The sequence below is a fragment of the Cryptomeria japonica genome, chromosome 7 (assembly GCF_030272615.1).
Source record: "Cryptomeria japonica chromosome 7, Sugi_1.0, whole genome shotgun sequence".
NCBI lineage: Eukaryota > Viridiplantae > Streptophyta > Pinopsida > Cupressales > Cupressaceae > Cryptomeria > Cryptomeria japonica.
The window spans coordinates 354413343-354485431 of NC_081411.1; the positions used below are offsets into that span (position 1 = coordinate 354413343).

Below are 72089 nucleotides of genomic sequence, written 5' to 3' on the forward strand. Positions count from 1 at the left end.
TTGAAATCAATGTGAATGGGGATGAAACATGGATGAACAAGTAGCAAATGTATAGGTATTAGTTCAAACAGTGATGAAATAGGGATGAATAGATAGCAAATGTATAGGAACTAGTGCAAACGAGGGTGGAAATGAATGTGGATATGGATCAAGGTAAAAGTCAAACCTAGCACAGGAGTATGTCACTTGTCAACATATTATAGGTAGGTAAAAAACTAAATGAGAGAAATCATGGTTATACTAATTCCATCATTAGATTTTGCCCCAACTTTGATGTGCATGCAAATCTAACATGAGCATGCATTTTAAACTACATAGGCATTCTCAACCAATATCAAAAATAAATATTTTAGTCACTCAACAAATGGTCTCTGAAAAACAATTTAATGATGCTTTCTGTACACTCTCTGGTACGAGTAATCCGTTGAAACTTACGGAATAACCAAAAAGCTGTAATGATTAGCATCTACCACATGATTTAAGTAAGGAAAAACTACAAGTTGCTTTAATTGTCTATGAAAAGTAATAAGAGAACAAAAGGGATAAGGAATTCTGCTTGTTCAAAAGGTAGTTGGAAAAACTCCACACTATGCAGAAATGTAATATGAAATCATGCGATGCAACCATGTGATGAAATTCCATCCAATGTGATACTACAAGCGGATTTTGTGTGATGCAACCAAGCAATAAAAGTCTATACAATGTAACAATGTTGTAAAAGTCAATTTGATGTGATACGGCTCTACACAATGCAAGTAATATAACTCTGCAAAGTAATATAACTTTGTCTGAATATGACAAATAGCCCCAAGCCACTATCTGAATTCTCAATTATTAACTGTTAGCTAAAGGCAGTACTTTGCTTGTGCCTTCTATCCTCATTATTCCTAGTGTCAACCCCAATTTGGCCAATGATGGTGGTGCTATGGCTGCTAACCCCCATGCAGCTGGTATTTCTCCCACACGGCATATTCTTTGGGACAGAGGTGCTACTGTTGTGGCCTTGCCTTGAAGTATGTTGTTCTTTTGGGTGCCGCCCTTCTGGAAATGCACAAATTGCATCTACTGGTGATGGTGGTTAGTGTTCTTGTGATAAAATTGTGGGTGCTAGAGGTGTTGCTCACCCTGTGAGAATTATGGCCTCCCCTGTACTATATCTGCCGGGGTAGTGATTTGTTGACATGATGTGATAAAAGGTAGTAGGAAAAACTCCACACCATGCAGAAATGCGATATGAAATCATGAGATGCAACCACATGATAAAATTCCATCCAGTGTGATACTACAAGCAGGTTTTGTGTGGTGCAACAATGCAATAAAAGTCTATACAATGTGACAATGTGGTAAGACTCAATGTGATGCAATACAGCTCTACACAATGCAGGCGTGTCTGTCCAAAGTAATATAATTTTGTCTGAATATGACAATGAGCTCCAAGCCACTATCTGAATTCTCAACCATTAAGTTTTCGTTAATGGTAGTACTTTGGTTGTGCCGTCTATCCTCATTATTCCTAGTGTCAACCCCAATTTAGCCAACAATGGTGGTGCTATGGCTGCTACCACCCATGTAGCTGGTAATTCTCCCACACAGCCTATTCTTGGGGACAGAGGTGCTACTGTTGTGGCCTCTCCCTTGCCTTGAAGTATGTTGTTCTTTTGGGCACCCTCCCATCTGGAAATGCAAAAATTGAATCTAGTGGTGATGGCGGTTAGTGCTCTTGTGATAACATTGTGGGTGCTAGAGGTGTTGCTAGCCCTCTATGTGAGAATTTTGGCCTCTCCCTTGTGCTTAATCTTCATTGGTAGTGATTTGTTGACATGATGTTATAAAAGATGAAGAATTTTTATCAATGCAGGGGTTTGGTTTGCAGATTCAGCAATTTTTGGCCCTCTCTTCTTGACTTACATAATTGGGTCTTGGATTTTTGGAGGCCTATCATCGTGGGAGAGATCAATCTCTTCCCTTGTGCAAGGTGTTTCTTCATTGTGTCATTTTACTCATCTAAAGGATTTGATAATGGTCTAAATGTGAAGATCACTTTACCATTATGTTTGTATTGATTAAGATGAACAAGCTCATAACTAGCCTGCACCATATGATATTTTTCTGAAAGGAGATCACTATAAAGCAAATGAAGATTGTGTTGAACTAAACCAGATAGTTTAAAAACAAAAAATGATTTTACAATTGGATCCGGTTACAAGCATATTTCATACATGAAGAATTTTTATCAATGCAGGGGTTTGGTTTGCAGATTCAGCAATTTTTGGCCCTCTCTTCTTGACTTACATAATTGGATCTTGGATTTTTGGAGGCCTATCATCGTGGGAGAGATCAAGCTCTTCCCTTGTGCAAGGTGTTTCTTCATTGTGTCATTTTACTCATCTAAAGGATTTGATAATGGTCTAAATGTGCAGATCACTTTACTATTATGTTTGTATTGATTAAGACAAACAAGCTCATAACTAGCCTGCACCATATGAGATTTTTCTGAAAGGAGATCACTATAAAGCAAATGAAGATCGTGTTGAACTAAACCAGATAGTTTAAAAACTAAAAAATGATTTTACAATTGGATTGGGTTACAAGCATATTTCATACATGAGACTAAAATATTGCACACATGGAAAGAAATCAGTTTCAACTTTAAAAAGAGGATACAAATCTTGTCAGAATAGTTCAAGATTTCAAATAGTTCTTTTATATCTGGTAAAAATTAATTCCTATTTTGAATGCTTTATGCAGTTAGCCCTTTATTATATTGGGACCAGAAAACCAGAAATGCAACTATCTGTGCCATGGAGTCTAGTAAACAACAGCATCCATCACTTCTTTAGTCCCTGCCAAACAGAGAAATAGACATTGCAATTATTAATGATTAAGTATGAGGTTCACAATAAACAGTCAGTATACATCTACAAGGATGACAGTTACCATCATCAAATATCATGAGTAACAGAATCATCTGTCCTCTCAAATCACTTCAAATTCAATCAGACAAAAGTATTGTACAAAGTTGTGAAGTGTTGTTATTCTTACAGTTAGATTAAGTTGTATGCAGCTTTCAGTAAAATTCTCTTGGAAAATGGAACTGGCAAACTTGAAAAATATTAGGGGGATGAGGCAAACAATCTACATGCTTAGCAAGCAGTGTGCAATGTACAATCATAATGAGAGCTCTAAATATGCTGCAATTTTATTATCACATATGAACATAAGTGCATTTAACTTTAAATTGATAAAAGACATCAGAATTTGTGAAAACATTTGGATAGCATTCTCCAGTCCTGTGAAGCAAACCTTATAAGAGAACAATAGGATATGTAGCATATTTAGACAATTCGCATAGCATATAAGGTGCTTTCTCATGTTTTGGACTAAAGGGTAAATAGGTTTTAACATGCTCCTAAACCCTATTTGCAGCAAAACATAATAATAAAAGACAACTGACCGACACCAAACCAGCTAATAAGGCAAGAACCATGAACATAGATAATGTTCAACAGCTACCAAACAAAAACATTCTACAGCTCAGCTGCAGCCTAGCTACCAGTGGAAAACAACCAACCCAACTTCCACTATGCCAGACCCCTTCCTTGCAATCCTCACACCCTTAACCGAGGGAAGGGATTTCGATACAGATTTAAGGTGCTTTTTGATGTTATGTATTGTCAAGCAAAACAATTCTTAGGATCACAAACAAACAGAGTCTTAATATAAGTAATCATATAATCAAATCTGTATTTAGGTCCATGATACAGATTAGCTGCAAGTGCTGATTTTGGATGACTCATATGCTGAACAGAAGAACATTCCAAATAAGTAATTACATATAAGGAAACAGAAACAACACTCAGGTCATATTAGTAAAATTCACATATTCTTCAACCAGAAGAAATACACCTGCATAAATCTGTAATAGTTGCCTATCCATTCCTTGAATAAGATAATAGATTGTTGTATAAAGGGTCTTACTAAAAGAAACCTAAGAAGTTGTATAAAGGGTCTTACTAAAAGAAACCTAAGAAAACGAAATACAAGTTTAGGATGACAAATAAGTAACATTAGCACATAATGTATTACTCTGTTTCCAGAACCCTCCTTTATGACTAGCAACACAATAAAGATAGTTGCAAAAACACTTTCCAATTAATTAAATCCAAAAATCACAAGGGGTAATTTAAATGGCCATTATCCTTATTCCACATATTTGATTCAAACAAAGTAATTAAAGAACCAACAAATGCAAGCATTGACATGATGGAGAAAATATATGCATAAATTGATAGATCTTATTTATTGTATGTCAATACTAGGGGCAAGTTCCCTCGTTTATGGCATAGGAATTCCAGGTACAGAACAGCAAAATAGGCAATCCCTCCAAAGGGATGGATTCAAATACATTTTAAAATGCCTCTAAAAGCAATCTAGAATAGGTGGGTCTAGGATCCCTACTCCAAGATCGAAAGGGAGAACTACTTGCTGGCCCCTCTTTCTTTCTCTCAAATGCTATAAAAAACAAGGCAAAATAGTAATCCTTGATAGAAGGCCTGCACTTAGGTAAGTTTCTGAGCATCAAAAATCTCATCATATAGAAGAAGACTCCCAATAGAACATCAACGCCCTCACCAAAGGGGGAACCACAAACTGGAAACTCCAGTACTTCTCCAGGCAGCTCTGGAGCTGCTTGACTACTTCAATAACACATTTTCTCATTGTTTTTGAGAGGCAAATTGCTCAACTGATCATTTAGCATTAAGAGATGCTTTTGGGATTTTCACATATATTTAAAGTACTCACTCCTCTAAATGAGAGGGGCTTTTGAAAATTCTAATGATAGACTATCTGAGGGCTCCTATCTTCCCATAAGATTGCACTTCCATCTTAATTCCACTCTTCATGCAACATAGCACCCCATTCCATTTATGACCACCATCCCCACTTTGATAAATGAGTCAATAAAGATCACATCATCATTTCGCAGTTTGGATTGTGAGAACATGATGGCTATATATTCATCAATCATGATAAGACTGTTAATTTTAGTACTTTCAGATTGAATAAAACTCAGAAAATCAAAATTAGTTTTAACTAGGTTAATTAAATTTATTGTTTTCCAGATTTAAGCATAGTAAAGGAAATGAATGCATAAAGACAAAGCACAGTTACCCTAGGAAAACCTCCTAGGAGGAAAAACCCAGCCAGAAAAGATCCTCAGATCTGATTATGGTTTTGAATTCAACTGATAATTACACAGTTATCTGGAGTATAGATGTTGCAGTCACAAGGAAGATGACATAGAAGTCTACACAATTAGTTTGCTAATGGAGATCATGATTTGCAGTCCTCCTAATCAGACTTGCTGTGTGTATCAAGGGTAGCAGCACCTTTCAAGTAGTTCGCAGTCCTTCTATAGGGTTTGTTTGGGCCTTCAATGGAGTTCTCTATCTCTTGGTGGTGATCTGCTGCCTTTGATGAAGTTTGCTGTCTTCTATTAACAATCTGCTGCAATTTAATGTAGTTCGCTGTTATCAACTGCCTTGAATATATATTTCGCTTCCTTAGAATATATTTCGCACCTTCATGCAAAACTGAATGAATGATGTTATGTGAAGTATATGCTTTATTTATAGGAGTAGTAATACTTCTTAATCATGTCGGCCTTCTTTGCAAATTAAACATATTAATTTATTTAAATTCCTTTTAAGCGAATTGGATAGGGTCGGCCCTATCATGGAGGCGAGTTGGGTTTGGATGTAGCGTGGAGACCTTTTAGGTGGAGCCGAGAGGTATTGGGCCTGACCCTATATGTTGGAGGCGGATTCCAATGTTGCCCAAGGCAATTGGAATCCGCCAGCCCTAATTACAAACAACACTCCCTCTTAATTAGGGAAGAGAATCATAACCATAATCTTCCATCTTGCACACAAGCAAGTATGGAACTACATAGTCATAATCTTCCAACTTGCACACAAGCATAGAGTGGATCCACCTTACATTGCCCGCAAAGGGTGGAGAGGACCTTTTCTACCATCTTACATTGCCCGCAGAGGATGGTCAACAATTACACTAATACCATCTTACATTGCCCGCAGAGGATGGTTTAACAATTACACTTCTCCCTGAGAAGTTTTACAATACCATCTTACATTGCCCGCAGAGAATGGTTAATAATTACACTTCTCCTTGATAAGTTTACAATACCACCTTACATTGCCCGCAAAGGGTGGTTTAACATTTACAATACCATCTTACATTGCCCGCAGAGGATGGTTAATAATTATACTTCTCCCTGAGAAGTTTTGTAATACCACCTTACATTGCCCGCAGAGGGTGGTTTGATACAACACATCGTATTACTGAGATTGAGACTCCCTTTCAATTAGGGTTTCATTTTCCATAATACCAAGTATGTCCCTGAAGTACGCAAACTTCACTTTGGATAGAGGCTTGGTAAGAATATCTGCAACCTGCTCATCAGTGCTGACATACTTCAGCTCAATAGCACCTCTTTGCACCATGTCCTGAATGAAATGATAGTGAGTTTCCACATGTTTTGACCTGTCATGAAACACTGGGTTGATGGACATCTTAATACAACTCTGGTTATCACAGTGAATAACTGTAGGATCCCAAGCTTGACCAAACAGCCCTACAAGAAGCTTGTGAAGCCACACTGCTTCTCTAGAAGCTACACTTGCTGCAATATACTCAGCTTCAACAGTACTCAATGCCACTGAGGATTGTTTCCTGCAAGCCCAAGAGATTACTGCGGATCCCAAGCTAAAACAAATACCGCAGGTGTTTTTCCTGTCTTTGATGCTTCCAGCCCAGTCTGCATCAGAATAACCTTCCAAGGTTATTGGAGTGTTAAGTGGATACTTCAGCCCAAAACCAACTGTGCCTCACAAGTATCTTAGGATATGCTTGGCTGCAACAAGATGAACATGTTTGGGCAAGCTCATGAACTGGCTGAGAGCATTCACAGCAAAACATATATCTGGTCTAGTGTTAACTAGATACATCAGAGAACCAATCAACTGCCGATACTTGGATGGATCTGAAAATTCAGAGTTAGCCGCAGAAACACTTAACTTCTTTAAGTTAGATTCCATAGGAGTAGACATGGGTTTACAATCCATCATTATAAATCTTTTCAAAATGTCAATAGTATACTTTCCTTGACTTAGAAAAATTTCGTTAGATCTTTGCCATACTTCTAAACGTAGGAAATAATGCATTAGACCTAAATCTTTCATTTCAAATTCTGAAGTTAGATCTTTCTTGCATCTAATAATAAGTTCATCTTTACCAGTAAGAAATAAGTCATCCACATAAAGAACTAGAATTAACATTTCATCATTGGCTACCTTAAAGTATATGTTAGAGTCAGCATCATTTTTACAAAACCCTAGACTTAGCAAGTATTTATCAATTCTTTCATACCAAGCACAGGGAGCTTGTTTAAGACCATACAGAGCTTTCTTTAACCTGCACACATGGGTTAATCTATCATGAATCTCATAACCTTCAGGTTGCTCAATATAGACTTCTTCCTCAATGGTACACCATTGAGGAAGGCAGTCTTAACATCCATCTGATGTAGTTTCCAACCCCTAGCAGCAGCAATGGCTATTATAGTTCTAATAGAAGTATATCTAGCAACAGGAGCAAATGTTTCTTCATAGTCTATGCCTTCCTTTTGAGAAAACCACGAGCTACAAATCTAGCCTTATATTTTTCAATACTACCATCAGCATTATGTTTAATTTTAAATAACCATTTAGAGGAAACAACGGATTTACCTTTGGGTCTGGGCACAATGTCCCACACATCATTCTTGATGATTGACTGATATTCTTCATCCATAGCAAGCTTCCAAGCGTGATGACTTAAGGCTTCTTCAACGCTGCAAGGTTCAGTTTCAATAAGGTTACACATCAAAGAAATATAGTTGGAGAATACCTGAGGTCTCTTAGCTTCACGGAAGGTGCCTCTGGAAGCAACAAATCTTTCAGCTTCTTGAATGGTGTCCCTTACCCAGAGAGGCCTCTTTTTGGTAATGACAATGTCACTAGGAATATCAGTGGGATTCATGGGTTCTGGAGGGTCATCATGATCATCTTGAGGAGGAGGTTCAACTTGCTCCCTCTGAATCTTAGGGTTAGAATCAACATTTATATTTTGATTGTCATTAGCTTCATCAATAACACAAGAACCTTTCGATTTCTTAAAAGCAATGTCTTCTTCAAATGTAACATCCCTACTTACCTCAACGTACCTTTGACCTGGGATGAGAATCCTGAATGATTTGGAAGATTCACTATATCCGACTAGCATGCCTTTCTTTCCAGAGGGTTCCAACTTTGATCGCTTTTCCTTGGGCACGTGAACATACACGGGACTTCCAAAGATTCTGAGGTGACTAATGTCTGGTTTGGATCCTGTGAAGGCTTCTTCTGGGGTCATGTTCTTTAGGACACGATAAGGACATCTATTCTGGATATACACTACTGTTCTAGAAGCCTTAGCCAGAAAGATCTGCAAGTCTTGATCATGGATCATAGCCTTTGCAGCTTCCATAATAGTCCTATTCTTTCTTTCAGCAACACCATTTTGTTGAGGGTTGTATGGTACACAAAACTCCCTCTTAATTCCTGACTCAACACAAAAATCATAAAAGCTACCGGAGGTGTACTCACCTCCATTGTCAAATCTTAAGCATTTAATTCTTTTACCAGAGGAGTTTTCAGTTAATGCTTTCAACTCTTTAAATTTACTTAAGACTTCATCAGATTCTTTAGATTTCAAGAAGTAGATCCAAGTTTTCCTAGAAAAATCATCTATGAAGATTACGTAATACAGAAATCCACTAGGAGATGCTATAGACATAGGACCACATAAATCAGAGTAAACAAGTTCTAGTTTGTCTTTAGCTCTATTTTCACTTTTATGAAATGGACTTTTAACATTTTTGCCTATAGCACAACCTTTACAAGTGTTATCATGAATTTGACTAAGTTTAGGCATACCTTTGACTAATCTTTCAAGAGATGGAAGGGCTTGATAATGCAAATGTCCAAGTCTTCTATGCCAGAACTCACAGGATTCCAAAGCCTCATTAATGAGGGCTTGAATAGGGTTAGTAGAGAGCTTATAAAGACTATCATATCTATGACCAATTATACGAGCAAATTTAAAATTAACTTTCTTTGGCCAAGCAAATACTTTTCCCTCAGAAAATGCAATTTGATAACCTTTATCTTCTAAAGCAGAAATGGAAATTAGATTTCTTTTAATTCCAGGAACAAACAAGATATCACTGAGGTGCAAGGAAATACCAGAATCTAAATTCAGGGAAGTAGAGTCAGAACCTCTTACCGAATGACGAGCGTCATCACCAATTACCACGTGAAGGCTGGTATCCTTTTCAACTAAGCCTGAAAGGTGATCACAGTAACCTGTAATGTGTCTGGAGGCACCACTGTCAATCAACCATGTATTGCTATCTGAAGGAACACTGCTAGATAGAGCCGAGATGAATAAGAAGTCATCATTTTGTTCTGAGACTTCATTTAGGTTGGCTTCACTTTGGTTAGGGTTATTCTGACATTCTTTAGCATAGTGACCAAATTTGTCACATCTAAAGCATCGGACACGTGAGGTATTTCTTGGTTTCTTCCAAGGGTGTTGGGAACTAAATGATCTGAAATCCCTATTTCTTTTTGGATAAGGTTTCTTCCAATTTCCCCCTTTCTTGCATTGAGCTGCAAGCATGAGATGATCATCTACATGGGGACTTTTGGTTTGCCCCCTTGTGATGAGGCGAGACTCTTCTTGAATGCAATCATTCTTAAGGCGATCAAGGGAAGGCAACTCAATCCTGCCACTAATAGTTTGGATAAATGACTCCCATGAGTGAGGTAGGCCATTTAGGGCAATCATGACAAGGTCTTTGTCTTCCAGGTTATAGCCAATTAAACCTAGCTAATTTTTTAATTCTGAAATTCTCATGAAGTAGGAAATAACAGAATCTTCTTTAGCCATTTTGATATTAAGTAGTTGTTGTCTTAAAGTAATTGCCCTACTGAGATTGTTAATTTCATATGTACCTTGTAAATGGCTGAACATTTCCCTTGCAGTGGTAAATGAGGCAATAGAGGTGACTAGGTGGTCTTTGACTGAATCAATGAGAATCTTCCTGGCCTTGACAGCATCCCTTTTGAATTGTTTTAGTTCAGCAGCATCCGTAGGCTCGGTTAGCTCTTTCACTTCTATGAATTGGAGAAGATCTTCTTCCTCTAGGGCCAACTTGATTCGAACTTTCCATGCAATGAAATTGAGATTCCCATCAAGCCTATCTTCAACTTTCAGCCCCATTGACATGATCTGCAAAAGCTACAACAATCTGGAAATAAAGGTGTATCGAATTTTAAATCTGAAGATTGATCTAACCTATAGCTCTGATACCATGTTAATTTTAGTACTTTCAGATTGAATAAAACTCAGAAAATCAGAATTAGTTTTAACTAGGTTAATTAAATTTATTGTTTTCCAGATTTAAGCATAGTAAAGGAAATGAATGCATAAAGACAAAGCATAGTTACCCTGGGAAAACCTCCTAGGAGGAAAAACCCAGCCAGAAAAGATCCTCAGATCTGATTATGGTTTTGAATTCAACTGATAATTACACATTTACCTGGAGTATAGATGTTGCAATCACAAGGAAGATGACATAGAAGTCTACACAATTAGTTTGCTAATGGAGATCATGATTTGCAGTCCTCCTAATCAGACTTCTTGTGTGTATCAAGGGTAGCAGCACTTTTCAAGTAGTTCGCAGTCCTTCTATAGGGTTTGTTTGGCCCTTCAATGGAGTTCTCTATCTCTTGGTGGTGATCTGCTGCCTTTGATGAAGTTTGTTGTCTTCTATTAATGATCTGCTGCACTTTAATGTAGTTCGCTGTTATCAACTGCCTTGAATATATATTTCGCTTCCTTAGAATATATTTCGCACCTTCTTGCAAAACTGAATGAATGATGTTATGTGAAGTATATGCTTTATTTATAGGAGTAGTAATACTTCTTAATCATGTCGGCCTTCTTTGCAAATTAAACATATTAATTTATTTAAATTCCTTTTAAGCGAATTGGATAGGGTCGGCCCTATCATGGAGGCGAGTTGGGTTTGGATGTAGCGTGGAGACCTTTTAGGTGGAGCCGAGAGGTATTGGGCCTGGCCCTATATGTTGGAGGCGGATTCCAATGTTGCCCAAGGCAATTGGAATCTGCCAGCCCTAATTACAAACAACAAAGACTTATTGTACATCTACTTGCACAATTGTCCAGTTTTGTAAATTGTCTCGACTTTCATCCTTCTATCTCACTGCTTTCCTTCACTTACTTTGCATCCTCTCTTTCCATTCCTTATGCTGCACCTATTTTTAATGTCTCCCCCCTCCCTTCTTCATTACTGCCCACTTGGAAACCCCTCTTTGTCCTAACAACAATGTCTACTTCCTGGTTTTTTTGGCATGGACAGGAAAAAAGAAAATTTAAATTTTGTATGTGCTTGGCTGAAGTAGTGATGGAAGAACTGATGTGAAAATTGATCAAACAATAAGCTAAGTTGTACTAGGACTCCATGATGAAGAGGGTCAAAACTTAAGGGGTGCTTCCATTTAAGGAAGTGTTCGAGGGCAAAAAATGGAGGTGTTTTAGGATTCAGTGCAAAAATGCCAGTTCTAACAAGAGGCAATACACAATTGGGAATTCCACCAAGCAGTGGTTTTTGTAACTACCAGTTGTCCATAATTCCCACCAAAAACTAGCTAGAAACTCCAAAATCGAGCATAAATATATTGTGCTGCTTGAATTACCAAATGACAGTGAAATGTGGAGGAATTGAAAGGCTACCACACAAAGAAAAGAATTAGAACATTTAATTAGTATTTTAATGGTCATTAGTGTAATTTTGGCTTTATTTAGTTTTCTATTTTTGGCTTCTATTTTTAGAAGTAGTTGTTTCTTTTTTAGAAACAACACCACTTCTAATCGCCTATTTAAATGGCTCTATAGTTGAATAAAGTGATCCAATTATTTTTCATGGTATCAGAGAGGGTCAATGGGGTTTGTCAGGATTTGGCAAATTTTTTAATTAAAAATTCATAAGCCATGCTAACTGGAATTTATTCCAGAATTTTTTTTTTAATTGTTTTTTTAATGAAAAAAAAAACAATTCCGATTTTTGAAGGCTTTTGTGTGAAGGGTTTCCACGGAGGTTTATGTGTGCATGGGGGTTTTTGTTCACGTCTGTATATTTGGCGTGATCTTCTACCTACGAACTTCATGGTTTTTGCTGGATAGATTTTGTGTCATCTCTTGGCGCATTTTCTTTTTTCTCGTGATTTTTGGATGTCTCTCCTGCGATTTTCAGTACGCATCTTTGGTCTGTGCTTCCGTCACCTATTTTTTCGCATGCCTTTTGTTTTGCGATTTTTCCGGCGAAGGCGACATCCAGATTTGCGTGATGTTGTCTTCTATTTTGCCACGTGATGACTATTGTTTTACCACGTGATGTTCGGTGTCTTACCACGTGATGTTTTGAGTCTTGCCATGCTACGTTTCAGGGTTTTTAGCATTTTTTCTCAACAAAAAATGATGATTTGTATCTTCAGTTTTGGAGGGTTTGTCGATTTTTCCTCAAAATCATGGTTTCAGGTTTCAATTTGGTTACCTAACATCAGGTTGGATGGATTTTGGTATTCTTGGTCATTAACACTTTGCAGATCCAGGGAGGGTCTCCGCCGCAGCATAGTGTTCTTTCCGTTTGTGATCAAAAGACCTGCAATGTCTTCTGTAGGGTAGTTCATTGATAGAATGACCATTAAGGGAGGGTATTAGAATATTTAATTAGAATTTAATTAGAATTTTAATGGTCATTAGTGTAATTTTGGCTTTATTTAGTTTTGTAATCGCCTATTTAAACCGCTCTATAGATGAATACAGTGATCCAATTATTTTTCAAAAATAAGTGTCAAAATGAAAAGTGTAACACAAACACAAGATATATCCTAGGAAAACCTAGAGAAGGATGAAAAACCAAATTTGATAGTGGCAACCTGTTGACGTGTATTTTGTACACAATCATACACAGAATAAAATACCGACAGGCATCTTATCCTCTATTGAGAAAATAGTCTCTAACTGCTGAAGATCTGCAAAAAGGATCAGTTAGATGGACTCCAAGGTTCTTTTAGTGGGGTCTCCACGTGTGGACAAGCTTTTTAGTGGTATGATGTGATTTGCTGTTTCCTCCAAGGCGTCTTACGGATTCCAAAGGCTCGAAGATTTTACTAATCTAAAAAGGAACTTTTCAAAAAAATAGCAAAAGGATAGGGTTTAAGGAAGTCTAATCTAGCCTAACCCTATGAACGACTTAGCATGAATGAGATTTGGCAAGACTCAACCAACTTCAATTTTGCCATAAGATAACAACTCAATTGAAATTAGTGCGATCTTCTAAGGTAATAATGGTGTTCAATGCATCAAAGACCAAGGACACTACTACGAAGGTACTTATCCTAGATACGAAAATGCTTGAAGGTTAAGGACTCAAAATGTTTTCCAGTCGACCACGCAAGGCGTTCCTACAATCAGCAAGAAGCTAGTGGTTTGGATTGCGAATCCCACCAAATATCAAATCTCACACTTAGTCTTTCAAATTAACAAACTACTTTGATTGAGCGTGATTCAAGTACATCCAACAACCATGAAGATAACTTGAGAAATTTGCAACAAAACACCATAACTTCAATATTTTATTGATTTCCAAGTCATCATATACAACAATTGCTTGAATTTCTCTCTTCAAGACTCAATCTTGCTACAAAATAAAACTTGCTTCTAATTCTAATCTCTCTATCACATCAACTATTATCTCTTACCCTATTCACTATTACCAAATGAAATGAAAAATGGGGGTATAAATAGCATCCCCAGTTACAATGAAAGGTCCAGATTGAAAGCAAATCAATGGACAAGATCATGACACCTAAACCCTAATTAGGGTTTGTTACAAATGACCTCCTTTTTACTGAACAACATTAAATACATAGCCAAATATTAAATTTGGCACAAAAATCTAGGAGGTATCAACCAATGAAAAATAAGATGTCATGTCATCTGTAACAACCTTTCATCTAGAATCTTATTCCCTTTCCAATTCTCTTTCTTAGCATATGCAATGAATTTTGTCACGATTCCTTCGATTTTTGTGCTTGGAATCTCGGGAAGATTCTTGATACTCTCTTCTAAGTGGATAACCTGATCAAATGCATCTAGAAGAGCTGCGTCCCAAGTAGGTTCAAGTTCCTTTGTTCTATCAATCAGGAGCATGGTGGCATACATCTGATCATACTGCTCATCTGTAACATCTGCGTCCTTGCGAAAGATGATCGTGATTCTATCCTCAAACTCTTGTAAATCCACATCTGTCTCGACCTCGATCCTTCTGCCAAGAATGGTACGAAGTACCTCAAATACTCTGTCCTGGATCGGATTGATCACCTCCTCAACTTGACCACATCTAACACTGATGTCCTCGAAGAGAACACTCTTTATATGGAGTAAGGTTGACCACTGAAACAAACTGTGAGAATCACCTTCTAAGATCCTCTCTCGCGCTAAAATTTTTCTAGATGTGTGTCTTATAATTTTCAAGACAGGGATGACAACGTCCTTGGTATGGGCAAATGCAGCTACTGTTGCCATCAATCTGTGAATTATCTCAAGAACTTGGATAGCCTGATGGGTGATCTTCGACATCCTTGTAACAAACTCTATGGCCATTGCATGAGATCTATCCATCCAACTACATGTACGCTGGACCAGGTTCCTGAATCTTTCTGCTTCATTGATCGATTGAAGGGGCAATGCCTGCAATGGTGATCTAACTGGATCCTGACGTCCCAAAGGTTCATTGATGTGACTGAAATATGTCCTCCATGCACCGACCTCTCTCTCAAGCTTTCTATTCTTTTCTACTTCTTCTCTAAGCTTGTCCTTCAATGCCTCAAATGTGTCGGTGGCATCATCTAAAGTCTGCTCTGCTGTGGATGGTCCTAACTCAATAGTCTGTATATGATAGTCTTCTGCTAGGATTTCACCCTCATATTTGTCTGCTGCCGGTGTAGCTATCTGCAGTTTTCTAGATCCAGTCTCATCTCGAATCATCTTGGACATCTTTGTAGCCTTCTTCTTCTCTGTTGTCATATGTGAACGTCCCACGAGGCTCTCTAAATCAATTGCACTGTCCTCGTCCTCAATTACGATCACCTTAGTCAATCTTTCCTTCAACCAATCTGGAATATTCGATCTTGTCTCTTGAACTTGAATTTCTTTATGTACTATTTCTTCTTGTCTGGGAGGAGATGTTACTTCATTATCTTCTTCTAAATCATAGTCTTGGAGAGATCCATCGGATGAAACATGCTGTGCCTGTCCTTCCTCCTGTCTGTCATTCTGTACCATCGATTCCATGGACTCTTCCACTCGAACTGTTCTATCCTCTGGTCTGGAAGAAGTACCTGGTGTTTGATCCTTGTTGGCACCTTGCTTTTTCTTGGAAGGCTCTTTCTTTTCTGATCTTTCCTTTCTCTTTGAACCTCTCGAATGGAGATTGCCCTCACTGGCACATCGAAGGTTACCTTCACCTGAATTCCTAGGATTAGGATTGCCTTCACTAACACTGGCTCCACCTTCAGCTGGTTTTTCTTCCAAAGTAAAAGACATAGCTATGCCTTGTTCTCTCAACTTCTGATGCTGAACGTCTACCCATCTGCGAGTACAAGACAAGACTGGTGCCATCAAATCATCTAAATCCACGGCCTCGGGCTCATTCCAATTCAAACTTATTGTTTTGCTTTCTCTATCATATGAAGATTGGATGTGCCTGCCGTTGTCCTGAGCTTGGTCGGCCACTCTGTAAATCCTGCATTTCCTGATGAAATCCAAAGGCAATCTAGAATGTATCCTTCGTTTCACTTCGAGATCATCTAGGAGATTCATCATAAAATCTTCAATTTGGTGCTCATGTCTAAATCTTCTACCGACCGTCTCCTCTAAATGTCCATGGGGATCAAAACTATTCCTCCAAGCAAAAGATGAAAAAGGATACAAGGCTAACTCCTTCTCTGCGTCATCCATGGCTGAGACATTGGGACATACCTCAACTGAATTACCCAAAATAATAGGTACCTGAACTCCATTCTGATGTCTGTGTCTGAATGCCTTCACATATGCTGCCAACTGCCTTGTTACTTCAAGTAACACAATTCTGTCTGTCGGGTACCTCGGCAACATGTATGGAGGTAAAGGACATCCATGCACTCTAATGTAAGTGAACTTGGGAAACTGAATGAACCAAGCACCGTACCTCTTGATGAATTCCTGGGCATCCTGAGATAATCTGTTGTGAATCCCTCCTTGCAACGTCCTTGTGATGTTCATCGTGAAAGTATCATTGACTAACTTGTAGTTCTTCCCTGGTGGATGATGCAAGTAGGTATAGGATTCACAAGCTCTGACCTCGTCGGGTCCTCTTCCAATCACTCCTCTGTGAGGTAGTCCTGCGTACTCAACGCTCCTGATTAAGGCATAGATGACGTATGAACTCATGTGGAAGGACTTAGTAGCCCTGAGTCTCCTCAACTGTACGTCTAAGCAATGGCTAATTATCCTAGCCCAATGTATCGTACCCTTTCCTTGAACAATCACCTGGATGAAGTAAAACATCCATTTCTCAAAATAGAAGGCATGAGGTGCTCCTGTAATTCTGTTGAGCATGGTAATCAAATCTCTGTACTCCTCTTGGAAGTCAATCCTGTGTGGTGTGTTCGGTACTTTGCTCAGACGGGGACGACTCTTGAGTAGCCAGTTCTTGTTGATTATGCTTAGGCAAGCATCTGGATCATCATCGTACACTGATCTGGCTCCTTCAATGCTCTTGTATATCATGTCCCTGTGCTCTGGAAGATGGAAGGCTTCACTTATGGCTTCCTCTGAAAGGTACGCCAAAGTGTTTCCTTCGTTGGACACAATTGTCCTGGACTGTGGATTGTAATGACGGGCACACTCGATCATCAACTCGTGGCACTGAATAGCTGGAGGAAAACCGGCCGCCTTAATGATGCCACTCTCTATTATTCTCCGGGCGACAGGTGATGGCTTGCCGATGTAAGGGACCTCTCGGAACTTCTTCGTGCTAAAGTTCCCCAAGTTTGTATCTCCAATGTTGCTCCACTTTGACACGATCTTGGTCTCCACTTCTTCGGTCTTCTGATCTTCTTTCATGAGAGCCGAGCGGCTGGTGGATGCTCCCGCCTTTGGGGTCGCCATACCTACACAACATTTCACTATAAGAAATAGATTTTGCAATAAATAGCGTAAATAAGAGAGAAAAGTTTTTTAGGAAACCTCATGATAAGTCTCTAGAGTTATCATTTCCTAAAAAACAACGATTGAGCCAAGAGATTCAAAAATTCAAAATTTCAAAATTTGAAATATGACGATGAATGAATAAAGCAATAATAATTAAATCGCCATACCTCGATAGAGAGCTAACTCTAGAATGCAAAAACAAAATTTGCCTAGGCAAAATTGAGGTATAAAGTAATCTTCAATATGATCTCCTCAAAATTGACTTCGCCACCTCTGGAGAGAACGTGATCTTCAAGTATCGCCTTTAACGTGGTCTTAAATGATCTTCAAATTCGCCTTGGTGTGGTCTTAGATGGATCTCCAAGTTCGCCCTTGGTGTGGTCTTCAAATTCGCACCACCTTTTGATGAATAAGCGCCACCCTTGGATGAATGAAACTCGCACCACCTTTGGTCTTCAATGTAATTCGCACTCCACACTTCAAGCATGCTTCGCACCACCTTTGGAGTGTCTACGCCACCTTGGATAATATTCGCACTATCTTCACTTCTCCTCAATTCGCATGAAGAAAGGATAAAAATAATGATTGTGTGAAAATGAACATTTCACTCCCCTTATAAATAGCGCTCATATCCTCTCACCCCTTAGGCCGACTTGACAAATAAAACCATTTTTTAAATGATTTGCAATAAAATAACAAGGCCGACTTGCCTAATTGAGCGCTCAAATCGATTTTTATATTAATTAAATAATTAACTATTAATGCCTTGCGTTTTTTAAATGAAAATTTCGATTTTTAATAAAGGCAAAAAATAATTAATAAAAGATAACGCCACATTAAATGCTAAATAAAAATGGATTTTCAAATTTTAAATCGATTTAGCATTTAAGGAAATTTGAATTGTTTAATTTGGCGCCAAAAAATATGAAAATAAAGGGACGTACCTCATCGCTCTGGTCCCTTGGAGAGGGACAGGAGCGATCCACCATTTTGTCTAGATTTTGGCATTTTTCACGTTCAACTCCTTCATCCTCGTGTTGATCTTGCGATCACTTTGATGGTCCTTCGAAATTGATCGCCTTGCATGCGTACTTAAAGGCCTTTTGAGTGTTCATCGCCCTTGTCCCTTGGAGAGGGACAGGAGCGATCTCCAAATTTCTACGTCCACCTTGTATCTTTTAACTTCGATCTTCATTGTAGGGCGAACAACACCTATACTTGTTCCTTTTGCGTTTGTTTCATTTGTTTGCATTATGTGTTTGGACGCATTAAAGGGACCATCGCCCTTGTCCCTTGGAGAGGGACAGGAGCGATCCACATCTTCTCCTTAACCTTGGCAATTTTAAACTTCAATCTCCTTTGCAATGTCTCCCAAACGATGTCCCTTGCCTCACTTATCCTCGCCTAACCTTGATCGTGAAGGAATATGCGTGCTTTTGATGATATCGCCTTGGTCCTTGTCCAAAGGACAGGAGCGATGTGAGGCTTTTACATTATTTGGCAATGTTTGGACGTTCAAAACCCTTGCGAATTATCTTCAAACGATGCCTTGGACCATATGCTATCTTAGGACGTCTTGACTTAGCTTGATCTTGAAGCAAAACAAGGAATCCAAAGCAAATCGCCCTGGTCCCTTGGAGAGGGACAGGAGCGATATAGTCTCCATGCTCAAAATGGTGATCATTTTACGTTCAAAAACTCTTGTATATCATCTTTTATCATACCATGGACCCTCTAAAACATTGCAACGTCTTGTCCTTACGTAAATTTTGCATGAAATGGCCAATGCATCTAACATCGCCCTGGTCCCTTCCTGAGGGACAGGAGCGATCTATGTTATAGGGTGTCAATTTCTTCATTTTAATGTCCTTTGAGTGTTTGCGCATGATGAAGACGCCTTGAAATGTCCCTCGCCACCTTGTCCTGACCTGTGTCGACCTTGAACATTGGAGGAACGACCTTGAACTTGCGTAGGAAGTATCATCACCATTGTATCGCCCTGGTCCCTTGGAGAGGGACAGGAGCGATCCTCCCTTTGTGGCCTTCATCTCACTTTGCCAGGTTCCAAGTTTATATTCAACGGACCCGTCCTTCTTCACTCCATTCGTTCATGCCTTGACATTGTTTGTAATTTTGCAAGAAAATCATTTATATCAAAAATCGCTCTGGTCCCTTCCTGAGGGACAGGAGCGAACTAGGCATTTAACACTGTTATGGACGTCCCAAAAATCTTCAATTTATATTCAATGCGTTCATCTCATGTTTTCCCTTGTTTTTGAACGTAAACTTGCCTTGACCTTTGTCTGGATTTTGCATAATGAAGGAAATCGCTCTGGTCCCTGGGAGAGGGACGAGAGCTACAAGGTACCTCGCCCTGGTCCCTTGGAGAGGGACAGGAGCGATTTGGTCAATATAGGTCATTCTCCTTCGTTTTTGCATCTCAAATTATATTCATTTGGCAAAGCATCTTCCCTTGGACGTCCTCAAATCATTAAGTTTTCAAAATCTTGCAAGGACAAGGCGAAATTTGAATTGTAGCTCCGGTCCTTCACTGAGGGACAGGAGCGATTTTCCTCCTGGAGGCATTTCTGTGCTCATAAAAATCTTCAATTTATATTCAATGGAAAGGTCTCGCCGTTCTCCATCACTTCCAACTCGAAATTTGTCTGGACTCTGCAAGGACGATGAGATATTTGAAAATGAGCTCCCGTCCTTCACTGAGGGACAGGAGCGATTTTGCTCCTACAGGCCAAAATAACATGATTTTTCACATTTTAACACTTCACGAGGCGAAAACAAACCAATTCCAATGCCCAAGATCAAAATTCAAAAAAGTCAAAATTTGGTCAAAATATTCAATCGGACAAAAATTCACATTGACGGTCATCACTTAGACAAATTTAAGCTCTGCATTAACATTCCAATTGAAAATTAGACCATTCTGGCGAAATCATTGCATTCAAAATTTGCATTCTAGAAAAGGAAGCTCAAAAGCTCTCAAAAAACGACTGGATTTTGGCTTAAAAAGGCAAAATTTAAAACCCTAAGGCTTGGCCCTAAATCCAGACAACTAACTAACTAACAAAACCCTAGAAACGAAGGCGAAAAACGAGCGAAAAACAAGCAAAAAGAGGGGGTCCCCATTTGCGATGGGGCGATGTGTGAAATGGTCACAACACAACCGCTTTTCTACCAGAGTGTATTGCTCAAGTACACAAGTATAGATGAAGCCCATTCAACTACCTCCACTTGTTCTCCTAGTTCAAGATGTACAACCATTCAATTCTCCTCCTCTACTTCATTTTGGATTATCAATGTCTTCTTAGAGTGTTGGAAGGCTCTACACACACATTATAAGTCATTTCACACAGAATTTGAGGAGACACAAGGTTTCATTACAAATTCTCTATATTTTCCATCAAGACTAAACTGCCCCAATGGTTATGAAACCACTCAATGTGGAGAACCAACATTCTCATAAACCACTCCCTATACAGAACCAAATATTTCATAAAGCCAAGTTGATGGTGATTTCGTGATTGAAACTTCCTAAGTGTTCATCTAATGATATGCACTTCTCTATAATTCAATATGGATCAGCTGAAGTAAAACCCTAATTGTTTTTCTTTATACACCATAATGGCCTAGGTAATTGGATTGGAAAAAGTGGATGAGACAGCCATGTGACGTCACTCTTGCTCGCATTTTTCTCCCAAAATCTGGATTTCTCTAAGAAAAATTCTTGCATCTTTTGTTCCTGTGTTCCTTGTTCTTTTTCCATCTTGTCAAATCATTTTTTGAATATTCCATTACTTCAATCTGTTGGCATTTAATTGGCATTGATGGAAAAACAAATAGCAAATATATTCCAGAATTTACAAATGGCAAATGTATTTCAGGTTTTACAAATACTTTAAAAACAATGAACTTGTATACCAAAAACAATGAGGTTGTATATCTCCTGTTAACTGTTCTCTTTTGATCTGTTTCAACACTTTTGGTAACGGAGTTTGAATGCAACAGTTTTGTGAGACATATGATAATATATCTTCAAAATGATATCACCGATGCTGGAATCGAAAAACATGTCATGAAATTTTTATTATCCAGAGACGTCCTTGACGGTATTTATAACGTGGATTAAAGAAAATATTGCCAATGTTTATGATTTGTTACAGGTCGATGCGTGGGTATCATGGAATCTCCGCGGCATTATCAGAATGAATTGTTTCCAATCAAGGATAGAAAAAGAGTTCAATTCAAATATGTGAGGGTTTCAAAAACATTGTCACCGCAAGTCTAATTACTATCGTTTATAAAGTTCAAAGTATTAGAATAATTAATTCTTTTAGTCAGTTACCTTTTTAGTTGTTCTATTGATGGTCATTTAGTTAGTCATTTAGCTTTTTAGTTCATCATCTTAGTTGTCAACTTATTTAACTTTTTAGTTCATCAACTTATGGTCATCTATATTTAGCTTTTTAGTTCATTTAGACTTTTAAGTGCAACTATTGCTTACTTTTATAAGAACACATAGTTCGTTTTTTAGTTTTAAGCTTTTTAACTTTATTTAGTGTTTTAAGCTTTTTTAAGCTTTAGTTTAACAGTTTGTTATTTTTAGAACACCGTCTTGTAATTCTTTTATATACGATTGTATATTCGTTATTAATTCAAAATCATTTGATTATTGATTCAATTATTTTTCATGGTATTAGAGCAGGTCGATTGGATTTTTTAGAGTTTGGCGAAGTTTTAAAAAAAAAGTTCGTAAGCCTCTCTTCTTGGAAATAATTTCCAGAATTTTTTGTTCAATTTTTTTTATGAAACAATTCGAGTGCTTTCTCTGAAAAATTTTCAAGGGTTTTGTCCTTTGAAAATCGCAGGTATTTTTGGCAGATCGTGGGTGAATTTTTGTGTGCTAGGCGGATTTCGTGTTAGGACTTTGAATAAAATTTTCAGGGTGTCTAAAGGACCGCATGGGTTCTGTGCCGGCGACTAAAGGCATCTGCATTCGTCGCACTTTTCTACACCCACGTGAGAAAAGTTTACAATTTTTTTCCTACAAATCATGTTGGGGTTGTCGATGTTTTTTTCTGGTGCGTTTTTTCTATGTTTCGCATTTACCCTGTGGTTCAAATCGTGATTTTCTGTGTTTCTACAGATTTTGCGTCACAGCGGCAGCCATTTTTTTGCAAAATCACGATTTTTAATTTTGCGATTTTCACGGTTTTAAAAACCCGCGATTTTGCCCCAATTTTCCGGTAGTGTTTTGCATGGCAGGATTTTTTTTCTGCGGCAGTTTCCTGCAGATTTCATGCGCTTTTCGCGCATTGATTTACCTCCACATTTTTCGTGATTTTTCTTGGCACGATTTTTCGCGACCGTTGGTTTGATTCTGCCCTGCAAAGTTGTTTTTTTCTGCCGACGGGTTTCTGCCAGCATCTAGGTTTTTTAACCCTGCCATGATCTAGGGCTTCACTAGCCTTTTTTTTTACGTTTTTTTTAAAATAAAAATCAAAGTTATTTTTCTGCAGATTATTTTTTCTTTCCTGAAAACTTACGTTTTTTTCTGCAGAAATATACCTCGGGATCTGTGCCGGTTCTTTTAATTTTTTACAGATTATTATTTATCTAATTATTTTCAGAAAAATTAAAGGTTTCAAATTTGCAGGAGTAATTTCTAGGTTTTTTTATTTTTGTCCACAAAAAATCATGGAGGGTTTTCCTTGTTTTTTTCCTCAAAAATCAAAATTTTGCTGCCTGATGTTTGGTGTTTTGCCACACGACGTTTTAGAGTTTTCACAATTTTTTCCTCAAAAATTATTCGCAGGGTTTATAATTTTTCCTTAAAATTATCATCTATAATTCTCAAAGTTTGCGTACCGTTTTTCCCACAAAAACGATGATTTGTAACTTCATATTTCTTGGTTTTTCAATTTTCTCCTCAAAAATAGTGAATTCTCTTTTGGAGGTTTCTTGTTGCAGGGTTTGACTGTTTTTTTCCTCAAAAATTGTGCTTTGTTGCAGTCTGATTTGGTCGCACTTGGAGTTGCTAGGGCGAACATCTACAATCGTGGTATCTTGCAGTCTGTTTTGGAGTTGCTGGAGCAAATAGTGCTCAGTACTCTTCTGCAAAAAGGTTTGCCGGTTTTTCCTGAAAATCATGGTTTCGGGCTTCTATTTCTTGAAAATCTTGGTTTCAGGCTTCTATTTCCTGAAAATCATGGTTTGCGTGTGATAGTTCAATAATTTGCATTTGAGGGTTACATCAGTTGGAAGGAATCAGCTATTCTTGGTCATTAACACTTTGCAAATCCTGGGAGGGTCTCCCTAGCAGCAGAGTGTTCTTGTGTTTGTGATCAAAAGACCTGCAATGTCTTTTGTCGAGTACTTAGTTGATATAATGACCATTAAGTGAGGGAATTAGAATAATTAATTCTTTTAGTCAGTTACCTTTTTACTGGTTCTATTAATGGTCATTTAGTTAGTCATTTAGCTTTTTAGTTCGTCATCTTAGTTGTCGACTTATTGAGCTTTTTAGTTCGTCGACTTAAGGTCATCTATATTTAGCTTTTTAGTTCATTTAGACTTTTAAGTGCAACTATTGCTTCTTTTATAAGAACGCATAGTTTGCTTTTTTAGTTTTAAGATTTTTAGTTTTATTTAGCATTTTAATCTTTTTTAAGCTTTACTTTAACAGTTCGTTATTTTTAGAACACCATCTTGTAATTCCTTTATATACACTTGCATAGTCGTTATTAATTCAAAATCATTCGATTATTGATTCAATTATTTTTCACGAAGAAGGTTCTGTCTGCTATACACCTGTCTGGAACTGAAGGGCACGTGTCATATATCATATATCTGCCGAACTTCCTTAAAACATGTTTTGAATAACGTTGTTGTGTATAAATGATATTAGAAAGGTTTGTTTTTATAAGAATGTTTTTAAACATGTAAAGGAACAATTATATTGTTGCCATCTGTCCACGGAAGGAGGCAGTTTTATAACCTTCGAACTGCCATGTTATATATAAAAAGGAAGCTCCGAAACAGAGATTTTCTAAGTATTCAGAAAAAAAGAACAAATATTGTTAAGAGAAAAGCTCGATAAGGAGCTTCAACGATATGTTTTTAAAGCATGATGCTGTTGTGACTGGATTACTGCCTTGACTCCTGTGACTGAGATGTGGTAGATTACAGAAAATATTCTCAGAGGTTTGATTTAATAATTTATTGTGCACAGTGAATAAACTCTTCAAAAGAATAGTAAAAGGATGTTAAAAAATGTTTTGATTGAGGTGGAGTTATCTACAGTTGCTGAGATTGTTTAACCTCTGTTCTCAATATCTTACATTCAGGTTGCACGAAAGATTGGATATTCTGAACTGGTGAATTGTCATCATCTTTGCACAAGTTTGTGTAACAAATTGATTGCGGGCTTTTCATGGAACAATACATTATTTATTCAGATATACAGTTTTACATTGATTTTCAGTTTGCTCTTATTGTTAATGCATCATCAGTGCAGATTACAGAGAATTCTGAATTCCAGACTTGTCCTGTCACTCAGTATACTATTCTCTGATTTGTAAAAACTGTTAAAATTTGAGTTATGTATTTGAATATTGCAGAGAAGGTTACATATAGTGTGTAGTTTCTTTGTTACTGAAGTTGGTACTCTTCGTTAAATGAGTTGGTGCTCAAAAATTGATTTGTTATAAGGGTCAGTGCTCTGAATTGAGTTGGTGCTCATATAGATAGAAAAGGGTTTGGTGACTCCTTAGGGTTGGTGCCCTTAAACTTTGTAATTGAAGTTTCAATCATGAGGCTGTATTAGGACCGTAAATCCTAGCAGCATTCTCACTGTGGTTTTCCCATCCTGGGTTTCCATGTAAATCTTGTGCATTTCTTTCAATTTTCAGATTGAAGCTCTTTAAAAGTTTAAGTTAATTAAGAATTAATTAGAAAGGAATTTAGAGTTTATTTACTACTGATTCACCCCCCCACTCTCAGTAGTAAACCTGTGTTCTACACAATCCTCCTTTTAAATCTATGAATGGCAAGCTACATTATGGATTTCCCATCTTAGTCTACAGATCAAGAGGCCCTACTACATGCAACATAAGTGAAACTACCTAGGATGAATTCCTCAATCAGCTTGTTGCCATCACAGTTCCATTCTACAGGTTCTAGCTCATCATGAAGACTATCTTCCTTCATACTACCCTCCCACTGGTTTATGATCTTAAAGTGGCCTTGACTATCTATTGCCTTGGAAACAACAATTTCATAATGGCATACATTTAAGGAGGCCAAAAGCAAAGGTCCTGAATCAAGCATTAGATCGGGAAGGTTGAATGGAATTGTTTGAACATCAACTCAAACACAATGAAGCAAAATTTGCAGCCTTTCACACGACCCCCCTCAAAAAGGAGTTCACAGAAGAAAGAAAATGATACCCTCACTGGACTCTCCCCACTCTCCACCACCTGACTGTCCTATATCATCAACACCAGGGTCCTGGCCCACAAAAGTCAAACAACAGAGGAAAGGATCAAACAGCAGAGGGTTAGCCCGATATTAAAGAGAGACTAGCAGGCCCCCACAAAAAAAAGCTCCTAACTAATAAAAAAGGGTAAACTTGCTGATCTTTATAGTATCAATTTCATTCTTGCTGCTGATAATACTAAACTAGAATTCTTCTGAGGGAAATTTTTATCACAATTCAAAGCTCCAACTTTTACTTTATTTCTTACATATACTTTGAAACTGATTTTGAGCAACTTGCTTGGCCACCCTCAAACAACTTGTACATTTCTTTTATTTTCTATCATATGTACATTACTTCACTAGACTCTTCCCACTCTCCAACACCCACCTGTCCTACATTGTCAACACTCACATCTTGGCCCAGCAAACTCAAACAAGTAAATGATAGGCTTACAACAGAGAAATGTGTGTATTGCAGTCTAAGCAGCCTGAAAACTCCAGCTTTAAGGAGTCTACTGATTTAATTGGTTACATAAACACAAAGTCTATAGTGCCCTGGTATGACAGGGATCCATACCTCTATTTTGCTCAGCTCAGTAGTTGAATGGAATAAATTATTGGCCATAAAGTTACAAAATACCAGTTGTGAGCGTTGTGATTTTCATTAAATTAAGGCCAGATGATGATCCAGAAAACTATGACAAGAGGCATGAGGAAGCTTTAATGCTTCTAAAATTATCTATCGTAGATGAACTGATTCCAGAGGTCCAAAGTACAACAAACGCAGCTACATTTTGGGAGATTCTCAAAACCAAATGCCACGCACATGACATTGGTCAAGCCTTGTGAAGAGTTCATTATTTTCTTCTGAGTTACAAGAGGGTGTCAAACCATTACAGAATATTTGTTGCATTTAAACAATCTCAGTGATCAACTGTCAGCTATCCACAAGCGAATGGATGATGAAAACATGGTTAACTTTGGTTTTACTTGATTAGGCAGAACCCTCATTACAGGCAGGACACAAACACTTGATTAGACAGAACCCTCATTTCAGGGTCTCCAACAAAGTGATGGCAACAAAGTTAAAGAGCGCATGACAAACATGCAGCGTGGTCAAAAGAAAACCAATGAATGCAGCAAAAAATCGATGACTGAGACAACAGTGAAAATTGACAGCACAAGTTTATTCAATTGTCTTGCATGTGTGAGGAGCATTCTCAGCCGCTGATTTACATAAGCAACTTGCCCCTTTACATAGGGAACGCCTTCGATGTAACAACGGCAGATTGCAGAGCAAAGTTGCATGGACACAGATACGGATACAAATATGGATATGGTATCAGATACAGATACGGCCATTTTTTAAGACCCCCAATATGGATATGGCTGGATACGACATTCATATAAAACACATACACACATATTTAACAAGATTTTATAATTTATTAGAGGAGATTTTCATTACTACAAAAGCAACATAGACACATAATTGCTACATAAATAATTATAAGTTGGTTTAACAATTTACAATATACAAAAATAATAGAGTTGCATTGGAAGATAACCCAAAAAATGGGTCACTGAAATAGAAAAACATTTCCTTTTTCTTTTTCATTTGGTGTAGGTTTCGTTCATACCAAATTTTTTTTTCAAAATGCATGAATGAAGTTTTTTTAATTTAAATTTAGGAGGATTTACATCAATAATCAAATCACATAGTATCCGGCATGGTTAGAAAATCAGGGTATTTCGGGCATGCGTGGGTATAGTATCGGATACGTATCTGGGCCGTAACGGATACGTATCCATTTTGGATAGGGGGATTTTGGATACAGGGATACGCATGCAACGAGGGACAAAGGAGTTTCTGGCTACTCTGTTGCAGACATAATGACTAAACCACTCGGTAGAGATAAATTTGTCAAGTTTTGAGATGAGCTTCGTTTTGTTTCTATTCTAGTCATAAGTGTCGTGTTAACCATGTTAATCATTAGATGATTAGAAGAAAACTTGACAATAAGAATTGACATAGGTAGCTTGTAAATAGCTCAAAAAACTAGTACGAAAATTTGTTTCCTTTACTGAGCTTTTATTTTGCCTGCTTGTGTAATCAGCTTCAAGAATGGCCAAATTGGCTTCCCTATGTAAGCCTATTTAATATGCATGATTTCAATTGATTGAAATTGCTTGCTTGTGGCTTATATCTGCTGCAAATCTCTCTAACGCTGTAGGGATAGATGCTCACAGCATCATTCCTCATTCAGTTCCAAACCTTCAAAGTAATAAAGCACTCCTCTTACATGTTTTGTACATTGGTATTTTGACAATGTAATTTATCTTTTCCTGCTTGTATAGGGTTATTATTTTCTGTTTAATTACCACTTGAGATTGTACGGTTCTTTTTTAGCTCTCATACTTTGTTATTGCAACATGCTTTACATTCTGGTCCCCATTTATCTACATTATCATTCATTGACATTAATATAATTTCTTTCTTTCTAAAGCAAAACAAAATTGTAATTCATCATTGCAGTTCCATATCTTCAAAAAAAATATAATCTAAAAGGAGAGCAACTTGATATTCAAAAATTATCTGCGCTAAAATAGGAATCCTTCAAACGGAGATTGTCCCAAAGGCATAGAAGATTGGCTTACTATAAAGCATTTTGAGCAAAGAAGTTCACAGTTACAATCAGTCAAAACTCCAAGCATGTTCAGAAACCAATATAACTTGTAATATTAAGGCAATGACAAAAAACTGAGATCTTCAAAATTAATCCAATGATTGTCTTACAGATTTGACAAAGAAATACAATTCTTATTGATATAAGCATTCATATAGTTTGCCCTCAATACCTTAAATCAGAGACCAGAAAACAACCATTATTTGCTCCATGGAGCCCTGGGAAGGCCAGTAGTCAACTCCTCATCAGAAACTGCAAGCACAGGATAAAAATCATGAAGAAAGGCATAATGTACACGAGAAGACATGCAATACAAAGGAAGCATACAGATTAAAGTGTAACATGTAAACCATCAAATATCAAACAAGTAACTGAAATTCAAACATCTGCTTGACTGCAAAAGGATTCACATATATAAAATAAAAGGAAAGAAATTTCCAAAAAAGATATTCATACAAATCTTAACTGCAACTTGTTTTCAATCAAACTTTAGGTCAAGCAAAGAATCTGGAACATCTAAAATGAACTACAGATGCAGAGATATTCCTCTGAGAGTGGTTGGTGAAAACAGTCTTTGCCCAATGCCAAACATGTTTCGAAAAATGAAAAACTTTACCACACTGCAAGCTCATCAGTGTCTTCCAGCTCAAAGGCATCTGCCAGTAATTAGCCAATAAAAAATGCTCTCAATAAACCATTTTTGTCACCCCTTTGAAATAACACAGGGACGATCCAATGCTGCATATTTAAACTGCTTGTCAAGGTATCTATCATGATAAATAATAAACTAACACGCCCAGTATGACCAGAGAGTCATCAGCCTCCCCTTCATGTGGACATTATTTTGGGTAAGCTCAAGCCATCTATTTTGGTAGGGACTGACCATTTAGATTGAACTAACCATGCAACAATTAGTAAGGAAAAAATTTATAACATTTAGGCACAATAATGGCTGCAATGGAGAAGTGAATCTTTTCTTTACATTAGAGAATCTCACCACTTTAATAACAATTAAAGTAGGAAGAATAACCAAGAAAGCTCTATCATTCTAAATTTCTCTGCCCCTATCTAAAGAAACCTCTGCAAAAAGCAATATGTTTGTATCTTGGTCCTTTCCAATCACCAGCACTCAAAAAATCATCAGCTGGAAATTGAGTTACAGCAAGGAGAATCCAGAGCTGGAAAAAATATCCAAAAATTGCAAGCTGGAAAAATCATCTAAACATCAGGAGCTATGGTCACAACTTGCAAAAACGTCCATCACCATTCCAATTCGCAAACTGTCAAGTTATCAAGTATTAAGCTAAACAAAAGAAAGAGGAAATTCAAACATCAAAGGGACCAAGAGTAACAAAGTTCAAAGAATTAACTGTTGTTCGTAATTAGGGATGGCGGATTCCAATTGCCTTAGGCAACATTGGAATCCGCCTAAGGGTTTGGTCCCTCCTCTAGCGTGTAGGGCTGGGCCCTATACCTCACGGCACACCTTTAAGAACCCCACACTACTCACGCCACATGCAAAGGTCCAACCCTATAAACAATGCATTTCGGATTAAAGGGAAAAAACATATAAATAAAAGGATAAGCCGACATATATGGACAATGCACCATATAAATAAAGATACTTCTCACCTCAATTTACACATTCATCTTTTCATTGATTCCATGCGAAATATATATGTGTCTGCCAATTGCGAGTTAAAGGAGGAATGTTATATCTGCCATTACAGCGAAATACCTCTGTCATATCAGCGAACTACTTCTGCTAGTAAAAGTGTGAAATTCATTCATGAGAAGAGCGAACTAAGGTTGGAGTAGAGCAGATTGAAGTTGCAGTCCATCAAAGAGCAGACTTCATACATTACAGACCTAGGGTTTGGACCTGATTGCTGTTGGAAGGATTAAAGGTGCAGATGTGACTACTTGATGCTTGTGAAAATGCAGTCTTGTGGAAGACATTATCAGTCCTAAGTACAATCACCTTCAAGTAATTGAGATAAGTGTTGTAACCTTCATATGAACATAATTCATAATCAGATCTGAGGATCTTCTCTGGCTGGGTTTTTCCTCCTAGGAGGTTTTCCCAGGGTAACCGTGTCTTGTTCTAATTTTGTTCCTTTCTTTGTTATGCTCAAATCCGGAAAACTACAAACCCTTCATTTAATCAATTTAGTTAGTAATTAAATTCTGATTTTCTGAGTTTACATTAATCTGAAAGTGCTAAAATTAACATTAACGAGGCCATTCATAAAAATAATCAATTAAAAAGTTAAAGACCATTGAAGCTTAAATTATTTTTTTATTCTTCACACAAGATTAACCATCACATATAAAAGATCAATCTACGATGAGCAGTTGTCATGAAGAACATGTGTCATCAACAATGAACCCAACAAGTAATTATGAAGTTAAGATTGTCCCAATGACAGATAGCAGCATTGATTTTGGTGCCCAGGAAATAATAAACTTGGACCCATATATAAAACAGGATTTTAGCATCATTGAAATAAGCTATCTTGAAAAGTGAATTTTAGCATACCATACATAATTGAGCAACAATTTGATCAGATAACAGCCCTATTTATATGAAAATACCCATACTAGCTATAGTCTATGTACGGATTCACCACATTCATTGCAAAAGATACATCTTCAAGTACCTAGGCAAGATCTCCCATGCCCTATCCATACCTAGAACCTAAGTCACTGTGTTCGAGTTCAAGTTCGAATTTGCCAACAGTAAAATTCGGATGAAATTAGGCAAGAGGAAAAAATTCGAAAAAAAATTGCCGTTAAATTCGCTTCATATAAATTTGATTTTTTAGAAAATACAAATAATGCATCTAAAAAATATCATAATATATATTGTAATTTAAATTTGTCAAATTTTATATATAAATAATTAAAAATTTAAATTAAATATTCTAAACTATTTAATTTTAATATATTAAATATTAAATCCAACAATTTTTATAGCTAATGTTAATATATTAAATGTTGATCTCTAATAAGTTTTGCTTTAATTTTTTAATGTTAGTTAACATTTATATCGGGGGGGCCAAAAAACATTATATTTAAATCACCAACTTTATGAAGTCTTTTTAATTTTAAGATAATCCCATCTCCCAACACCGCGTCTACAAACCCTTCCGCAACATCACGTCTTCCTGCGACCCTTCTATGGCATGGCATCAACCTGCAGCCTTCCACGACCTCTGTAGCTCCCGACAACAATAGAAAAAACCCCTACTTGTTTTTGTTTTTTAAGGTAAAAGTGGCAAGCCACTAATATATATATTAATAAGATAAACTGATAGAAGAGCTCAATAGGGAAAGAATCAGGAAGAAAACCCTATGTCGTTGCTCAAATACAATGAAAAGAGAAGTCGGGGCTATAAGAAGGGACCCCCCAAAGATCCAAAGGGAAAAAAGGGCCTGCCCATAGTACAAACCTAATAGAGGCCAAAGTTGAGAGTAGCGGGACAAGACAAATCTAGAAGAAACCTTAAAAAACTACCCCCACAATCGGATATCATGAAAACTTGGGGAGCAGGATTCTGGTTACCGGAACACAATAAAGCTACCACAACCAGTTGCCGGTTGTATTATATCCAAACTTTAATACCGGTATTCCTTTCGTATTAACCAGTTCAAAGAGCCTCCATTACCGGTACTACCCAGCTGGTTAACAAATTGTCTCTACTACCGATTCTGTTGTACTGATGGAAATAAAAGAAGAGACCAAGTAAAGCTGCCACAACTGATTGCCGAATGTATCATACTAGAACTTTAATACCGGAATACTTGTCGTATTAACCGGTTCAAAAGGAGCCTCCATTACCGGTTCAACCCAGCTGATTAACAAAATGTCTCTACTACCAGTTATGTTGAACCGGTGGAAATAAACGAAGAGACCAACACCTATTACCTAGGATAGTTAATATTGCACGTAGGCTTATAATTTTGCAACCTGGCCATCCTCAACAGTTTTGAAAATGGAGAGCCATCCGACGTCCATAGTTATGCTTATCAAAACAGGTACCAAATTTACCCTTTGCTTTACCCATTCATCAACTGGACGTTTTCATCTTGATGTTCTTGCACCATGCCCCTGTCGATTATGGGTGGAATTTGAGCTGACCTTGCAGCTTCATTGGAGCCCTGTGATAGCACAGGCCCTAAGGCAACATTCAAATCCGGCACTACCAGTCGTAGGGGTGGATTCACCTCGAGAGGTTCGGCATTCAACAGAATTAACAGGGTGTTTGACTTTTTCTTAACCAAATTAACCAATTCCTACACTATTTCCCTACGGTGTCTATCTAGAGCACTTTGGATATAAGAAAAGTTTTGCATCTCCAGCGTATGTTTAATGTTATCATAAATTGACATAAAGACATGTACTTGTTATATTGTGCATTTCAGACGATTTTTTGCGAATTTGATATGTTTTTTATGCGTTCACCAAATTTCGAACCTTAAGCCGGAAATTCGGCAAATGTGGTAACACGACCTAAAACCCCACAAACCAAACAAAACATCATAATAAAAACTATAAAAAATAAATAACAATTAAAATTAAAAAATTATCTTAACCCTAAAAGCAATCATACTAACAACACAAAACACTAAAGAGAACAACTATTTTACCTCCATTCCTCTCTCAACCGAAAATGCATTGCTACCCTTCATACCATGTAAGGTCCATGTGTGAGTACATATCACATTCATTTCAAAAGATTGATCTTACACAAGTACAGCCCTAGTTCATCTAAAAGGAACTATAGATGTATCCAAGCAAGATTTCCCATGCCTTGGTCGAACTCAAGTCTCCAGAAACCAAAAAGGCGTCATAATGAAAATTAAAAAGCTATCCTAAGTACCTAGCCTAAAAACAACTACCCTCATTACACAAACAACAGAGAACTCAAGAAAACATTTTTTTTTACTTTTCATTTCTCACTCACGCAAAACACCATTGCTACTCATTGGTTGAAAGTTGAAACAACAATTTGATTGGTGTTCAAACATCGATATCTTGCAATTCGTATGCCACTACAAGTGTTAAATAACTACCAAGAACATCAAAGAGGTTCTTCCATTCAAGATATGTTCATGGTCCTGTTCTACCCTATGGCAACACATTTTATATGGGATTTTTACATTTATTAACATTATTTCATAAACCAATTTCATCCTAGACCCTTCTCTTTTACGCACCCTCCATCCATGTACCCTTTTAAAGTAATATGACAACATGTCTAAGGACATCTGGATACTTAATTAACTTCACCTAATGCTTAAGTAAATTTGGGTTCCTTAGTTGCTTATTTCGTTCAACCAAAGTCCTAAGTCTTTCTCATGGCAATTTTAAAATTATTCACAAACCACATGGGAAGGCTTTCATAATCGTAGTCTTGTTAGGATATATGCATTTGATTCATCTATCCATTTGCCTATTGTGCTTGGGATTGTTTAAAGGTGCCCCTTCTTTATTGGATTGGGATATTCTATAAGATATATTCTTTGCAAATCCCTTCTTTTCTGATAGGAATGCCTCATACAACCAACATTGCTCATTAGTAAAACCTAATTTACTTTTAACCACCTTTTCTATGTCATTCCTCACAACTGAAAAAAACATGCAAAATTGCATTTTACCATCCCATGGGTCCACCATCCACCCCATGATTCATCATGCTCAATCAATGCGACTAACAAGAACACCTTGGAACATACAAAAGCCTAAATTAATTTTTAAAAAGAAGATTCCACCCTCTTCTCGAGTCCTTTGACTTTTCTACTATCTAAGCATACACACCCTCTGCTTTTATGGCTACCAAGCACTACTTATCTAACCTAAACAACAGATTGGCCTACATTTGGCTTAGTGGTTGTCTCTCTCCTCTTGTACTTCAATAGTAGTCTCTCTTCTTTTGTAGTTCAGTGGTAGTGTCTCTCTTCTTGTGTGATTCACATATTTATTGTGTTTGCCCCTATAGCACAATCTTCTCTTGTTTTTGGGGGGAAAAAATGTCGTTGTTTAGACACTTGTCCTCACTGAGCTTCCACTACCCCTTTTTTTTTTCACATACGACCAAAAAATGTTGTTGTTTAGACACTAGTCCTCACTGAGATTCCACTACCCCTTTTTTATTTTTCACATACGACTGCCCATTCTGTCTTCACTGCCCAAGATTCATTTGCGCCTACTGTCCTTCGCCGAAATTCGCACCTTTGTGCTCTATTTTTCTAAAATTCATTTTTCAAGTATTAAATCATTATTATTATTATATTATGATATTGTAATTAATATTTAATTATCATTTAGATATTATTATATTTTTATATTTCTATTAAACTCTTGACCAAAGTAAAAAACTCTATTAAGACTAAATTATTACATAATAAAATCATTATATTATTATTATAATATTAGATTTCGATAATCACGAAATTAACTAATTGGAGATAGATAGAATTGATTGATAGTAGTGGTAGTTGATAGGAGAAAATAAATAAAATATGTTTTTTGCTTTTCATGCACTGTCACAAACACATCAAATTGAATGCCTCTAGTTTTTATTGACGGACGGTTTCGCATCATTATGTGAATGTAATACGCCTTCCACGTAATAAAGATGATCCCATAAAATGTATATAGCTCTTGAAAACTTCTATATAAATGGAACGGATCAACTTCATAGGTGTCTAAATCAATGTCAATCTGAAACAGACTCAATTATAATGTCAGTGAATTTACCTTCCTTGGTGTAATCTTGACTGGTTAAATATCTCTTGTTGTGAGTGGCCTTACATGCTTTAGTAATTTACCATTTACTTAACCTCCAAATAGAACAAGAGCTCTTAGCTAGCATTTAAATAAACCTCTACCCACCATCTATAAAAAAAGATGAGATCAAAAGTTTGCTTTGCACTCACTAGATACCTGACTTCTGTTAATGGTTGTGTATTTTATCCCTTGCTTCTAACCAGAAAAGTCCTTTTGTCTGTATTCTTGCTTATGTATAGTAAAATGGATACAAAAAAGTTGATGTTTATCATTTGGTTTGTGATTCATTTTAGTTCAATAAAATTTTGTCTGAGGAAGAAAAAGCATTAATTTTGTTGAATAATAACCTTGGCAAAGAATCATAGAATTTGCTTGCTTCGTGGATTGACTATTTCTGATTCCCATGCAAATGGAAAGGAATCACATGAGACAAATTCCAGCAAATGATTTCGTTCAGAAGGTCAACAAATTATCGTGTGTGTGTGTATACACAATTCCATTTATCGTTACCTATGAGGTAGATTACTTTGAAAAAAAAAATCTAGTAGTAATAAATTGAGGGTGGCAAAAAGAATCCCGAGTAAACCAAATGCAAACTGGATTTTGGAGTTCAATAACGCTGTTCTAATAATTTTCAAATAGTTGGTTACAGTATCAAAAAAATAGATTAGGATGGATAAGTAGATGGAAAGAAGACAATAAAAAATATATACCTTCGATCTGAAGGAGGTGAAATATCATGGGTAAGCAAGAAACATCAAATTAATGACTTGCCTTCAAGCAAAGCAAGATACAAGGCTAGTATTCTGGTTACATGTGACAGTTAGCTGATCCACAATTTTATCAGAAGCAGATTAGATGTACATCAGGAGCAATTTAGGGTATGCTCAAACTGGCGGAAAAAATCCATGTTCCATGTGCATACAAAGCACATAGAAATTTATTTCTATTTTTGTATTTAAGCTGATACATTGTGCAACACAGGAGCAAGCAGGAGATGCTCACAAAACATATGTATTTGGAAAAGTTCATTAAATCAAAAGATAAGTTGAAAAACACTTAGTTACTTATATGACCGTCAATGAAGTAAGTTAGGCTTGTGAATATAACAGCAGTAAATGTAGCTAAGGTAGATGTTCTTTTAATATTTATAATAAAAGAGCAAGTATAGGAAACAAATTGACACATTAAAAAAATAACATTGTGCCTCAAAAATAGTATTACCAAAGAAGGGTCAATTAATTAGCTTTGTAATTAATGATTAGTTGAGAATGTCATCTCTCACTTAAGTCCATTCTCAAAATTCACTTTTAAATATGATTAGTAAAGTGCAGCAAGTTTCTTTCTCCATTTTTTTTCTCTATTTTTTAGATTCATAACTTTATGAGTGTATATCTCTGTGTTCCTTTTTATCATTTTCCTACAAAGAGATCGACAGATGTCACTCGTAGACATTTCCCTGTGGGGATTACCAGGTCCTACATTGCCCCATTTGTGGTGATAGACAATGATGCTGTTGGTAGATCCAACTCATATCTTCTTACAATATGACATTGCTTGCCTCCATCATTATAGTTCACTTTTGTCTTTGTCAGCTACATGCTTCCACTAAACGTCTGGCCCTCACAAAATACATTTATAGTACAGTGGTTACTGTTTAACCATTTTGGTTTAGCCATTGTTTTGTTAATGCAGTGTGTTGCGCTAGGTTCCTTGTGTATCCTAGGCCTAGGGTGCCTTTACCCTAACACTTTCTATTATAATTGAATGTAATCTTTGAGTCTCATTCACCTAATTTTGGTCAGTCATGGACATTAATCTATTTTTTTTCTCTCCCTTTCCTCCACAGTTCCTTTCAGCAAAACATTGGAAACAAGAGGTACAATTGTTGGTCACTCGTCTATGCTATAGTTTCCTAGTTTAGGTAATTCTCCAACAATTTTATGTCTTAATCTCCATGCAATGTAAGAACACACTATTTCAAGACACGAGCATGAGAAATGGCATGGATTATTGCTGCCAGCGTAATGATTTTTTCTAAGATTTTCATGTCTAAATTTAGTATTACTGCTATGACAAGTCATTCCTGCTGTATTCACATGTTTTATTAGTGAGGCCTTGTATGCTAAGGTTTTTCTGCTAGAAATATTTCACCACCAGCAATATCACAGGTTTGACTAGCATTGCAAGCCCGATGATCTAATCTAGAATTCAGTCGAATCTAGGTTATATTAATGAGCATTTGCATTGTGAGCTTGGGAATATGAATACTTTCAATCTAAGTTAATGAGTTCTACAGTTATTCTTTCTTCTTTTTATTCCATTGATTGTGATAGAGAACCGTATTGTGTTTGCCATGCATGTAATTCACAATTCTGATGGCCTATTGTTAGTTGCAATCAACACAAGCCCGCATTGCTGGTTGAGGTTACGCTTCTAATTTTTCAATTCCACCAAAAAAGGGCCCATTGTTAGTTCCGATCAACATAAGCATTCATTTCTGCTTTTAAGTTGTGCTTCTCATTTCTCAATTCCATTGACAATGACTACGCAGCTTACCACCTCCATGAGACCACATAATAGATTTCAAATCTTGTTTATCTTGAACTTGGTGAATAACACCCATATTTTTTGATGGTGATTTGTCTTCCCCCACTCTTTGTCGTTATCCAACCACAATACAGAAGCAATTTCAATCGGCCGTCACATAAGGTTTTTAACAACCAAAATTGTCTTCCTCCCAGGTTTTCAATTGTTGTGTTTACCTCTGTTGGTTCTACGTTGGTTAATTTTACCAGAGGTGTTGTTGATCCTTAAACATTTAGGGAAATTATGGTTCAAGTGCTAAAACATTCAACCCATTTAATTTAAAAATTGATTTTTTTTACCGTAAAATAAATTTAGTCATACACACATTGTTTTATTAAGCATCAATACTCTTCAGTCGTGCCAATTAAGCGAAGCCCACCCACAAATAAAAATCAAAATAAACAAATAGTGGGAATTTTATTTAAATAGATATTTTCAACGATAAAATCAATAAATGGCTAAAAATACAAAATCACGCGAGAAAATGCAGCTTACCATTAAACCTTCTCCTATTGCAGGCTTTGGCCTCTTCAATCTTCTTGTCGAGATCCTCCTGCAATTTGGCCTCCCATTTAACGAGCTGGTTGGTAAAGAGAGCCCCTAAACCCATCCCCAACACATGCTCCCATGGGTCTGCGCATCATTTAAAACCCTCAAGTCCAAAATGAACCCTAGAAAACGATATGAAATAAAAAAACGAGTGGCATTGTAAGGTGAAATAAATACTGACGCCTCATCAGGGGAAGCTTGCGCACGCCATTAGAATACAACTGACAACCCAACCCCAGCAATGCTCCAGCTACTGTGATTCCTGTCACCATTTCGAATCGATGTTCACGCCCGCTTCCAATCCAACTGCTGAAAAAGCTTGTTTCTTCACAAAATTTATAGTTGTCAGGAAATACGCTTCCCTCAAGTGTTACCGAGATAGATTAATTAAGAACAATAATGAATAAATTAGCCTAAAGTAAAAGAGGTAATAGAGTTATATATTGAGATATTAAAGTTTAAATTAGAAAAGGTAATAAACTTAGCTATTGAGATATTGAATTTTAAATTTAATAATTAAGAACAGTAATGACTAAATTAACCTTAAGTAAAAGAGATGATATAGTTAGCTATTGAGATATTGAATTTTAAATTAGAAAAGTAAATATAAAAGAGAGGGTGTTCAACTTAGGATTGATGGGCAATAATGTTTAAATTGTATTGAAATCTCTATTTTTTATTAAAAATAATAATGTTATGTTTGTATTGTTTTGGGATTTATGGTTGTATTGTATTGGGATTTATGTTTTGTATTGTGGCATTTTGGAGGATTGTATTCACAACATTAGATTACTTATATGATTGTAAATTTGATTTAATATAATGTATACTATTATTTTTTGATTTGTCGAATTTGTATTGCTCTTTTAATTATAATATGGATTGTTGGTACTTATGAACAATTAGAGTTGAATATCGAATCATAAGGTTTTTGTTTTTATCGGTCTCCCTTCAATTAAAGTAGCTTTATGATCAACGATAAGATGGAGGCCTGTAATTTTCAAACATGTAGATGCTCTACATGAATATGCACATTCTACTTTATTTCATTGCACCAATGGAAATTTTCTTAGCGCACTCTTTTCTTAAATGCAAATAATGTTTAGAATAATCGAAAATGAGAAGATGATAAATAAATGAATGTAACTCAGTGCCCTTAAATACAAGGATGAAGCAATAAATTGTATAAATGTTTGTTTAGTCGACTCATAACAAGCAATGAAATGTGTGGGAGTTGACCAATATTTCAATTTGAATTTGAAAATTATAGGAGTCAAGCACATAGGTGCAAGATTAATCTCACACTTGCAAAATTGATCCAAAATAAGAAACAAGTGCTAGAATCATAATAAAAATATAATACTTGGAAACAAGTACATAAATAAACATAATGAAAAAATAAGTAGGATGACTAAATATGATGTAGTCGGGGTTAGGGAGCTTTATCAAACTACCCAACCTCATAGCCCAAATAATACCAAAATCATAAGATAAAGATTAACAAATAATTTTCATAGTCGCAACAAGCCTAAAATACAAATAATTTATCTCAGGTCTAAAAATGATTTTAAAACCTTAAAATTTATCTTTTCCCAAAATCTAGAAATGCATCAAACACAGCTAAAGGATTTGACTAAACAATCACAACCATTATGCAAATAACTTCATACAAACTAATATAAATGATTGCATAGGTTTGTAGCGATAAATAACACTTTTAATTCTTTTCTTTTTTTATTGTTTCTCATAATTGACATAAATTGAAAAATATTTATTTTGAGTGTTTTGCTTGGGCCAAAAGTAGAATGTAGGTATTATTGTGGGATCAATTGATTTTGTTTTACTGATACATATAGCTATATAGATATTTTCTGATGGGTTATATTGCAATATAGATTTCAGGGTACATATTTCTCTACATATTTAAGGATACAAATTCCTTTACATATTTTAGTATCTTTTTTATACGTTTATATTAGTATAAAAAATTTGGTTTCACTATCTATGGTTACATATTGGTATAATATTTGATGCTATATAATGTAAATTGCTATATATATTTTTCTCTTTTATAGACATAATTGTAGATGGATACATAGATTTGAGAGTGTTTAGTCCCTATATAAACTAATGTTTCATGGTATTCTAGTTTAGATATGAGGAATGCTACTCCATGCACACCTTGCCTCTTATCCCACATATTTCTCTTGCATGATCACATCCTACTCTTGACTTTTTTTTTATGTTCTTTACATTATCACATCTTACATAATACAAACCTATTCTTATCTAGCACATTGGTTATTATCACTTGTTATTCATTCTCATACATGAAGTAACATTAGGGGCACAATGGTATCCATGATATTATTACGTGTTTTTATGGATTATAAGATTCTCTTTTTACATATTACTTTTTTATCTCTTGAAATTCATTGCATTAATTTGTGTGCAATGCATTTGAGGGGACACATTATATCATTGTCTTTTCATGTTTAGGGTCATAATAGCTCTTTAAGGTCCTACACCATACACTCATGCTTGCAATGGTTTATAAGGGTTCCTACATCAAATTTGTCTAGTTAGAGTTGATTTTCAACAATCCTACTCAATGTTTCATTATTTGGAGCATGGTTACCATAGTCAACTATGTAATCTTACACCTCCTCCTTTATTGGTTATAATGATTTGTTCTATAGTTTTAGAACATTGCCTCTTTTGTTCATTCTACCCATCCATTCTACAATCTTACACCAATATTAATCTCTTTGTCTCTTTTTAGGTTATAATTATTTGTTTACTCTCACATAATGATTGTTGATATTACTAACTTGCTTGCGCATTTTTAGGTTTTTATCAAATGTCACTGATGGAATTTTGTGGTTATGTCTCATGAACATGCTATGGGTGAAGAAGAATTCAATGTGGAAGCTTCTCACTGATTGGCAAGTTTCTTATATTTGGTGGTAGAAATTATATCTATCAATAGAATGAAATAATAAAGAAGTAAAATTAAATAATCATTTAAATATAAGTATTAGAAAAATAAGATTAATTTTTTTCTCAACAATTTCAAATAGCTGAACAGGGTAGACATTAATACTCCTCGGAGTGGATGAGTCTTCATTCAGGCAACTAGTGGGCAGCTTCATCTATCTAACCGCCACTAGACTTGACATCAGTTATGTTGTGAGCTATATTTCTCACTTCATGTCAACCCCAAAAGTTGAACATTGGGTTGTAGCAAAGTGTGTGCTTAGATATGTGAAGGGCACTCCTGATTTTGGCATTTTGTACCTCAAAAGCAAAGATCCTAGGCTGGTTGGTTTCGCAGACTCAGATTGGGCAGATTGTTTATTTCAATGCCATTTTACCTTATAATTCATCTGGATTATTATTGTTTGGAAGAGACAAAAAAATGAGGAGAGAAAGGTAGTACATGTTGTGGCAAGGGAACTGAAGGAGCAAGGCAAAGTGGATAGGGAAATTTAAATCATTTTTATATGTGATTATCATTTTATTTCATGTTGTTTTCTTATTTTTTGATGTAGGAGCACATCCCCAATCGATGAGCAATCTTGCATCATCCAAAAATATTTCCTTTCAGTTTTGTTCTTGTTTAGTTCTTTATGTAGTTTTTTGTGTTCTTACTGGTTGGCACTGGTGGTTGCTTTTTTTTCATGGCAGATCTTATTTTTGATTTCCAGGCAGGTTCATGTGCTTAATTCCAGATTTTTAGTTCATCTGGGTTCTTTTTCGGTCAGTTACCGCTTTCGGTTGACTGTTTCTAGGTTTCGAGACAACTCTTGTGCTTACCGGTTGATTTTCCTTCATTATCGGCGCGATTCTTGGCATGTGGATCTATTTTGGGTCTTGTCTGATGTTCTTTGGCGTGTGGTTGACCTTCCTGCTAAACCACACCTCTTGGTTGTTATTTTCTGAAAAGATTTATTTAATTCTTAGGGCTGACCTAATTACACGTTTCATTTTCTTGCATTGGTAAATGTAATCTTATGAGGCCAACCCAGATATGTTCCTGTGGGTATAAATATGATGTTATGTAATCATTTGTGGGGGCAGAGGAAGTAGAATTGAGAATAAGGATTGAGATTCGCATATTGTGATCTGGTTGATTCTTAGAGTCCCAGATTGGATTGTATCTGGTTGATGGTCTGCATATAATGGGTTAACTACCGGATGTTCTTTGATGATTATATGATGATAGCCAAATGATTGTCAGAGTTCTAAAGAAATAATATGATATGTTTATGCAATCTTGTTATGTTTTCTTGTTGCTTTCGTTGTGTTACTCTTGTTGTGCATAAGTTGGTTGATTCTCTTTTAGGGTTCTATAGGTTATGGCTGCATCATTTTTACATACTTGATTCATGGTAACTAAATTTCAAGTCAAAGGGGGGATGAAATGTAGAGGCATAACATGCACCACTTTCACTTTCCCAAATTCATGTTGGACTAGCCTTGATCTTTTGTCTATATTGCAATAGTCTAATGTCCAAGTGGAGTATTTTTGTGAGAGATGGCATTTGTCTTAAACGTTGGCTAAAATTGATTTTCCATTCCTTAAGGATCCAAATTAGACCCTTAACTTTCCCAATCTATTTCATAGGTCAATCTCTCAATTGTGACCTTAGAACTATTTTAGAATTAGGTGTGCAAACTTGACCTACTTTTTTTCTAAAATAGTTTTTTATACATGGGACAAAGCCAATTCAATCCCATGAAGTAATTACTTGTACAATTAAGTATGCATCATTCAAATTTAAATGTTAACGTGTTGTATAAAAGGACACGAGTCATAGATGATGCAGGAGCATCCTCGGTTCTTGGCAATCTTGCATCAATCAAAAACATTTTTTTCAATTTGTTTTCTATTTTGTAGTTTCGATGTATTTCTTTTTGCATTTTCTCATTAGATCTTGCGGAGCTAGATTTTGCTTATAAACATGATTATCTTCCTTATTCTTGAACCTCAGATTGTTTGGATCTTTTTTCGGCAAGTTATTGCTTTTGGATTCCAAGATAGTTTTCTGGCTTAGAACACTAGAACCACTTGGACCTATTTGCTATTGGTGAACCTTGCGGATCTTTTCCATAGCTTGCGGAGCCCCAGATCATTGTTCCAACATTCCTTGGCGTGTGGCCGACCTTCCCTCTGATTTGTACTTCTTCTTATGGATTTTCTGGAGGATTCTTATTGGCATAGGCCGACATGGTGGGTTTGCACGTTTCATCTTGTTCATCATTGTTTGATTCTTCTTGGGCCAACACGGATCCCTCTAGACCATATAAATAAATGTAATTTAGCTTGTAGCAAGGGGGTCGTGGAACCGGGAAGATCTATCTTGAGGTTAAGAGGTCGGAAAAGAGCGAGACTATAATTGAGCATGTTTATATCAGGCCAGTGAGCCCAGTCATGTAGCTTGCATGTTGTCGGCAGATTGTAAACGATTTTCATGATATAATCAATCAATCTTGCATTGCCTCCATCATCTTGTCTTTCTTTCATTGTGTTTACTCTTGCTGCATAGCCCAAATAGATCTCATTGAGGTCCCTCCTAACCATGAATACACCAAGAGGTATCAGAGCAAGATTTTGTTCTAGAGATTGCGTTGTCTTGAAGATTTTGTTGTAGGGTGGCGGACTGTGGATCCGACCTGTAGTTGTAGAGGACTAGCATGAAGATGGCGCGAAGAGGAAATAGGAATGGTGGAGCACGTGGAAATGCAAACCCTGTTGTGATGAAAATGTTGAGAGAAATTGCAGGCCCATTGGAAGTTGTTGAAACAAACCAGAGAAGAGGTTGACATATTGAAGATGTGAGAAAAGATGATGAAGAAGAAGCACCGGCAAAACAAGTAGCAAATCCACCAATGACTGATCCGAATGAAGAGAGGTTCTTGAGGGTTTTGAGTAGGGCAAACAACAAACCACATTTTACCCCATCAGAGTATGATGGAAAGTTGGGTTAAGATGAATTAATGGATTGGATTTCAGAGATGGAGAAGTATTTTGATTTTGAGAACATCACAAAAGAAAGAAAGGTGAAATATGCCTATACTAGGTTGAAAGGTCATGCATCTCTTTGGTGGGAATATTTGCAGGTTGATAGACAGAGAAGAGGTAAAGAGAAGATCAAATCATGAGAGTAGATGGTTGCCAAGTTGAAATCGAAGTTCATGTTAGCTGGTTACCAAGTAAATTTGTTCTGGAAGTAACAAAACTTGAAGCAGAAAGAATCAAGTGTGGAGTATACCAAAGCATTATACAAGTTGAATATCAGATCCGGACATGTCAATGATGAGGTTGGACAAGTTGTGAGATATTTGAATGGATTGTGAATGTATATACAAGATAAACTCAGTTTGATCAAGTTGTAGAGTGTTGAAGAAGCTTATCAATATGCCCTGAAAGCAGAAGAGAAGTTGAACAAGAGACTTGAGTAGAGACAGAGAGGTGGAGGTGGAAGGTTTTTCGGAGGAAGATTTCAAGGAGGACGAGGATATTCTGAAGGGAGAGGAACCTGTACAGAACGGAACAAGGACAAGGAAGTAAGAAAATATGGTAGTTCATATCGGAAGGATGATAGAAATTTATACCAAAGAAGAGAACCTGATAGTTACCGGAATGAGGGTTATGGAAAAGATGACAAAAGACAAGACAAGAGAGTGTTTAGATGAACTTTCTTTAAGTGTGGAGGAGAAGGACATCATGCTTTTGAATGTAAGAAGGCAAAGAATGCTGGAAGAACATTGGTAGAAGAAAACCCTACCAGATCAGATAACAAAGCGAAAGATGGAGAGTCGTTGACGATGAGGAGAGCCTTGTGTCATACTCGAAGAGGATGAAGAGCCCTTGCAGAGGAGAAATTTGTTCAAGACCAGATGTAAGGTATCCAATAAGTGTTGCAAAGTAGTTATTGATAGTGGTAGTTCAGATAATCTTGTTTTAGAAGAGATGGTGAATAAATTGAAGTTGGAAAGGTTGAGACACCCTAAGCCTTATCATATAGCATGGATTCAAGATGATCATAAGTTGTTAGTAAGTGAGAAATGCTTGGTAAAATTGACAATTGGAATTATCATGATGAAGTTTTTTGTGATATTATACCTATGGGTATTTGTCACATTTTGTTAGGAAGACCTTGGCAGTTTGATAGACAAACAATACACGATAGAAGAAAGAACATATACACTATTGTAACAAATGGGATGAAACAAAACTTGTTACCCTTGGAGGAGCCCCTGAAGAGTCAAGTCTGCACAAATGTTAGAATTTTTTTGGTGGATGGAATGAGACATGAGAACGTGTGTTTTGCCTTTGTTCCTAAGAAAACTGAGAACCAGGAGCATGAAGAACAACCAAAGGAGATAAAAGAGTTGCTGACGAGTATGAAGACATCATGTCAGATAATGTGCCTGATGGATTACCACTTGTAAGGAGTATCAGTCATTGCATGGACCTGATTCCCGAAGCTAGTTTGCCTAACAAAGTTGTACAACGGATGACACCTGATAGAGAATGAAGAGTTGAACAGACAAGTGTAGGAAATGTTGAAGAAAGGTTTGATAAGAGAAAGTTTGAGTCCTTGTGCAGTACCAGCCATGTAAGCACCTAAGAAGAATAAAGAATGGAGGATGTGTACCGATTCTATGGCAATAAACAAGATCACAATGAAATACTAGTTTCCTTTGCCTAGGATGGATGACATAATGGATTGTTTGAGTAGAGCCAAATAATACACAAAGATAGACTTGAAGAGTGGATATCATCATATCAAAATCAGAGAAGGAGATGAGTGAAAGACAACATTCAAGACAAATGAAGGATTGTACGAATGGTTGGTGATGCCTTTTAGATTGACTAATGCACAAGGTACTTTCATGAGGTTGATGAATGAGGTATTGAAGAAATTCTTGGGTAAGTTTGTTATTGTGTATCTAGATGACATTCTGATTTTCAGTAAGACAAAGGAGGAGCATATGTTGCATTTAAGACAAGTTTTGTAGAGGTTGAGAGAAGCGAAGTTGTTGATAAATCCAAAGAAGTGTAGTTTCATGAAGGAAGAGCTAGTCTATTTGGGATTTGTGATATCTACGGATGGTTTGAAGATGGACCCTAAGAAGGTAAAAGCAATTGTTGAATGGCCTACATCGGAAAGCATTGGAGAGGTAAGATCATTTCATGAATTGGCTAGTTTCTACAGCAAGTTTATCATAAATTTTAGTTCAGTTTGTACTTCTATGACCGAGACAATAGAGGAGATAGGAAATAATTCAAATGGAAAACCAAAGCAAATTAGAGTTCTGAACTGTTGAAGCAAAAGGTGACTGAGAAACCTATGTTAGCTTTACTGGATTTCAACAAAGTATTTCAAGTAGACTGTGATGCAAGTAGGAATGCAATTGGAGCCATGTTAAGTCAGGAAGGAAGAGCAATAACTTATTTCACTGAAAAGTTGAATGATGCAAGAAGGAGATATTCAGTGTATGATCAGGAATTTTATGCCATAGTTCAAGCCTCGAAGAAGTGGAGACATTACCTGTTGCCCAGGGAGTTTGTGTTGTATATTGATCATCAAGCCTTGTAGTATTTGAATAGTTAGAGTAAGTTGAATTAGAGACATATGAGATGGGTAGAGTTTTTTAAGAGTTACACCTTTGTGTTGAAGCATAGGAGTGGGAAATCAAACAAAGTTGTTGATGCATTGAGTAGAAGGAGGAATTTGTTGACAGAGGTGAGAGTGACAATATTAGGATTTGAAGAGTTGAAGAGCTTGTATGACGATGACCTAGATTTTGCAGAACCTTGGAAAGCATGCAAAGCACTGGTTATGGTAGATAGAAGTAAGTGGTTGGATTATTTCATTCAAGATGAGATGTTATTCAGAGGAGTTCAGTTGTGTATACCTAAGAGTTCTATGAGGGAGAATCTGATAAAGGAGAAGCATAGTGGAGGATTAGCCAGACACTTTGTTGTTGACAAAACAATAGCATTGGTAAGTAAACATTACTTTTGGTCCCAGATTCATAAGGATGTCAGGAAATTTGTGCAAAGTTGTAGAGTTTGTTAGGTTGCAAAAGGTATTAGTCAAAATGTGAGATTGTATAAACCTTTGACAGTTTCAAAGAGACCTTGGGAGGACATAAGCATGGATTTCATACTTGGATTGCCTAAGACACCAAGAGTGAATGACTCTATATTTGTGGTGGTGGATAGGTTCTCGAAGATGGCTCGTTTCATACCTTGTAAGAAAACATAAGATGCGGTGCATATAGCTGACCTATTTTTCAAGGAAGTGGTGAGATTACATGGAGCATAGTTTCAGATAGAGACACTAAGTTTGTTGGTTATTTCTGGAAAACACTTTGGATGAAGATGAAGACAAATTTGGAGTTTAGTTCTACTTTTCACATGCAGACTAGCGGAAAAACATAGGTAGTGAATCGAAGTTTGGGAAATTTGTTGAGATGCTTAGTCGGAGAGAAGACTGAAAGTTGGGATTTGATTCTTGCACAAGTAGAGTTTGCCTAAAACAATTCAGTGAACATGAGTACCAGAAGAACACCTTTTGAGATTGTTATCGAAGCACACCTTAGAGGAATATCAGAATTGAGAGATATCAATAATGAAGATAAGAGGAGTGCAGAGGCAAAATAATTTGCAGATCATATGAAGGCCTTACATGTTCAGGTTAAGAAACATTTGGAGGAAATGAACAAGTATAAGGAGAAAGCAGATGAGAAGAGACAACATAAGGAATCTTAAGTTGGCGACGAAGTGATGGTATACCTAAGAAAATAAATATTTCCAGTTGGAACCTATAACAAGTTGCAGATGAGAAAGTTTGGACCTTGCAAGATCTCGAGGAAATTCAATTCCATAAATACATATGAAGTGGAACTACCAGATAGTTTGAGTATTTCACTTATATTCAACATTGCAGATCTACATCAGTATCATGAATCAGAATTCAGTGAAGATAGTATTGCATACTTGGAGAAATAGTTGCCCCGAAAGGAACCGGATCAAATTGAAGACATTTTCGATAGTAGGCTTGGGCGTAACACCCAGAGCAATCAATACAAGGAGTATCTTGTGAGATGGAAGGACATACCAGTTGAAGATTCATCTTGAATTTCTCAAGCAGAGGTGGATCACCTTGGTTTTCCTCTAACCCCAACAAAGTGAGGGACTCACTTTTTCAAAAACCTTGGATGTCTGATGTAGGAGCATCCCTGGTTCTTGGCAATCTTGCATCAACCAAAAATATTTCTTTTCAGTTTGTTTTCTATTTTGCAGTTTCAACATTTCTTTCTGTATTTTCTTGCTTTTGCTCATCGGATCTTGCAGAGCTGGATTTTTCTTTTAAACATGATTATCTTCCTTATTCTTGAACCACATATCATTTGGATCTTTTTCCGACAAGTTATTGCTTCCGAATTCGAAGACAATTTTCTGGCTTAGAACACCAGAACCATTTGGACCTATTTGTTGTTGGCGAATCTTGAAGATCCTTTCCATAGCTTATGGAGCCCCAATTCGTTGTTCTAGCATTCTTTGGCGTGTGGCTGACCTTCCCTCTGATCCACACTTCTTTCTATGGATTTTTCAGAGGATTCTCATTAGTGGAGTCTGACATGGTGGTTTTGCACATTTCATCTTGTTCATCATTGTTTGATTCTTCTTGGGTCAGTGTGGATCCCTCAAGACCATATAAATCAATGTAATTTATCTTGTAGTAAGGGGGTCATGGAATCGAGAATATCTATCTTGAGGTTAAGAGGTCCAGAAAAGACTGAGACTGTAATTGGGCATGTTTATATCAGGCAAGTGAGCCTAGTCTTTTAGCCCGCATGTTGCCGACAAATTGTAAACAGTTTTCATGATATAATCAATCAGTCCTGCATTGCCTCCATCATGTTGTCTTGCTTTCGTTATGTTTACTCTTACTGCATGGCCCAGATAGATCTTATTGAGATCCCTCCTAACCATGACTGCACCAATAGATCATTAAGATGATCCAACATTGGGATTCAATATCACTTAACAATATTATTTAATCATAAAGAGAATATAACATTAATACTACATCCATGAAGATATATACATTGAAACTTGCATCCTACTTTACATGTGTTTGATTGTTTCAAACATCATTTAATTGGTCTAACATGACCTAATTGTAACCAAGATAAGACACATATTGCCCCACTCAATACTAGGCTCTACCGGTGCTTGCTAATACCACTTGTATATGGTGAAAATGGATAACAATAATAACGATATTGAAAGGCTAAATGAATTCAACCACAAAACCCTAGTCTAACAACAACAAAGATCCACCATAACATATGAAGATTACCTAAGACAATGCAAATCAAATGAAATCACAAAGATTATACCATCACATGTCCAATGGGGTTTGGATCTCCATTCTTCCTATCTCCATTGATCTTGCTTGACATATTTGCTCTCAGATTTTATGTGCACAAGAGCTCAACAAAGAACGGAATGTGGTTGCAAGTAGGATCGTAGTGTAGTCAAGTCATTAAGATGATTGATTAGAATGCATAGAACGATTAGGGTCATTAGGGTTTGATAATGAAGGAAGCATCTCCTTATATAGAAGACACTATATGAAATGGAGGGATAAGATTGAGAGGTGTAAAAGGAGGTCGTCTATGATTAGAGGGTAGGTAAAAGAAATAATAAAATAATGAAAGGGGTAGGTAGTGTATGAATTAAGAGATGAATGACATGTGTCATGGGTAGAAAAGGTTAATGAATTAATTAAATAAATAAAGATTTATTTAATTAATAGAAGAAGTGGGATAATTAAATTAAAAATATATTTATTTAATTTAGGAAAAGGATAATTTAAATAAATAAATGTATTTATTTAAATGAGAAATAAGGCTAGAAGAGGATAAATGAATTAATTAAATAAATAAAGATTTATTTAATTAATAGAAGAATTAAGCTTAGATAATTAAATAAATAAAATATTTATTTAATTAGACTGGACAATTTTAGGTGTCTACATTTTGCCCCTCTTTGAGACAATGCGGCTTGTCGCGTTGTTTCAAAGAAGATAAGATGAACTGATACAGAGTTGCCCCAAGATGGGAATGATATGCCCCCTTGAGAGATTGGATGAAAAAATGTCTGAAAAGATCGTAGACAATCTCTCGATAAGAAAGACGGGATAGAATGCACTGACCAGATAAAGTGACAGAGTCACGGGATAATGAAGACTGACTCAGGAAACGAGGGCTAGGGCAGTCTATAAGATAGACCACGAGGGAAATACATCATCATTGTCATCTACACCTCCAAGAGATTAGAGTGCAGAAAAAGAGAAGCAGCAGTCAACAGCGATGGCTTTGGTTCACAGATTCGACCGCGTTCGTTGATTCCAGAGGCCAGCAGAGGTCGGAGAGCCAGTAAGTACCACAAAACCTCCTTGTACTTTGATGCATTTATTGTTGTCATTAATGCATGCTAGGTAATGTAATAAATGTGTGTTTATGCCAGGAAAGCGCGTTTGTGTCAAAAAATGTGAATTTGTTTCTTCTAGGTCAAATTGGCAGTTCTGTGATGAACATACGCTGTCGATTGGATAAGCTGCTGAGAGGATACACTCAAGAAGGTCCTCTAGGGAAGACTAGGATAGATCAAGGCACTTTGTGATGAACAGTGAGTACCAAGATAGAGTACTTTGTGATGAACAAGGAGTACTAAAATATGAGCAGCACTTTGTGATGAACAGGGAGTGCAAAACACGTAGTACTTTGTGATGAACAGGGAGTACCACTAGGATAAATAGCAACACTTTGTGATGAACAGGGAGTGTCACTAGGATAGATAACCATGTGTACTTAGATAAAGAGTAGCATTTTGTGATGAACATTGAATGCCACAATGACTGACATGATTGATTTGCTTGACTGCAAGAGTATTTGGCTATGCTGGAGTCACGGGAGAGATTCCCGTCGACTCAGAGGTTGCGACCTGAGTTGATAGCCGAGGACCGAGCTGCGATTGAGGCTATGGGATTGAGACATATTTTGTATGTGCCTAAGTTTCGGGCAAACATGGGACTGCTGACTGCACTAGCGGAGAGGTGGCACTCTGAGACTTGCACTTTTCATTTGTTGATGGGGGAGATGACAGTCACCCAGGAGGATGTATACAGGATACTACAGATACTGATCAATGGGGAGCTGATACCCTACGATTCAGATGGAGACAGGGAGGCATTGAGATGAGTGTTTCAGGATCCAAGACTGGAGATGAGGGCTAGACATGTGGCATGGGACACGATGACACAGAGAGGATTAGCACTACCAGTAGTATTGGTAGGAGTGATCAGTGGGTTCCTCTGTATCAGTTTTGTACCATTTTGTATGATGATGTAGACACCTTCGGGTGATTGTAGCCATATGATTTTGACATCATTGTATCACGACACTTATGATTTTATATATGAGATGATTCATCTTTGCGGTAGCTATATGCATGCGTACCTATGTGATGTATGTTTCTATGTGATGCTTATGATATGGATGCAAATATGTACATGATGCAATGCAATATTTTTGTTCTTTTGTGTTTTACATGTGTATGCAAATGTAATTGTGAATGTATGTAATGCAGATGAATATGATAATGCAAATGTAAATTGTGCTAACGGGTGTTGTGTGCAGGATGTGATGCAGTTGTGATATCTATATGTATGTATGAAATGCTTATATGTGGTAATGCAGGTGCAACCACATGAAATGCAAATTTTTTTGGTGTGTCATTATACTCAGTCATGTGATAGCAGGCTACGCGGACTCAAGAAGGACTATGGAGGTCAATCAACAAAGGGGGATGGAAGATAGAAGATATGAAAGTGAAAGAGCTTCTTGTGCGTTATCATCATTGAGCTTTATTATGGCAAGTAGGTTATGACAATCGAGGCATATGTTCAAACCAGAAAGTCATTGTACCTATTTGCATGGAGATAAGATAGTCACAAACAAGGAATGCCCCAGTTCATACTAGACTCACAGTGTCCTCATATCCTTGGACAAGTCATAGCATTACTAAGAGACAATCCACAGACAGCAAATACAAATAGGTGACGATACCCCATCCTTGCCTTTCTAGTCAAAGACATCCTGGAGATAAAATCTCTAGTCAGAGACATCCCGGAAAAGCTAAAAGACATGTCACCAAAAGATAAAATCAAACGAAAACCAAGACTCGACACCAACATCCACTGTAGTCCTCAAGTTTAGTGTCTCTTGTCACTTGTATAAGTCTTATTTGATTGTGGTCACAATGTTTACTTTCACATAAAGGATAGATAGCACTGAACCATAATGTTGTCTGAGTCTGTTGAAAGATTTGATTTGTTGAAGCCCATTATTGCTGTTGTGTCTCATCTGAAACTGACTGAATCCATGAAACTGATACTTTATTGCGGAGAAGATGAAACTTTATTGCGGATCTATGATGCAAATGTTGCTTTATTGCGGATTGTGCGCGGATAGACTGAAGGAAGCTAGAAGAAATTGTACTCCTCGAAGCATGTGATGTTCTCAGTTCCACATCCATCACTAGATGTAGGATTTGCCTTAGCCACAGATAGGAGCTGATTTATTATGGATGGAAAGGGATGAAAAGGGAGGTTTATTATGAATGGCTAACCAATCTTGGGTAGATCAATAACAAGCCATGATGAGAATGGGTAAGTTTATTATGGATGAATTGGTCATGAGTGTGTGCAAAGTGAAAGGATGAAAGTGAATCCTGAAGGAGGGAGGAGCAATGTCTCTACCCATGGCGCTGGTGACCCATTTTTCACCATGGTACTTGCCCAAGGCGCCACCGAAGTGGTTTTCACTGTTTGACGAAATTATTTCTCTTTACTTTTTTTGATTTTTCAATGTTTTTTGTGTCACAAGGCGCCTGTTTGCCAAGTTTTCACCAAGTAATGATTTTTTTTGTTTTATAATTTTTTTTGTATTTTTGTATTTTTGTATTTTTGTATTTTTTTTGTGTTTTTGAAATTTTTGATTTTTTTTTTGTACTTTTGAATTTAGGATATTCCAAAGAGCTATGTGTAGAACCTGCGAAGGTGCATGTTGTTGATAGGATCCTCCAAAGGTTCACCTTCTGTAGTTGAGAGCTGATATGCCCCAGATCCATATGTTGTTGTAATGACGTAAGGACCAAGCCAATTTGGTTCAAACTTGTCCTTCTTCTGTCTGTCTTGCTGATTTTTAGGATTTTCTCTGAGAACTAAGTCCCCTACCTCAAATGTGCGAGGCTTGACTTTGTGATTGTAGTTGCATTGTTCCTTGACTGAATGATATGTAGCTCAAGTGAATGTCTTCCTCGATGAAGGAACTGAGATAGAATTACTAGTGTGTGGACTACACAGGCCCGTATGCGTGTCACCTGAAGAAGTTTGGGCATCCTTGATAACAAAGTCCTTCAAGGAAGTTCCATTAAAGGTCCATGATGTATCACCAGAAGGGAAAGGATGTGTGGAACAAGTAGATGAGTGATGAAGGCTTATGATTGCGAAAAGAAGTGAAAGTAGGATAGCATGATGGAGACTTAGGATCAACAAGTATGCTTTTTGACTTGAAATTTTAGAACTTTTGCCCCCAGTTATTTTGGTGTTAGGGGAGATCATCTCTTGCTCTTTTTGCTTCATAGGAGTTTTATCCTTGACTTTGATTTTTGCAGAGTCCAATAGCTTTTGATTTTGATTTGGACTGAAGGACTTTTCTTTAGTTTTGACTTTTAGATTTTTCTTTTCAAAGCTTGATTTTTCATCCCCAATGAGTAAGGGCTTTTTTTAATCTTGTTGATCCAAGTCTAGGAGAGGAGTGGAAATGGAATGAGTGGATGATATGGTAAGGCTATGTGAGTTATCAAGAGGGCTGGCGATATGCTCAATAGATTCTTTGTTGGAACCACTCTTAGGACTATTGATATCAAGAGGTGCTTGCACCACTAGAGGAGATTTGCATTCAAACTTAGTAGCCACAACACTAGGTGATTCACATCCAATTCCTTGCAAATTATTTATAAATTGTTCCTATCGACTGAATACCTTAGGAGATAATGGGAGTTGGTCAACATGAAATACATACTCACCACATCCTAGGTCTTTAATCTTGAACTTTTCTTTTAGCTCTGCTTGTTTGGATGTAGAAGCTTTTAAGGATTCAGGATCCACATATGCTGAAGAAGGAATAGCTTCTCAATTGACTAGTATTGTTATTTCTGATCTAGGTCGTAGATTGTTGCAATATATGAATGGATTTGGGTCAGCTTTGATAGTCACTTCAACTCCATTATGTGGAAACTTGATACATCGATGATATGTAGATGGGACTGCGCTCATCTCATAAATCCATGGACATCCCAAGAGTATGTTGTATGTGAGATCTAGATCTAGGACTTGACAAACCACATCCTTTGTAACTGGCCCAACTCTGAGAGGCAAGGTGACTGTGCCCTTGGATGAACATTCTTCATCATCATATGCCTTGATGGTGATTTGATTTGTAGAATTCACAGCTTTGTCAGAATATCCCAATTGTTTAATAGTGCTCAATGTACAAATGTTTAGACCAGCTCCTCCATCTATCAGGACTCATTTTATTCGATGTTTGTCTATGAAGGCTTCAACGTGTAGTGGTGCATTATGTGGTTGACTTACGGAGGTGTCATCGGCTTTTGTGAAAGTAAGGGAGTGTGGAATGGAAAGGTATCCCACCATGGCTTGAAACTGGTCCACGTTCAGATCAGTAGGAATGGTGGTGTCTCTCAAGGTTTTGTCAAGAATGGCTTTATGAGCGGGGGATATGCGTAAGAGCTCAAGGATGGAGATGAGCGCGGGTCTCTTCCCTAACTGTTCTACAAGGTCATACTCAGGTTTGGTTGATGAGGAGGCGGTGTTCTTGGCTGGAGCACCTTGCAAAGTGATTTTACCTCGACGAGTTGTGACATGACATTTAGAGGTAGGTTCGGAAGAAGATCCAACGCCTTTTAGGACAATCCTGGGTCTCCGGGTAGAATTCTCAGACGTTTTGTCCTTGATGATAATTGTAGAGACATAATTGTCCATCGAAATGTGATTGATAGTTGAATCATAGTTGTAGGATGCTCTGGTATAGTTGGTTTGATCCTCTGTGGCTTTAGCTTTTCCCTTGTCATGTTTTGGGAATGGTTCCTTAAACATCTCATGTTCTTGATTGGAGGAATGTCCCTCAATCTCAATGTCACCTCTATCAATGAGATCTTGTATGATGTTCTTCAGTCGATGACAATTTCCTGTCTTATGACCCTTGCTCTTATGAAATTCACAATACTCATCATCATTCCACCAATTTGGTTTAACCTTTGGTTCATATAGAGGAAAATATGGAACTGTGATTACCTTGTTTGCCACTAGCTTCTTGAAGACTGACTCAAGTGGTTCTCCCAATGGGGTGTACTTCCTTCATGATCTGGAAGTTGTTTGAGTATTCACTTGATTGTTTGTAGAACTTGATCCAGAAAAAATGAATTTGGGTCGCACTGTGTTGGCATCAACAACACCATCATTGATTGTGTTCTTGTTTTTATTCCAAAATCTTGGCTTGTCTTTTCCTTTAAAGTCATCTTTGTTTTCCTTGAATATCTTGATGACTCCTTGTTCAATTAGGACCTTTTCTATCACTAAGCCTTTTTCAATAATGTCCTTGAAGGTGGACAAACAAGCTTTTCTTAGATCATAGCCAATGTCTTTGTTAACATTCTGGGTGAACATTTCTACCATTTGTTTTTGTGGAATTTCACAAGAGCATCTGTTGGCTAGATTTCTCCATCTTTGTAAGAATGATGAAAAAGATTCTCCCTCTTTTTGCTTGGTGTTGCACAAAGTAGTGACCGATATATCTGTCTCTATGTTGTAGGAGAAATGTTGGATAAATGCCTCTCTTAAGTCACCCCATGACTCAATACCAGGTGGAAGTTGGGAGAACCATTCCATAGCTTGATCACCTAGGCTTTGTGGGAATAATCTCATCAAATATGTCTCTTCTACTGCTACCTCAATACAAGCTGTGAAAAACTGTCTTATGTGTGCCTTAGGATCCCCTTTTCCTCTATACCTATCAAACTTAGGCATCACAAAGTATGTAGGAAATGGAGGCATTGGAATGCTCTTGTCAAATGGATAAGGACATATGTCTCTCATTGTGTATGTTGGCTTTGGTGTATTTATGTCCTCCATTTTCTTTTGTAAGTCCCTGATTTGTTGCTCCAAATTGCTCTTAGGTGGAGATCGACTTCTTGGACCATACCCCATGCTTGAGGCACCAATAGGAGGAGGAGCATGTTGCATATATTGCTCCAAATTTCTCTTAGGTGGAGATCGACTTCTTGGACCATACCCTATGCTCGAGGTAGCAATTGGAGGAGGAGCATGTTGCATATATGGATGATATTGATCATATGCATGTTCATATGGAGGAGGTCTATAGTGATGCTGCATATATGGACCACTTGGTATAGATTCATGTTGAGGAACGAAATATCTATTTTGTCCATGTATACCATACTCTACAGGCATGTTATGTTCTAATGTGTTGCCCCCAAATTTGACACGGGGTTTCCTTGTGTCCAAATTTTGAGCATGCCTTTGAATATCTAATTGCTTTGGTGGTTGATCTGTAGAATTGATATGTGATTGAGCATATTTCTCTGCATAAGACTTCCATAATGGTCTGCGAAGGTGAGTATCATATGCTTGACCATATGTATGCAGGACCTCTGGTTTTTGAAACAAAGATGATGGTGATTTAGGTACCATATGTGGTCCTCTATTGCCTCCACTATTAGGCCTCCTTTGATCCATGTTGGAGTGAGTTTGTTGCAAAGGTCTATGTTCCATTATTTGAGACATGTCAAAATCATGAGGTATCTTGGCTCCACTTTGTGCCATCATTTGTAAGAAGTATTGTCTATCCCTCATTATTTCCTCAACCAATCGTTTGAAATGGGGATTCATAATGGATTCTTCCACATCTGCTGAATGTACGGAAAAGTTGTCCATATTGTCATTGTGTGTATCATTGTTGTTTGTAGTGTCCATGTTCTCAACATTTGGAATGTTTCTATAGGCATCCATGTCAGGTAATGTAGTATGATCCGAATTGAAAAAGATATCATTATCATACTCATAAGAACTCATGTTTGTGGACTCTTAAGCCTCTTTAGTTTCTCTCCTAGATTTTTGAAGACAAGTTTCAACCATGAACTAGGTATTGACCGAGATGTGTGAGACTTAGAAGAAAATGGAAAAAGTATGGAAGACCAAGAGTTTGATGGAATGTAAATGAATCTGAGGTGTACTTGCAATGTCCAAAGTGTAAGACCAAGTATGTATGTAGTAGAGTAGGTGTGACTTCCAAAGAGAGGATAGTTTCTCTTGATGAGGTAAGTTGACCTTGACTCTAAGTAAGACCAAATGAGACCCAAAGGTGATAGACCTTGATGAGGGACCACTTAGCAAAGTGTTGTTGTATATAGTGTGTTGACAAAGTATAGTGAGGACAAGCAAGTGACCTTTTGACTCAAGTTTAGACAAATGTGAATGTAAAGTGAGATGTGAAGCAATGATGGACTTTGTGAGACCCAAAGACAGGTTGAATGCTAAATGAAACCCTGGAGAAATGACCAAGGAAGCTCAAGAATTCTGAAACTGACTGTGTTTGTTTGCTGGACTGTAACAGTTTTTCAATTCTGAACACATACGTGCCTGTAGACTTCACAGACGTGGTTTCCTGACACAGACGTGGCTCTGTTCAACACAAACGCATCTCTGAGATTTTGTTGCAAAGTGTAATGTTGATTCTGGGGACACAGACGCGTTTTTGCCCTTCACAGATGCGGTTATACAACACAGACGCTATTATGTCCGACACAGATGCGTTTCTGCAAAAATTGTGCAATTTTTTCCAATCTGTGAAGTTGTTTTGTTGTGACCAAATCTGGCTGTTTGACTGTTTTTCGTGACAAGAGGACACAGTGTTGATGAGGACTCAATGTTTGCAAGTGTCTAGACTCAAAATGACTCTAAGAAAAGTGTGTTATTTGATGTAAAAAAAATGTTTTGCATACACTTGAAGACACAAAAGGCACAATGTTTTGCTGTTTGGTCTTGAATGTTTTGAATGTTTAAAATAAGTCAAGCACAATTCTTATGGCTGGCCAAGACAATAGTTGTTGATCCCACATGGGGTTTTACCCCTAAGGCTACGCTATTCAGAGCGGATACTTAGATGATTGACCTCACTGGCTCCACCCTCGGCACTCACTTCTCGGATCAACCAAGCATCAGTCCCCATGAAAACTCCCCGTGATGAACTTTGTATCTCTACTAAGAACCATATGTGTGTGGGCCGCTACTAGAGGTCCGACCTCCTGCCCCAACAACTAGAAGGATTTGGGCTTCTAAAACAAAAAGGTGCTAGTAAGGGCATCCGCTCGTGTGGCCATACATGCGGCACTTTCAGCTCTGTAAATACAGAAGGCTCCCAGCCGATAGGGGTTACGCCCTACAACTGATCAAATAAATTTGATCAAACGGGTTTATGGGGAGACATAGTGTTGGTATGAACTAATCAACACACGTTATCATAGTTTTCACCATGAATACAGTTGTTTATAGTGGTTCGGAAGAGGTGGGTTTTCCTCGCTACCACTTGGGTCGTTCTCTTCTCACTAGTAGTCCTAATGACCACACGGGAAGACAGGCCCTCTAAAGATTAAACAAAAAGAGCCTATTGCTCAAGACACAAAAGACAATGATTCAATTTTAATGCACTAATTGAAGTGTTTGCTAGTCTATGAAAACAAGGCACACAATAAAAATCCAAAAACCCTTGCGAAGGACCTGCAACAAAGAGTTGTTAGTAGTTTGGATTGTTTCAAATGATCACCCCTTCCTGCAAGCACACAGGTTAGGTAAATTTTAAATTCGAAAGACTTTGTGAAAATAGGGGCCTTCAACCAAACGATTTTGCTTTCAAGACAAGCTGCACCAATTTCGTTAGCTAGATTTGAAAATGTTAGCTCAAAATAAACTGGATCTGAAACATTAAATGCAAGACAAAATGGCGAAAAATGAAAACCTAAAAAAAAAAAATTTTTTTTATTTTTTTTTAAAATACAGACGCGATTTTACCTTACATAGATGCGATTCCACCCTACACATACGTGATTCCACAACACAGACGCGTTTTAACACCTCACAGACGCGTTTCTGCAAAAAAAGCAAAACAGAAAATCCTGCAGAGCACAGACGTGATTAAAATGATCATAGACGCGACTAGATCTCACAGACGCGATTAAATCGCCCATAGACGCAATTCCACAACACAGACGCGTTTTTGCAAAAAAAATGCAAAACAGAAAATCCTGCAAGACACAGACGCGTTTAAAATGATCACAAATGCGATTAGATCTCACATACGCGATTAAAGTGCCCACAGACATGCCTATAATGAAAACCTACAACTTGAAAAATGAAAATACTGCTAGAAACACAGACGTGGTTTAGAGGTTAATAGACGCGATTTGGGAACACAGACGCGATCCGAAAGTGCACATACGCGATAGAAAGCCAAAAACACGATCCGAAAGTACGCAGACAAAATATCAAAATGCTGTCGAAAAATGTCAGATCTACAACTTCAAAACACAAAATCTGCAACAAAGATGTTAAATGCAAAAGGGACAAGAGTCTCACCGGGCATGCCAAAATGTATATGGTGAAAATGGATAACAATAATAACGATATTGAAAGGCTAAATGAATTCAACCACAAAACCCTAGTCTAACAACAACAAAGATCCACCATAACATATGAAGATTACCTAAGACAATGCAAATCAAATGAAATCACAAAGATTATACCATCACATGTCCAATGGGGTTTGGATCTCCATTCTTCCTATCTCCATTGATCTTGCTTGATATATTTGCTCTCAGATTTTATGTGCACAAGAGCTCAACAAAGAACGGAATGTAGTTGCAAGTAGGATCGTAGTGTAGTCAAGTCATTAAGATGATTGATTAGAATGCATAGAACGATTAGGGTCATTAGGGTTTGATAATGAAGGAAGCATCTCCTTATATAGAAGACACTATATGAAATGGAGGGATAAGATTGAGAGGTGTAAAAGGAGGTCGTCTATGATTAGAGGGTAGGTAAAAGAAATAATAAAATAATGAAAGGGGTAGGTAGTGTATGAATTAAGAGATGAATGCCATGTGTCATGGGTAGAAAAGGTTAATGAATTAATTAAATAAATAAAGATTTATTTAATTAATAGAAGAAGTGGGATAATTAAATAAAAAATATATTTATTTAATTTAGGAAAAGGATAATTTAAATAAATAAATGTATTTATTTAAATGAGAAATAAGGCTAGAAGAGGATAAATGAATTAATTAAATAAATAAAGATTTATTTAATTAATAGAAGAATTAAGCTTAGATAATTAAATAAATAAAATTTATTTAATTAGACTGGACAATTTTAGGTGTCTACACCACCAAGCCTCTATATTTATAGGTTTACATATTTATGAAGAAATATTAGGCCACAATTGTGAGGATTAGGGTTGCATGTGCAAATTTGAACCCACATAGAATAATTCAATTTTTTATAAATATAGTAGCTTGTCTAATGCATAATCGATTGTTGATTTTTGAGATGGAGTCCCAATGCACATGCTAGAGCAAAAACATTTCTCGTTGTACATGGAACTAGCACCTTTATTCTCCCTTATCAATTTAAATTTATTTTAGTAAATGTTTCAATCATTTATATAAGTCATTTGTGACATTGAGTACTTCATCTAATTATATAATGATGAAATTTACATACCCGTTGTAACGTCATAAATTGTACGCACTTGCTAAAGCAGTACAATTTAACACATAGTTTAGCACCCGCCTTGGCGCAGTTGCATTTTGCATTGCATTTCCCCTTTAGCACTTAATTAATCAAATTAATTAGGTCTAAAGGTTCTATTTCATCATCTTCCACATCACAAAGTCGGGCCCTTTCATTAAAGCGTGCCCCTTTCATTTTATTCCTCCAATACATCACTTAATAAAAAACCCTAATTAAGTCCTATTTCGAACTTGGGGGCTTGATTTCGGGGGTCAAAACATCTCGAAATCACTTGTAACTTCGGGATTCTCTCTAAAATCATCATATCTGACGGCCCTGAAAATTTGGTGAAAAGTTGTCGGGACCGTGGCGCCCGGAGTGCACATGGTCTCGGACATTTTTCCCAAAATTTTAGGAGTGCGATCCAATCATAAAATAAAGCTTAACCCCAAGAAATTGGTGGGATATTCAATCTCTAGGTCGGCCAAAAGATGAAATTGCGACCTAGGGTTTCATACATAAGAGCTCTCTTTCTTCATTTGAAAGGATCAGATTTTTGTTTCCAGGAACCTCATATGCAGTGAAAGAGCAGATCTTTGAAGACTTCAACATCTTACAACATCCCTCTACCAAGCATTTATCAATTCCATTCATCCATTTAGGGCTTGGAAGACATTGAAGAACAATAGGAGATTACCGACTGAAGATTGGCTTGTACCTCTCCCTTGAGGGTTGGGTATGATTTCATGTTGTTTTCATGTCTTTGCATAAAGCTTCAATATATCCTTCATTCATGCTTTAGATCACTTTGCATCTTGATTTAGAGCATTTACATTATCATTTACAAGCAATTAGGGTTTACTTTCTAGGTTGCTCTAGTTTGCTTTCTTGCATTTTAGGACCTTGCACACACACTAGGTCTGCACACACAATACATTTTACAAAACAACTTGGCTATTCGTGGAGGTGGAAATCACCAAAGTGGGGGTTTGACTAAGGCAAAACCCTATATAGCCGCCCATACACCCTTTTTCAGATATAAGTGCAGGTTTCGGGGCTCGGACGACGCCGCAGGATACAGATCCGGAGAGAACAGGTCGAGACAGCACTCTGTATCAAATTGCAGAGCAGAAGACTGGGACAGGGGCGCTGGGCGCCCTGGTCCCTGGGACAGAGGCGCTGGGCGCCCTGGTCCTCCGGACAGACAGCTTTTCGACAGTGTTTCAGAGTGCAGAATGACAGTTTCCGGTGCAGTTTTCAGGACAGTGGCGCCCGCGCCCCCGTCCCGCACATTTTCAGTCCAATTTTGACTCCGGGTACACATCTGCATTCTTATTCCATCCTTGTATTTACAGCTGTTCATTGATTAATCTCAATTCTGCAATCTTGTTATTAGTTTATACTTGCATTTTGGGATTAGGGTTTGAACTTGCATTACTTGATCTTACAATTTCAACAAGGGAATAGAAACCCTAATAGGTAGCCCGTGGCTCTCTCTTTCACAAAAAGAAGTAGCCAATTGTGTGATACCTCTAGGCTCTTTCGTATTCCGTAATGTGTGACAAGAGGTAGGATTAGGGCATGATAACCTAGTCTCACTTTTTCCCCCACACATTTTGGTGAACCCGACGTGAAACTATCATTGCTTCTTCTTGCATTGCATCTATTAGATCTAGATCTAGATTTAGTGTGTTTTCATTTCATTAAAAAGAAAAAAAGAAAAAAAAGAGTGTGTTTCTTTGCATTGTGTGTTTAAATTTCATGCAATTTTTTATTTCAAAATGTCCGACTTTTATTTGCAAAATGTTCATGCTTATGATGATTATTATGAGTATAGCCAAGATGAATTAGATGAAGCTTTAGATGAGTTTTTGAACCCTAAAGATGCCAAACCTTCATTTTACCAAAAACTCATAAACCTTGTTACTATGCCATTTCGTTGTGATGAGAAAGATAAGTTGAATGAGTCCTCTCAAGGGTACATTCCTATCAACTCTTCCACTAAATCTAGTAACATGGTTGTTTTCAACAATCCCCTCTATGAGGAGATGTCTCCTTTTGAATCAAAAGATAAACCTTTCAATAGATATGATCATGCTTTGTTGGATGATGCTCTTGATGACTTTGTGGCTTTATCGAAATCTTTAAACAAGAACAAGACTTCTAAATTAGTTAACATGATAAACTTGAATGAGCATAAAAAGCCTCTCTTTGAAGTCCAAGGAGCTTATCCTTCTCCCACCTTTCAAAGTCCTAAATCACCTCTCCTTACTGTCCAAGGAGGGTATGATCGTGATTCCTTTCGTACTCCGAATAAACCAATCATCACTGTGCAAGGAAGAAAACCTGTAAGTCCTTATAGTTATGCCAAGCAAATAACTAGAGAGAGTTATCATGCGGTTGCCCATACTTATCATACCAGAAATAATAGGCAGCCTAGTCCTCCTCCTGTTATCCCAGTTTCCCTTCCGAATCCTCAACCGATTCTTCCACAAGCTCCCCGTATTTCGCAAGTTCTTAGTAAGGAATATGATCTCATAGAACAACTTAAAGCTACCCCTGCTAAGATATCCCTTTGGGATTTGATTCAAACTTCTTCCACTCATCATGGAATGTTACAAGATGCCTTGAAAGATTTGAATGTTCCTCCACCGAATACATCTAGTAATATAGCATCTTTGGTTAACTCTGTGATGAATCCTAAAGCTCAAATTGTGTTTACCCAAGATGAGTTGCCTACTAGTGAAATCCAACATCAATATGATCCCTTGATGATTGTGGTTATCATGAAAGACACTGCTATAAGGCGAACACTAGTAGATAATGGCTCTGGTCTTAATGTGTGTAGCATTAATCTTTTGCATAAGATGAATGTGGATACATCCTTAATTGAACCGAACTCTCGTCCTATTCGAGGCTTTGATAATGTGGCTAAAACTTCATTAGGTACTATCACCTTACCTATCACAGTGGGGCCTGTTACTTTGCCTACACCTATCCATGTTATGTCGGGAAATCTAACGTACAACTTGCTACTAGGGAGACCTTGGATTCACAGTATGCAAGTTGTCCCCTCTACATTGCATAGACAAGTTAAATTTATTTATAACAATAAGACATATACCTTGATAGGTGATACTAATTTTCAAGCTTGTTTGCAAACATCTACTTCCAAGGGGGGTTCTTCTAAGCCGTCCTCATCTAGTGATGACTCTTTAAATAAGATACCTATCGGTGAATCCTCGCTCTCCGATGATCAAAATTCTTCGGATGAGTCTGGAGCTCTTGAAGAAGATTCTTCTCGACTTGAAACTACACATAAGAAGGATTTTGATCCTGGGAAGATCCTCGAAGAAGACGATTGGGGATCTCTTGATTTTAATCCCACCTTTGTAGGTGAATATAAGGTTCCTTCTAGAGAGCTTAAAGTTGAAAAGAAGGAAGAAGCTAAAAATCAATCAATCTTACCCGAACCTATGAGTAATAATTTTGTGGCCGCTTCTCAAACTTCTTCTCCTCACACCTCTAATTATGAAGAGTTTGATTCTTTGTCTTATGAAAAACCACCTTCTCTTCCTGAAATGGCTGATCGTTATGGTCGTGGTTTTCGCATTTTTGCTAAACATGGGTCTCATGGAAATGGTTGCGGTGCTCATGAACAGGGGATAAAAGTTCCTCTAGAGACTAATTTTCACAGTTATGCCTTTGGACTTGGCTATAATCCCTGCAAGCGCACTAAAGCTTCTAAAAGACCATGCATTAGTGTTAATGTTATTTCTACATCTCTATCAATGCAACACCCTGAGTATATTGATGGGGATCCTTCGTGTGCTTGTGCTTTTGACGTTTTCCCTACTGATGATGCTTTAGCTGAATTTTTAGGAGCATATGACACTCTTCCTCGTTATCATCACAATAGGGGACTCCCTTATTGTTTGAACACTGAAGCCTACTTTGGAAAAGAGACGGATAATGATGAGATTGTGAAAGAATTCCCTCAGCTAAAGGATACTCCTCAACAAAGTAATCTTCTCATAAGTGACACCACTAATGTTAAGATGGATCCTTGCAATGAAGAGAAAGTTATTAAAATTGGAAAATGTTTGGATGGAGAGGAACAAAAACAATATGAAGATTTATTGCATGAATTCCCCGAGATCTTTGCTTGGACATACTCTGACATGCCTGGTATAGATCCTAAGATTGTTACTCATAACATTGTCTTAGTTCCTGATGCTAAGCCCGTGAAATAAAAGATTCGAAAAATGAATCCTAAGGTGGCTCTGCTTGTTAAGGCTGAGATTGAAAAATTATTGGAGGCTGGATTTATCCGCCCTATTGATTATTCCCCATGGATTTCAAATATTGTCGTTGTGGCTAAACCAGATAACAAAATAAGAATGTGTACCGACTTTCGGGATCTAAATAAGGCTTCTTTAAAATATGATTTTCCTCTTCCAAACATTGACATGATAGTTGATTCTACGGCAGGACATGCCTTGTTATCCTTCATGGATGGTTTTTCAGGATACAATCAAATTTTTATTAACCCTCAAGATCAATTCAAAACCGCTTTCACCACTCCTTGGGGTACGTTTTGTTGGATAATGATGCCTTTTGGACTTAAAAATGCTAGTGCAACTTATCAACGAGCGATGACCCTTATCTTTCATGATTATATGCATAAGATTTTAGAGGATTATGTTGATGACATTTTAGCCAAATCCTTTCTTCGCATGGATCATATTAAAATCCTTCGTCAAATCTTTGAAAGAATTCGTAAATATCACATGCGCTTGAATCCCCGAAAATATGTTTTTGGTGTGGATAGTGGAAAACTATTAGGATTCATAGTTTCGCATCGTGGGATTGAGGTGGACACTAAGAAAATAGATGCTATTGTCAACATGCCACCTCCTAGAAATGTGTCTCAACTTAAAAGCTTACAAGGAAAGATTCAAGCTATTCGTAGGTTTGTATCTCAACTTGCGGATCGTACTTTTCCTTTCACTCAACTTCTCAAAAAGAATATCACTTTTCAATGGAATGAGGATTGTCAGCAAGCATTTGAAGATTTAAAAATGTATTTAACTAATCCTCCTATCCTTCGACCGGCTGAACCTTCTAAACCTTTCCTTATTTATACGGCTGCATCCTCTCATGCTCTTGCAGCATTATTGGCACAACATGATAAAGATGGTAAAGAATGTCCGGTTTATTACATAAGTCATACCTTACTCGATTATGAGACCCAATATTCTACAATAGAAAGACAATGCTTGGCCTTGGTGTTTGCGACTCAGAAATTGAGACATTATCTCTTAAATTCAGAAGTCCACGTCATGGTAAAGTTTGATCCGTTGAAGCATCTTTTCTCTAAAACTGATTTATCAGGACGCCTAGCTAAGTGGGTTATGATGTTAACTGAATTTGACCTTAAATTTGTTTCACAAAGAGCAATTAAAGGGCAAGCGTTGACTGATCACCTAGTTGAGGCCCCTTCACCTTTCTCCTTCCCTAACCCTGAGTCTTTTCCTGACGACTTCATTCTTTCTATAGAGAAAGATGAAACTTGGGAGTTATACTTTGATGGCTCTAAGTGTCGTACGGGATCGGGGGCAGGTGTTGTTCTGATTTCTCCTACAAAGAAACCCATTCCCTTATCCTATCATCTAAATTTCCTGTGTACCAATAACATTGCTGAGTATGAGGCTCTTATAGTGGGAATAAAAGCAGCCTTAGCTCTGAACATAAAACACATACATATCTATGGAGATTCGCAATTGATTATAAGACAAGTAACAGGAATATATCAAGCAAAACAAGACAAATTATCACAATATAAAGACCTTGCCATCTCTTTATTACAAAAATTTGATTCTTATACCATGGAACCTGTTCCTCGAAAAGATAATCGACATGCGGATGCAATGGCATGTGTGGCTTCTCTTGTATCTTTAGAGGACCCTGTGGTTGATCTTAAATTTGTTATTCACAACCTTATTTCTCCAGCTATTGTAGACGATCCTAGTCTGGTAACATGTTGTGACTTTATAGACTCGGATGAATGGTACTCGCATATCGTAAGATATTTGACCAATGGTACCTTTCCTGATTTCGCTAATAGAAACACTAGGGCTAGAATCCGCAAGCTGTCTGCTAGATATATCATTCTTTCTAATGTCCTTTACCGAAGGGGTTATGATGGTCTTCTCCTTTGTTGTCTTAACAAATCAGAAATCCCCGTTGCTCTTGAAGAGGCACATTCAGGTGCCTGTGGGGGACATTTTGGAGGCAAATCCTTGGTTCATAGATTGCTTCATATGGGATACTATTGGCAAACTATGCAGAAGGATTCCTTTTCATTTGTTAAGAAATGTCATCAATGTCAACAACATAATAATCTGATTCATGCTCCTGCCCAAGAACTCCGTTCTCAAGTAGCTTCTTGGCCTTTTTCCGCATGGGGTTTGGATCTTATTGGTAAAATCTCTCCTCCTTCATCTCAAGGACACACCTTCATTATAACCGCAACAGATTACTTTACGAAGTGGGTAGAAGCTATTCCCCTTTGCTCTACCACTACTGAAGTGATTTGTCAATTTCTTCTAGAAAACATCATTTTTCGATTCGGGATACCTTCTACTATAATCTCAGATAATGGGACATCATTTAAGAACAAGGACGTGAAGAAATTCCTCGAGAAGTATCATATCAAACATCGATTTTCTACACCATACTATCCTCAGTCAAATGGTCAAGCCGAATCATCCAATAAAATAATCGAACAAATTCTTCGCAAAACCGTGAATAAGCATGGTAAGGATTGGAGTAACCAGCTAATCTATGCTCTTTGGGCCTACCGAACGAGTGTACGAATTGCCACGGGAACTACTCCTTATAATCTTGTTTATGGTGCTGATGCTATTATGCCTTTAGAGTTAGAGATTCCATCACTTAGGGTTTCTCTCAAAGGTATAGTAGATGATGACTCTTATAGAGAACAACGACTTCAACAGCTTGAGATGCTTGATGAACAGCGTATAAACGCTCTTGAGCATATTCGAGCGTATCAAAAAACTCTACAACGAATCTATAATGATAAGGTTATTCAACGTTCCTTCTCAATAGGTGACTTAGTCCTCTATAAGAATCAGCGCAATGTGAATGCCTTACTTGCAGAAAAGGGAAAATTCAGTCCTAATTGGCTTGGACCATATATCGTTATTGAGGATTATGGATCAGGTGCTTACAAAATAGCGGATGTAGACGGTACGCCTCTTAAAGAACCTATAAATGCTATGCACTTGCGTAGATATTATGCTTAATTCTTCATTCCTTATTTATCTTCTCTTCAGTTGTAAAGCGGAAAATCGCGATCGAACCCTAGTTGCTCTCCCCTCTTCCAACTCCAAGGAGAGAGAAGGGAGATTCACTAGGGTTGATGGTTTTCACTTAGGGGAGAGACTTTACATTCAAAAGAGGGGTTGAAACCCACAAGATCCAATCCCACACAATGCAAGATTGGATTCTATATGAGTTTCAAGGGTTGTGATAGCAAGGATACCCTCTTTTGTAAAGAATGTAGATGGAAAGATTGAACTAGGAATGCATAGAAAGTGACAAAGATTCGCTTATAAACTGAGATAGGGATATAGGATGAAGCTGCGGACCTGGAATTAGCAGTAAAATGTTGATACGGCGCTGTCCTGCAAATTTGAGCAAAAGTTGACGGGACGATGGCGCCCGGCGTGCACACGGTCCTCCGAATCCGCGAAACGAAGGGGGATCTGTTCGTCTCTGCACAAGGATTCCATATCTTCAATTTCAGCCGCGTACCTGCAACCTAAACACAGAAAAGCGAAGATGATTGGGGGGTTAGGGATTAGGGGTTTGCCTAAACCCCTAGGTCAAACCCCGGTTTTGGAATTAACCAAGAAATGAGAAATTGCTGTAAATGTAAATGTATGTAATGTAAAACAAGTACTAATACTTTGTTGTAAGGATGTTTGTATCCTTATGTGCGAAGGTATAGATGTTGTTGTTTGTTGTATGTAGCATGTAGTATGTGATCTCCTCTTCAATGGTTGAATCCTTGTCTTGAATGCAACACTTAGCCTTGAATGGAGACTTAGAATGATCAATTGCTTGAAAGAATGCTTGAACGCTTGAATGCTTGAGTATAGTTTCCACGCTTTTTCCATCATATCATATGAGAGAGGAAAATGTAGTTTATATACTTGTCAATTAGGGCTGATAGACTGATTTTCCCGACCTTAGGCCGACCAGGAAAGATAATTTTCCAATTTGCAAACATAAAGACCCGAAGTCCAAAAGAGACCGGGCCCAAAATAGGACCCAGGGACCAGGGCGCTGGGCGCCATGGTCCTGGGGGACCAAGGCGCTGGGCACCCTGGTCCTGAAGGACCAGGGCGCTGGGCGCTCTGGTCCCACCTCCCAGGACAGCAGGGTGCAAAGGAGGTTCAGGCCAAGGTGCAAGAAAATGCAGTTTTCAGTGTCATAATCAGGTTTCGGGGTCTCCATTCAGGTTGCGTGTTGCGTCGCCATCGTGAAGACCGAAATGCAGTCGAAATTGCAAGTGTCACAATTTTAGGACGCTACATTTAGCCCCCACTTTAGCGGGAGTATAGGCGTACACCAATACTTTCGGTAAAGTACAAGGAAACAACATTGAAAGACTTTCACCACGTCAAGGAGGCAAGATACACCAAGACCCTAGTGGACTAAGGATCTTACGACTTCGATTGACAAAGTAAAAGGGAAGATCACGAGGGAGAACCATGACTGTCAGTAGTAAGGTTCCCTCACTATGAGTCATGCAAGAAAGATATCAAAAATTTTCAAGGCAAAGCTAAATTTGCCAAGAAATTTTCAAGTATCTTGAAAAGATATGGACGAGATGTATGCCCCCCTACGTTAAAGCGATCGCACACGCCTCACTGGGGGTGATTGCTTTAAGGTAGTGATACATATAAGAAATGAGAAAGGAGCACGTTATCACAAGGATTTAGCCCCCAAGTGTGAGATAAGCCCAAGGATAATAGACACAAAACATAAAGCACGAGGTGACTTCGCTTTCCTCGGGGTCAGTATGCTGTATGATAATTCATGTATATCATATGTATGTATGCATAATTGTTCTTCATTCCCCAATCAAGGAAGGTCACCTAGAAGAAGGGAACACATGTGTCTTTTGAGTCAACATGAGAGAGATCGAGAGATCTCAATGCTTTGCATCGTCCTCAAGTAGACAACACTAAGGACAACAAATAGAAGAATGAGAATAACATATAGAAGAAGTAACAAAAGAGAGGGGGAGAGAATCTGCTATGCTAATGAAACTAGTCTAGCACGTCATCTACCCCCCGATCTTGCTGATCAATGTTTCGGGAAGGTAGGGAACACGCTAGAGGAGGAACATCCAACACAGCAGATGGAGCTATCACAAGATCCAAACAAGGGCTATGTTCATGTTCCAAGCCACGTTGTTCTTGTCTAGGAGCTAGGATAAGTGCTTTAGAAAATTCATTAGATAAATGGTTATCAATATCAACAAGTTCATATTCACTATCAGAATGAACATGAGAAGTAGCATTTTCATCCTGAATAACATTTTCATCTATATCATCATCAAGATTTATAAAAATAGGATCTTTAACTCGCACAGGATCAAGACCATCATGTATCTTATGTTTAGGAGATTTCAGCTCAATCGTTGGCTGAGGAGAAAATGGAATAATGCTTGTTGAAGGTGTTTTTGGGGATTGCAAAGTTTGAAAAGCAGCTGCCTGAGCTCTAAGACGACGCTTTCGTTGGCGTTCACGTGCAGAATGATTTCGTCTAGTCTTAGTAGGAAGTTGAGAAGATTGAGGAGGAGGAATGTTCTCATCCTTATCACTTGGGTGTTTAGGTTGTGGTCTCTTAGGTTGAACAATAGGAGAAGAGGAAGGTCTCTTCTCTCCATAAGAGGAAGGAGGAGGAACTGCTCCATATAAAGGAGGATTATTTGGTTTTGGAAGGAGACCAAGTCCATCATGACGAGGAGGCATAGGTCTACTTTTAAGAAGTTTATTAATCATAGGCATAGTCACATCCATAGGGATGGGTTGGGAATCTTCTTGAGGAAAGACATTAGTTTTATGTTTCAAAGGAAGAACTTCCTTCTCAAGAATGATAGGAATGTCAAGTTTGGGTGTTCTAGGTTCACTTAGAGATAGGATCATATCTTTTTTCCACTTTTGATAAGATTTGAAAAGATGATCACTTCGCGGAGGAAGAGATTGGAATTGTTTAGGCCAAAAGTAATCAAGAGGAACGCTAGAAGTTATTTCAGCTGGTTTAAAGAGACTATGATTGACAGTAACAACTTCACCATTATGGGGAAATTTCAAACACTTGTGAATAGGAGAAGCAATAGCTTTCATGGAAGATAGCCAAGGATAGCCAAGCTTCACACAAAATTGTTCGGATGATGGAATAATAGCAAAGTCCACATCAAGAGATTTGTTATGGACCTCAATAGGTAATGTAATAGAACCA

General features: G+C 37.4%; 1 protein-coding gene across 1 annotated transcript; it reads right to left on the reverse strand.

Annotated features, from left to right (window-relative positions):
- Nucleotides 1-2629: 2629 nt before the first annotated feature.
- On the reverse strand, nt 2630-38949 carry LOC131063396 (uncharacterized). The gene is made up of 4 exons (XM_057997201.2): nt 38735-38949; nt 38500-38637; nt 28795-28874; nt 2630-2843 (listed from the first exon to the last, which is right to left on the reverse strand). Exons 1-3 carry the CDS (start codon nt 38823-38825, stop codon nt 28822-28824), a joined length of 282 nt encoding a protein of 93 aa, XP_057853184.1. The 5' UTR covers nt 38826-38949; the 3' UTR covers nt 2630-2843; nt 28795-28821.
- Nucleotides 38950-72089: the final 33140 nt, after the last annotated feature.

Excerpts from the sequence above, each read along its gene's own strand:
- LOC131063396 (XM_057997201.2), bottom strand. The coding sequence starts at position 38,825 with ATGGTGACAGGAATCACAGTAGCTGGAGCATTGCTGGGGTTGGGTTGT. Across the intron at positions 38,638-38,734 it reads CAAGCTTCCCCTGATGAGGC|ACCCATGGGAGCATGTGTTG; the intron begins GTCAGTATTTAT and ends AATGATGCGCAG. Across the intron at positions 28,875-38,499 it reads CAATAGGAGAAGGTTTAATG|TTTCTGATGAGGAGTTGACT; the intron begins GTAAGCTGCATT and ends CTGTGCTTGCAG.